Source organism: Eubalaena glacialis, chromosome 11, assembly GCF_028564815.1.
Source record: "Eubalaena glacialis isolate mEubGla1 chromosome 11, mEubGla1.1.hap2.+ XY, whole genome shotgun sequence".
Lineage (NCBI taxonomy): Eukaryota > Metazoa > Chordata > Mammalia > Artiodactyla > Balaenidae > Eubalaena > Eubalaena glacialis.
In genome coordinates, this window is record NC_083726.1 from 65,961,117 (window position 1) to 66,029,433 (window position 68,317).

The 68,317-nt window shown below is 48.6% G+C and overlaps 5 protein-coding genes across 5 annotated transcripts in view; 3 read left to right on the top strand and 2 right to left on the bottom strand.

Annotated features, from left to right (window-relative positions):
- The first annotated feature begins 1,182 nt into the window (after positions 1 to 1,182).
- Positions 1,183 to 4,695, top strand: FKBP11 (FKBP prolyl isomerase 11). Its single transcript, XM_061205389.1, has 6 exons — positions 1,183 to 1,386; positions 1,572 to 1,637; positions 2,006 to 2,093; positions 2,390 to 2,423; positions 2,775 to 2,845; positions 4,461 to 4,695. The coding sequence occupies exons 1-6, from the start codon at positions 1,258 to 1,260 to the stop codon at positions 4,676 to 4,678; spliced, it is 606 nt and encodes a 201-aa protein (XP_061061372.1). The 5' UTR covers positions 1,183 to 1,257; the 3' UTR covers positions 4,679 to 4,695.
- A 358-nt stretch (positions 4,696 to 5,053) lies between these two features.
- CCDC65 (coiled-coil domain containing 65) lies at positions 5,054 to 12,769 on the bottom strand. The gene is made up of 8 exons (XM_061205386.1): positions 12,474 to 12,769; positions 11,748 to 11,915; positions 8,409 to 8,578; positions 7,872 to 8,010; positions 6,506 to 6,703; positions 6,085 to 6,303; positions 5,562 to 5,714; positions 5,054 to 5,464 (listed from the first exon to the last, which is right to left on the bottom strand). The coding sequence occupies exons 1-8, from the start codon at positions 12,603 to 12,605 to the stop codon at positions 5,147 to 5,149; spliced, it is 1,497 nt and encodes a 498-aa protein (XP_061061369.1). The 5' UTR covers positions 12,606 to 12,769; the 3' UTR covers positions 5,054 to 5,146.
- A 24,648-nt stretch (positions 12,770 to 37,417) lies between these two features.
- On the top strand, positions 37,418 to 44,074 carry RND1 (Rho family GTPase 1). Its single transcript, XM_061205605.1, has 5 exons — positions 37,418 to 37,629; positions 38,405 to 38,492; positions 41,130 to 41,239; positions 42,113 to 42,247; positions 42,964 to 44,074. The coding sequence occupies exons 1-5, from the start codon at positions 37,510 to 37,512 to the stop codon at positions 43,207 to 43,209; spliced, it is 699 nt and encodes a 232-aa protein (XP_061061588.1). The 5' UTR covers positions 37,418 to 37,509; the 3' UTR covers positions 43,210 to 44,074.
- A 3,734-nt stretch (positions 44,075 to 47,808) lies between these two features.
- DDX23 (DEAD-box helicase 23) lies at positions 47,809 to 62,927 on the top strand. The gene is made up of 17 exons (XM_061205000.1): positions 47,809 to 47,897; positions 52,509 to 52,717; positions 53,145 to 53,249; positions 55,437 to 55,530; positions 55,641 to 55,706; positions 56,260 to 56,398; positions 56,681 to 56,814; positions 56,951 to 57,063; positions 57,309 to 57,452; positions 57,549 to 57,774; positions 58,082 to 58,227; positions 58,586 to 58,763; positions 59,505 to 59,747; positions 60,171 to 60,322; positions 60,526 to 60,634; positions 61,419 to 61,593; positions 62,031 to 62,927. Exons 2-17 carry the CDS (start codon positions 52,509 to 52,511, stop codon positions 62,252 to 62,254), a joined length of 2,457 nt encoding a protein of 818 aa, XP_061060983.1. The 5' UTR covers positions 47,809 to 47,897; the 3' UTR covers positions 62,255 to 62,927.
- A 910-nt stretch (positions 62,928 to 63,837) lies between these two features.
- The window catches only part of CACNB3 (calcium voltage-gated channel auxiliary subunit beta 3), a 9,202-nt gene continuing 4,722 nt past the window's right edge, over positions 63,838 to 68,317 (bottom strand). The window contains exons 4-13 of the mRNA XM_061206403.1: positions 68,095 to 68,210; positions 67,750 to 67,814; positions 67,530 to 67,549; positions 67,251 to 67,331; positions 66,981 to 67,039; positions 66,703 to 66,812; positions 66,247 to 66,398; positions 65,938 to 66,033; positions 65,674 to 65,823; positions 63,838 to 65,218 (exon numbers count right to left, since the gene is read on the bottom strand). Coding sequence (XP_061062386.1) covers positions 64,904 to 65,218; positions 65,674 to 65,823; positions 65,938 to 66,033; positions 66,247 to 66,398; positions 66,703 to 66,812; positions 66,981 to 67,039; positions 67,251 to 67,331; positions 67,530 to 67,549; positions 67,750 to 67,814; positions 68,095 to 68,210 — 1,164 coding nt within the window. The 3' untranslated portion in view covers positions 63,838 to 64,903. The remainder of the gene's footprint in view (positions 65,219 to 65,673; positions 65,824 to 65,937; positions 66,034 to 66,246; positions 66,399 to 66,702; positions 66,813 to 66,980; positions 67,040 to 67,250; positions 67,332 to 67,529; positions 67,550 to 67,749; positions 67,815 to 68,094; positions 68,211 to 68,317) is intronic.

Below are 68,317 nucleotides of genomic sequence, written 5' to 3' on the forward strand. Positions count from 1 at the left end.
AAGTGATCCAAAATATGGTGACTGTGAGCTCACTGATGACTTTTAAGGGAGCAGAATCCAGATACCCAAGGCCTGAGTGGGCAGTGAGGGCTTAAATCATGCAGCAGGGGATTGGTAGGGTCACCTGAAATAACTTAAGAAGTCTTTTAAAAACTGAAGTCCTGGGACTTCCCTGGTGGCGCAGTGGTTAAGAATCCACCTGGCAATGCAAGGGACACGGGTTCGATCCCTGGTCCGGGAAGATCCCGCATGCTGCAGAGCAACTAAGCCCATGCACCACAACTACTGAGCCTGCGCTCTAGAGCCTGCAAGCCACAGCTACTGAGCCCGTGTGCCACAACTACTGAAGCCCACAAGAGAAGCCACCGCAACGAAGAGCAGCCCCCGGTGGCCGCAACTAGAGAAAGTCCACGCGCAGCAACGGAGACCCAACACAGCCAAAATAAATAAATAAAAAGAATTTCTAAAACAAACAAACTGAAGTCCTTGCACAAACATAAAAGGGGTGTATGTAGCTGACCTTTTGACAAGTTTGTTGATGAAAGGAGAAAGGAAATGGTAATGTCAGAGGAAAAGATCAGGGCTTCACCCCATCCTTACAGTGAAATAGCCTGTGCTCTTTTCAGTTACCTTAAGGACAGGGTGATGGGACAACACCCTTCCTCCTTTTGGGTATATGACCTCCAGAAAACCAAGCTGAAGGGCTGGATATGGGAGAGGGATACGACCTTTGGCAGCTGCTGGGTTGCGGTGGGCCAGCCAGACACTGCCAGGACAGGTGTGAGGACACATATATCTTTAAGAGGAAAGACCAGAGTGCAAACTGGCTGGACTCAGGTAGTCCTGGGTTTGAATCCTGTCTCTGTCGCCACCCAGCTAGATGACCTTGAGCAACTTACTTAACCTGAACACCCAGTTCCTCATCTGTAAAATGGAAACAAGTATGCCTACCTTTCAAGGTGGTTTTGAGGATTACAGACAAGTGTCTGGAACACAATAGGTAATCGTAAATGGGTGCTATTACGTGACCCAGCCCTTCGCTATGGGACCGAACGGCTAACGGACAGGTCAGAATCTCAGAGGGCAGGGAGAGCTCCCGCGGCCTCCTCCCTCCAGGAGGTGGGGACAAGGTGGAGGAAGGGCTGCAGGAGGAGGAGCTGGCGCGCGTCGCGACCCGCCCCGTCCCGTCCAGTCTGGCCTGGGCGCTGCCACCCACCAGCCTGTCCTGGGTGTCCCGTGCCCTGCCCCCGTCCAGTCATGACCCTGCGCCCCTCGCTTCTCCCGCTGCGTCTGCTGCTGCTGCTGCTGTTCTGTGGGGCGGTGTGCCGGGCTGAGGCTGGCTTCGAAACCGAAAGTCCCGTCCGGACCCTCCAAGTAGAGACCCTGGTGAGGAGGAGATAGTCCCGGGCGGGCTCTGTGGAGGTCGGGCCTCGTGAGGGGAATGCCGGGGTCTCAAGGAACCTGGGAGCGGGGAGGAGAGGCAGTGCGGGGACTGAACTGGGGGTGCTGAGTCTAGGGGCAAGAACGGGATCTTTGGTGGAGCCTCCGTGACTCCTGTAGTGCGATCCTAGGTGGAGCCCCCGGAACCGTGTGCTGAGCCTGCTGCCTTTGGAGACACGCTTCACATACACTACTCGGTGAGGGGCCTGGGGGGCCGGGGCGGGGCCTGGGGGGGCGGCGCCCTGCAGCAACACGTCAGCTTTAGCTTGGACACGTGGCAAGCGGTTCGCGAGTCACTCCGGCTCTGGGGGTCCTGCAGCACGTGGCCGGGGGAGGGGCGCTCCTCTTCCCTACTCTTTTTACCTGCCTGCTTTTCCGCCAGTTCCTCCCGGGCCCTGAGAAGTGAAGGGTGGAGGGATCTCCGAGAAGCGCCAGCCCTTTCTGCCCCGAGGGGAATGCTAGGCAGCAGTCGCAAGGGGGTTGCCGACCGAGGCCCAGGTGTGTGCGCGCCCTGCTGGGAGGGAGAGGTACTAGGTGTGTGCTCTAGAAGCTCTTTCCCCCACAGGGCAGCTTGGTAGATGGACGCATCTTTGACACTTCTCTGACCAGAGATCCTCTGGTTATAGAACTTGGCCAAAAGCAGGTGATACCAGGTATGAGAGCCGTACCTCCCATTCCACTTCTTCCCAACCTAAGCCCTTGCTTAGCTTCTTCAACTCCTAAGCTACAGTGGAAATGCCCCCTGGAATAAGACCCCAGGGCTCTACCAGCCACCTCCTGAGGTTCAAACCCCGCTTCTAGTACTCCTCTTGCCCCATACCACATTGGAAGCCAGAGATTCCAGCAGTGGGGAGCTCAATTGAGGGTCCAAGGGGAGCCTTTGATCCTCCTCTCCTGGGATTTGGGGAATGTAGGTAGTTTCCTATTCAGTTGTGTCTTCTTCCTCAAGGTCTGGAGCAGAGCCTTCTAGACATGTGTGTGGGGTGAGTATCTGGGCAGGTGGGCTTGGGTACCCCCTCTGCATGGCTCTGCTATCCCTGCTCCTAGAGGAGGCAGGAGAATGGGCCTTGGCTTCACACTGGGCAGGTCAAGGTCACTGGGCACTGAGGCTCTGGATGAAGCCTCAGGCTTTCTGGCTGTGGATTTTGTTGGTGGAGTTGAGACATGTGGGGGGATGGACGCCTTGGCTGGTCAACCTGTTTGGTGCTCAGGTGGGAAAGTTCATGTTTTGAGTGTGAATATCCAGAGGGTTTTGTTGGTGGGGCTTCGGATGGACTGAGGTGGCTGGCCCACCTGTTCCCACCTCTGGCTATGACTCACATTCCTTCCCTCAGAGAGAAGCGAAGGGTAATCATTCCTTCTCACTTGGCCTATGGAAAACGGGGATTTCCGCCATCTATCCCAGGTAATCTGACTAGGCCTCTCTCTGTGGCTATCAAAATACCCAGTCCCGGGGACTTCCCTGGCAATCCAGTGGTTAAGACTCTATGCTTCCAATGCAGGGGGCGCAGGTTGGATCCATGATTTGGGAACTAAGATCCCACATGCTGCACTGTGCAGCAAAAACAAACAAACAAACCAAAAAACCCAGTCTTTAAGAGCTACATACAAGGAGCTATGCACTTTGTCTGGAGCTTGAGAAGGTCTAAACCCAGTTTGCTGAAAGGTACAGGAGTGGCTGAGGCTTCCTTCTGCAGGGCCACCTTTTTCCTCCTCAGATCACCAGCAGGGACTAGGAACATATAACCTGTTAAAGCCACTGGCTTGTCCTCTGGCAGACAGCAGCTCTTTAGGGAGGAGACACCTGCTTGAGCCACATGAGTCTGCTGCCTGTGCCACCTCTCCGAGAACTCTGGACTTCTTTCCTGCCCTTTTCCTACAACTCCAAACTGGTGTTTGTGCAGTTGGCATGGCTTCTCACCACATCTCCACCGTTCCTTTCAGCCTCCACCAGGAAAGAGATAGTAAAAATGATCACAGTCAAGTAATTCAAAACAAAATAAAACAAAAACCAACTTTTAAAATCCAAGCCTGGGACTTCCCTGGTGGTGCAGTGGTTAAGAATCCTCCCTCCAATGCAGGGGACTCGGGTTTGATCCCTGGTCAGGGAACTAGATCCCACATGCATGCTGCAACTAAGACCTGGTGCAACCAAGATAAATTAAATAAATAAAAATTAAAAATAAATAAGTTTAAAAAAAAAAAAGGCCAAGCCTACCCCCTAACTTTAAAAGCCCTCACAGGTCACTGCTGATACCTATTTTTGAAGGCCTGAGACTGGACAGATTTCCCAAGATGCATATCTCTTGCTTTTGGTTATAAGAAATGTTCTATTAGCGAAAATGACTTGTACTTCAGAGTACTGGGATAAAAGTTCTTATCCGAGTTCCAGCTTAGACAGAGACCCATAGAGAGGGTCAGGGGACTAAAGAGAAATTCTTTTACCCAAAGTTCTGTTACCTCCTCATTTCCAGTGCTGCTTGTTTGCATTTCTCCCCCAACTCATTCCTGTCCATTCCTCCACTCCTTACTTCTTAAACCACATCCTTCTTCCTCTCTAGCCCTTATGTTGAAACACCTTTTTTTTTTTTTAACAATCACACTGAGTGTGCTTATTGGTTGGTGAAATTTTAAAAAGTCTAGTTTAAATCCAATTAATTTCAGCCCTGCAAAGATTCTCTCCATGTGGTTGTTTAGAAATGGAGTACAGTTAGTACAGAGGTCTCTAACTTACAAATGGACTTTACAAGTACTTTTCACAGAAAGTTTTCCTGTCCTGGCAAAGACCTGTCAGTGAATACAAGCCACACTTGTATATTTGAGGTAAATGTGACTATCACTAGATAGCTCATAACCCTCCTCTGCTTCTGCCTTTGTAAGAGAACTCAGCCCCACATTTAAATCTTGCCAGCTTTACAGTTGGTGCTGTGGTTGTGGTCTGCCCTCCCCGCTTTCGTTCAGATTTGAGTCCTGGGTCACATGCACAGGGATTCTAACCTTCACCTCCTCTCTGCCTCCAGCGGATGCAGAGCTGCATTTTGATGTGGAGCTCATTGCACTGATCCGAGCCAACTACTGGCAAAAGCTGGTGAAGGGCATTTTGCCTCTGGTAGGCATGGCCATGGTGCCAACCCTCCTGGGCCTCATTGGGTATCACCTATACAAAAAGGCCAGCAGACCTAAAGTCTCCAAAAAGAAGCTCAAGGAAGAGAAACGAAACAAGAGCAAAAAGAAATAAACAATAATTTTTAAAAATCTTTGCATTTTTCACCCGATACTTTCTGCTGCTACATTTGTAAGTGGGAATAAGGTAAAGGGCTGGGGAGAAAGGGCATTCTTAGTTGGGTCTTGCCTGGCATGGGGGTGGTTGGAGGCTTTGGATCTCTTCTCCTGGCCCTCCTCTTCCTGTCCTAACTTACCCCAAGGACCATAGAATCTCTGGGTCCCGAACGTATGTGTTTTGGCTCCCATGGTATCCTGACTCTGAGGAGCAATCCATCATTGAGAAGTAAGCCTCTGGGTAGTTGCCTAGCTATTCTCTTTACCCCCTAGGGCCGCTGTATTCCTAGTGTCCTCCAAGTAGACTGTTCTATCCAACATGGCAAAGATACAAGGAGCTCATAAACTCCATGGAGATTTTTAATAGCAAAGTCCTCAGGTCTCTCAAAACATTCTCTGGGGGTTGAAAAGAGATTTTCTCCTTGTATCACAGGATGTGGGAGATCACATGGGCTGCTTCAATGATGTTGTAAGTGGTTGGAGTTTTTTTGTCACCTGGCTGGGCTGTAGGCGTGGACGGGGGCTGGGGTAAGTTGCTGCGATGATTGACGATGAAGAGTGGGTTGAGCTGGCTCAGCACTTCATCACTCACTGAGATGCCATCCAAGTACTGCTTGAGCATCTCCCGCAGCTTCTCATTGATTTCTAACAACTGGGCACGTCTGTGTTGAAGGCTCAGTCGCTCCAGTTTCACTTTGTTGTACCTTTTCCAGAAATTCTCCATCCCTATGTAGTCCATTATCACCTGGGAATTGAATTAAAGGGAGAAGGTGTGTGGTAGGACCCGTTAGCAAGTGCAGCCCCAGCCTTGGGCGATGGCCTCCAGGCCCTAGGAGCCTTACCTTTCCAAGCTCCTCATTAAACTCCTCTGGGTCAATTTTCTCTATCTCCTCCTGCTCCTCGGGAGTCAATACCGACGAATAAAAAGGCAGCACTTTTTCTTCCTCTGTTTCAAATTTCCTACATATTTCAGCAAGTTTAAGGATCTTTTCACCCTATTGGAAGCAAGAAGAGACCTTTTATTAGGAAAGGGGGTGGGGAGGGCAAATAGTGGATTTGGTTCCCCTGCTTCAATCCAGGGGAGCTACTTATCCAAATGGGAGACAAAAGTAATAAATACATCCAACAGAGAGAGCTATGTGCCAAGCACTATTCCAAGTATTTTATATTCTTCTAAAATTCATTCATTATTAACTAATTTCACTTAAAATGTGAGAGGAGAGGGAACATGGAATACAATAGGCATTCCAAGTGTGCACTCAGGCAGGAAGCAGGGGGAAGCCCTCTATGTCTCCCCAGCCCCTTTCACCTCGCAGGGAGCCGGGTTCCTTGGTTTTGTTCTGGCTGCCCTCTCCCCTTTGTTACCTTGTCGACAATCTTCCTCAGGGCCTTGAGGGCGGCATTACTTTCCAGGGTGAGTTTGACTAAGTTCTCCTGTGATATTCCCCGGGCCTGAGTCCTTTGGGCCTTAAGTTTTCGCAGTTGTACAAGGACCAACTCTTTGTCATCACGAATGTCCTGGTTCTGTTCTTCACTCTCGCGGCCGTGCACCATGATCTTGCCTTTTAAAATAATTATGGAATCCTAGAGGAACAGGGTAGGTTAGAGGAAACACTTGACTAGGTGAGGGTCTTCAGTGAGCAGGTAAAAGGACTGTCTGGGGACTGATAGCAGAGCATACCATCTTTCCCCAAGCAGTGATGAGGCCCAGTAGAAACTGGGGAAAGAAGAACAGGGGATAATGGAACAGTTAAAGCAGTGAGTCTTTCAGGTTGGCTGCACTAACCTGTAGTCTCTGTATTTTTTTCATCTGTGCTTCAATCTCTTTGGAGCTCTTCTCATCCTTTACCTTTAGAGTCTCAAAGGCGATCTTTCGATCCTCTGTGGCATCAGTGTAATTCTTGAGTGCATCCTGGAACCTTCTCCACAGATCTTCTACTTTATGCTCCAGTTGCAGTCTTAGAAAGTGCTTCTCTTCTAAATTCTGGGAAGTGGCCCCAAAATAGCCAGTACTTGGAATTACCCTATTAGCACCCTTTCACTTCCACCAGCCACCTCCCCCTCTTGAACTGCTTGTAGCACAGCATGGTGCAGAGGTTGCCAGTGAAAATGCCTACAAACCAGGCAGATGATATAAATAAGCGCTGTGGGCTAGATGGGGCCTGTGGCGAACCAGAGAGGAAATGCTCCATTGGTGTGTGAGGGGGGGGTGGGAGCACAGCTGCTCAGCTTCACATGAATGTCTCCATTTGGAATGTGGCCCAGTGTTACCAGATCTTTACATTTTTCAAGGGAAGCTGAAAATTTGGATTTTTATGTGAAATCTTCCAATTTTTAAATGTAGAAAGCTTATAAAAAATTTTAATGAAACATTATGAGGCAAAATAAAAACAAAGCGGGGGCTTCCCTGGTGGCGCAGTGGTTAAGACTCCACCTGCCAGCGCAGGGGACATGGGTTTGAGCCCTGGTCCGGGAGGATCCCACATGCCGCGGAGCAACTAAGCCCGTGCGCCACAACTACTGAGCCTGCGCTCTAGAGCCCGTGAGCCACAACTACTGAAGCCCGCGCGCCTAGAGCCCGTGCTCTGCAACAAGAGAAGCCACCGCAATGAGAAGCCCGCGCACCATAACGAAGAGTAGCCCCCACTCGCCGCAACTAGAGAAAGCCTGCGCACAGCAACGAAGACCCAACGCAGCCAAAAAAAAAAAAAAAAAGAAGCAAAGCGCCCCACCCCCCAAACCCAGGTCTGCAGGCTGGCTAAGTCTGCAGCCTCCAGCGTGGTGGAAGCTCTTGGGGCCAAGGGACAGGAGAACTGAACTCTCCCCCTGGCTCTACCACAGACCAGCAGCATGACTTTGGCAGGTCATTTCACTTCTTTGGGCCTTAATTTCTTCATCTACAAATCACAGGGGTGAATTCAGACGATCTCCTTGGTGTGCGTTAGCTCTAAAATGCACTTCCTTGACATTTCAGAATGGTTCTCCCTCCCCACCAATTTTCACAAAATTACAAAAAGCAGTAGGGGTACCTACAGCGGCAACAGGCATTTTATTGGCTATGTTGGTTAAAGGGATCTCTTCTAGCTCTACTAGCCTTGAGCGATTTTCTCTCACTTTCTCCCAGTTGCTGCCCGTCTGCTCTCCCTCTGTACCTTGTTTTTGAGATCGTCCCACATGCTCTGGAACTCCAGCTTGCTTTCGTACTCAGAATCTATGCAGTTCTGCTCCATGGCCATGAAGACATCTTGTAGGTAGTGAATCTCTTTTTCATGTTGGTCAATAATTGTCTTCCTATAGGAGATAAGATACTGTCCCTGCTCTGAGGCATAAAGCATAGGGATCAATAATGACAATGCAAAGCAGTATGTAATAAAACTATACGAATGGTACAAACTCTTAGGTACTGAAGAAGAACAGAGGGAAGGTGGGTTCTATTCTTTTCAGGGCCAGAAAGAATGAATAAGATTATTTTGATTTTTGAATAGGTAATACATTCATGTGATACAAAAATCAAAAAGTACAAAAGGTTGCAGTGAAAAGTCTCCTTCCCGTCCCTGTCCCCCAGATAGGTAGATGGGTAGGATTTTGATAGTTGAAAGTGGGTGGCTGCTTACAGACAGCATCTTGACATAGGCTCTGGATAGTCCCCTGGGCTCAACCCCCCCATATCTCCTCTTAGGTCCCCATACCTTTCTGTCTCAAACTCCTTGGTTAGGGCCTCCAGCTCCACGTTGTAACTTTCCTCTAGGAGGCTGAGCCGGCATCTCTGCAGGGCCAAGAGCCGGTCGATGTTGTGCAAGTGGCTGCGCAGCGCGTGGGCGTACTGCTCCTCAGCTTCTGACAGGTCCTTCGCTAACGACTGGGTAGGAAACACAGAGTTACCATTTTGGCTGAATGGCATCTATGTGAGAAAATAAAAAACGTATTCGGCTAGCTAGTTCCTATTTTCCCTAGTCCCTAAAGCCAATTCTTTGGCTCTGGGAGCTCTGGCTCTGCCACTTTTGCATGTGAGAAGCCAGTGCTGGTGAAGGGGCCGTGTGGAAGCATTCATTCCAGTCAACAGCCCAGCTGAGCTCCCAGCCGATAGTCAGAATCAACTGCCAGTCATCTTACACATCCAGCTCAGGCAAGCCTTCAGATGACTGCAGCCCCAAATGACATCTGACTGAAAACCGTACGAGAGATGTCAGGCAAGAACCTCCCTGGTAAGCTAAGTCAACCTGCAGAACCACGAGAGAGAGTGAAATAAACTGTTGTCGTGAGTCGTTAATTTAGGGTGGTTTGTGATGTAGCAATAAATAACGAGAACACGTCCACTAGAAAAAAAAGGGACCGTGTGAGCATCAATATGGATAAGAACTGCAATGGATCAAAACATGTCAAATATGTTTGATTATGAGTTTATCAGGATACTTTAAAAAAAAATCAGTTACCATTAGAGGATGCCAGACAACCGATTCTTTTTTTTTTTTAAATTGGTTTATAAAGGGAAGAGAAAGAGCATTTCTTATATAAACTATACCTCTGGGTAACTGAATGGTAAATGATAGTATCTCTTTATAGAAGTATTCAAACTAATAAATGAAAAAAGAATGATACTATTAGAAAATCAGCATTTTGCAACCCCCAATGAATTAATGGATAATCAACAGCTGCTAACATCACAAATGTGCCTCCTAATAGAAGAACACAACACCTGCAAGCTTCTAGATCGAATTACCAAGACACAGGAAATACCGAGGACAAAGTAACATGTTAAACTACAATACAGTATACTATGCAGTTGTTTAAAAAAAATGAGAAACTCTTTATGGGCTAATGTTGAATAATCCCCATGATATATTATTAAGTGAAAAAGGCAAGGGGCAGAACGCTATGTAATACTACCATTTGTGTAAAAAAAAGGTTTACTCATGAAACTAAAATTATTGGGAGGGGCATTGGGTGGCTGAAAGGCACCAGTGGGAGGGAACTTTTCTCTATATAACTTTTTTATATAGAATTTGAATTTTGAATATTGTGAGTGAACTACCTATTCAAAAAAGTAAAACAAATTAAAGTGAATAAAGCAAAAAAGCATTTACCAAATGCCCACATGATCCACTCACTGTAAACTACCACATTGCTAGCTTTTACCTTATATGTTTAGTATGAAAAAGATCTGAAATAGGTGCTGATAATGGAAGACTATTCACTCACTCAAGAAATGTTTACTAAACCTGCTATGTACCAGCACCATGCTGGATGCCAAGGATTCAGAGATGAAAAGACATTCTCACTGCCCCCAAAGGAGCTTGAAGTCTTGCAGTAGGAAAAGTTATATAAGTAGAAAATTACAATAAATTCTGAAAAAACAAACAAACAAACAAAAAACCAGGTATAAAGTTCAGATTAAATTCCGATTTTATAAATTCTGAAAAGAAATTACAGCATGGAAAATGCTATGAGGTTGATGACTTCCCAGTGACAATGGGATATAAAGGACTTAGTGCCTACATCTGACTAAGAGCACTGAGGAGGGCTTCATAGAAGAGATATCATTTGTATCACTCTTGAAGGAGTGAGAGTTTGCCAGGAAAACTGGGGGGATAGGGAATGGCATGTGCAAAGGCACAGGAAAGAAGGCTGGCTATGTGAAAGGTACAGGTAGAGGCCAGATTATGAAGGGCTTTGATGTTCCTTCCAAGGAGTTTCGATTTTTTTCTGTAGAAGAGGGGAGCCACTAAGGAGATTTACGCAGTGGAGTAACAGGATCAGATATTTGCTTTAGAAAGATAATCCTGGTGAGGACTTCCCTGGTGGCGCAGTGGTTAGGAATACACCTGCCAGTGCAGGGGACACAGGTTTGAGCCCTGGTCCGGGAAGATCCCACATGCCGTGGAGCAACTAAGCCTGTGAGCCACAACTACTGAGCCTGCACTCTAGAGCCTGTGAGCCACAACTACTGAGCCCGTGTGCTACAACTACCAAAGCCCTCGTGCTACAACTACCGAAGTCCTCGCACCCAGAGTCCGTGCTCCACAACGAAGAGTAGCCCCCGCTCGCCACAACTAGAGAAAGCCCGCGCACAGCAACGAAGACCCAACACAGCCCAAAATAAATAAATAAAATTAAATTTAAAAATTAAAAAAAGAGACTATTGCAATAGATAATGCTCGTCTCGACTACAGCAGGACAGTGGGGAAGAAGAGCAGGGTGTGACTTTGAAAAATATTTAAGCAGAAGATTTATACAAGACTTAGTAACAGAAGTTAGGAATGGAAGCAAAAGCTGGGATGATTCCCAGATTCCTGGGTTGGGTGATTTGGTGAATGGTACCAGCCACCCAAATAGAGAGTATGAGGAAGATCAGATGGTGGAGGACGGGAAATGGGGCTGGCTAGAGAAAGAGGAGCTCATGAGTTCAGTTTTGAGGACAGTGACACAGCCAGGAACAGATATCAAGGGATCCTGAATAAGGGATTTGGAACTCAAGAGAAAAAATCCCTTAGAAGAAAAGATGGTATGTACTCAACTCAAGAACCTCCCCAAAACATAAGGTTGGCTGATTGAATTGCTTAGAGATCCAGAACTGCTCTTACCGATGGAGATCTTCTCAACCTCATCCAGGGCCACTGAAGTTGAATCAAAGAGGCCAAACAGAATTTGGTTGAATAAAGCACTGGAGTGGGAATCAAGAAATCCGTGTGTAGTCACAGCTCTCTCACTGACTAGCTGTGTGACCTTGAGCAAACTGGTTCCTGCCTCTGGAACTGAGTTTTCTCACATTGAAATGAAGGTACAGGACTAAGTTCAAGTCATTGGGTGATGTCTACTGTGCCTTACAACTCTAATATAGTACTGGTTTGAGGCAGTAGATGACCAAGGAGAATGGCTCCTCTAACAGAGGGAGAAGGATGATAGCTCAATATTCTAGTTTTCATTTCATGTGTCTTGGGAGGGCTTTAAGATTAATTACTTCACTAGGCCCATTCTATTAAGAGATCAAGACAGTCGTATTCAAGTGTTTCTTTGGGAAGAGAGCTTGCCTTGATGACACTGTCCTTGCAGTCCACCACTCGTTCAAATGTTTGGCTGAGGATCTCAATGTCCTTATGAAGCTCTCTGGTCTTGACTTCCCGAAGGACCGTCCTCCACTGTGTGTTAATCTTATTAAGGTTCAGAGCACTGTTGTGCTCCTCCTTGGCCAGCTTGTCCTGTGTGAAGGAACAAATAACCACCCCCTCCCAGAGGTCAGGGTTAAAAGCCCTGATACAGTACAACAAACAAGGTCACCCTTTTTCTTTTCTGAGGGACCAAAGCTCCTGATGGCTAACATTCAGGAGTTCCTGTTCTTGTTTCGGGAGGGTCTGAAGTAAGACAGGAGCAGCCCAATGGCATTTTAGGGAGGGCTAGGGTGAATTTCCTTCTGGGTGGAAGCATCAGAGCAGGATATTGTTTGTAATGACCCATCTCGAGGGAGAGTATCACAATTTCAGACAGCTCAGACAGCTGATAGCACCTACTGTCCCAGTTCTGGGGCTCAGGAGTGATTGTCAAGCTCTACACCACCTTCCTCCCTCCATGCTTCACAGAGAGCTGCCCCTTCCCCCAGACAATATGGCCTGAAATCTAAGTATATCTGGGTCTTAAGATTTCCAGAGGAGCGGAGGCTAGCATGAAAATGAGGCTACCACAATGACAGGGTCAAGGCAACAGGACCAGTGCAGGGGGTGTGTGGGGCTGGGCAGAGAGTTAATGCTAAAATCCATCACCTTCAAGAACTGGTTCAGGAGCCTCTCTTTCTTCTTGGCCATCTCCTCCTCTGCCAGCAACTTCTGCTGAAACAGAAGCAGCTGCTCCTCATCGGACAGGGGCATCTTGGCCTTTTTCCCTTTCTTAGACATAGCTGGATCTGGGCGAGGATCCTCCGCCTGCCAAGGCCAGCGCTAGAGGGGGTAGGAGGAAAATGTCCCCAGAAAGGTGACTTCTGGAACTGCCCCTGGAGGGTAGTTGGACCTTAGATCTCAGACCTGAGGCAAGAGATAGCCTGGGATAGCGGTGAAGCAAGGCTCCCAAACCAAAAGACGCATCTCCGTCTCCTAGCAACGGGGATCTCGCTAAGATGGCGCTGTAACGGCTAGGAGAAGAGGTCTTGGCTTGGAGCGCCCTCTGTCCGCTGGAGGACCGCAGTCAGTTTTTGAGAGAGGGTCTTTTACTTCTCAAAATCCCTAGCTTCCTAAATGACCATTTAAAAATCTTTTTTGGATTATTTTTCACATAATGACCATATTTTAAAATACAAGTAATAAAAAATTTTGGAGATATATGGAGAAACAGGAACCCTCATACACTGGTGGTGGGAATGCAAAATGGTACAGCCACTTTGGAAAACAGTTCGGCAGTTTCTTAAAATGTTAAACATAAATTTACAGTGTGAACCAGCAATTTCACGTGCAGACATCAATCTAAGAGAAATGAGAGTGTATCCACATAAAGACTTGCATAGGAATGTTCTTAGCAGCATTACTCATAATAGCCCAATTGGAAACAACCGAAATGTCCCAAAACAAGTGAATGGTAGACAAAATATGCTCTTTCCACACAGTGGAATACTATTCAACAATAAAAAAGGAACAGACTATGCATGCGTGCTACAATGTGGATAAACCACAGAAACATGCTCAAAGAAGCCAGATACAAGAGGCCACATAATGTAAGTTTCCATTTATGTGAACTATCCAGAAAAGGCAAAGCTATAAAGATGCAAAGTAAACTACAAATTGCTTGGGGGGAGGGGGGGAGATTAACATTAAATGCACATGAGAGATCATATTGGGTTGATGAAAATGTTCTGAAACTGATTTATTTTGGACAACTTGATGAATTTGGGTTAAAAAAATCATTGCATTATATACTTGAAAAGGGCAAATTATGATATGCAAAATGTGCCTCAATAAAGTTGTTTTAAATGTGAGATATAATGCCTGTATCAGAGTCCTCCAGAGAAACAGAACCAATCTTTTAAATATATAATGTATAATATTTAAAATATAAATATCAAATATAAATATTTACAACATAAAATATATATTTCCATCCATCTGATGTTTCAGTCTGAGTCCAAAGGCCAGAAAAGACCAATGTCCCAACTCAAGCAGTCAGGCAGGAGGAGTTCCCTCTTACTCAGCCCTTTTATTCTGTTCAGGCCTTCAGCTGATTGGATAAGACCCACCCACATAAGGGAGAGCAATCTGCTTTACTCAGTTTACTGATTAAAATGCTAATCTCATCAAGAAATACCCTCACAGACATACCCAGAATAATGTTTGACCAAATATCTGGACACGCTGTGGCTCAGTCAAGCTGGCACATGAAATTTACCATCACAAGTCCACCGCTCGTCAATACACATCTTCTTAAACCATACCTAATCTCCAAATAAAGACAATAACAAGGTCATAGTACTTAAATATTATAAAATAAAGTCAATACTTTTTATGTTACATGATAAGGAATAAGAGAGGGGAAAAACAAAGATATTTTATTTTTATACACACACAAACATATTCATAACAAGACAAGAAGGAAATATAACTATTACAGTCCTGTAATTACAGAAATTACATTTCTGTAACTGGTCATCTTGTTGTACTGGAAATTTATAACTACCTTCTTCTACTATTCATTCTGCATTCTTTTTGCTTTCAGCAAGCACCTCAGCTGGTCATGGTTCTTTACCTGGTGGGGTGACCCAAACTCTCATTCCCGAAAGGTCTGGGCCATTAGTAGTCCTGCCTGGATTGCCACTATTGCTGGTACTGTAACCAAGTCTTCAGAAGGCCATTCCACCATTCTATCAAACCAGCTGCTTTGGGATGGCAGAAAACATGGTAAGACCAGTGAATTCCATGAGCATGGGCCCATTGCCACACTTCATTTGCTGAGAACTAATTTCCATGATCAGAAGCCATGCTGTGTGGAATACCACGATGGTGGATAAGGCATCCGTGAATCCACAGATGGTAATTTGGGCAGAAAACTTGCATGCAGAGAAGGCAAATGTGTATCCAGAGTAAATATCTATTCCATTAAGAACAAAACACTGCCCTTTCCAGGATGGAAGTGGTCCAGTATAATCAACTTGTTCACCCAGCGGGATGGTACCATGCAGGGGGCCCAGTGTCGGTCTCTGCTGCTGCCAGATTGGGCCCTCAGTGATTGCCTTAGCCAGGTTGGCCTTGGTGAGTGAACGCTCATGTAGCTGAGTCCATGCATAACCTCTGTCCTGGCCAAAATGGCTGCTTTGTTCATGGGCCCATTGTGCAATGACAAGGGTGGCTGGGAAAAAAGATTGACGGTATTCACATAACAGGTCATCCTATCCACTTGATTATGAAGATCCTCCTCTGCTGAGGACACTCTTTGTGAGCTTTTTCTTGGAACACAAATATCTTCACGTTTTTTGCCCATTCAGAGAGTTTTATCACATAGCTCTTCCCCAAATTTCCGTGTCACAAATTTTCCAATCATGTTCCTTCCAAGTCCCTGACAATTCAGCCAAGCCATTGGCCACAGCCCAGGAGCTAATGTATCAATATAATCACATGTCTGGTCATTTCTTCTTTCAAACAAAGTGAACAACCAGGTGCACTGCTCGATGTTCTGCCCCCTGGGATCACTCCCCTTCACAATGTCCTTCAGGATGTCCCCAAAAGGGTCAGTAGTATTGCAGCTGTTCCCTTGTGGGTGGTGCCTGTGTACTGTGCAGAACCAACTGCAAACCAGGCCTGAGTCTTCTCTTCTTCCATTAGCTGATCACAGGGAACTTCCCCTGAGACCATGGGTGCAGGCTGGAAGAGAAGTTTGTGGGAGGCCATGAGAATTTGAACCATTTCTTCATGAACTTACTTGTGCCTTCAGGGCCTACTCAGGCCTGGTCTCTTATATACCACTTTAATTTGATGATGGAGTGCAGCTTTGCACACCCAACTTGATGGCTTGATGGGCAGCTCGGGTCACATAGTAATTTGGTGGTCCATTCAGAGCATTCAGTCTCTGCTAAGACCCAGTAGCAGGCCAAGAGCTGTTTCTCAAAAGAGGAGTAGTTATCTGTGGAGGACTGCAGGACTTTGCTCCAAAATCCTTAGGGCCTGTGCAGCGATTCACCTATAGGCGCTCCAAACAGCATCCCTGTATGCCACTGCCACTTCAAGCACCATTGGATCTACTGGATTGTGTGGCCCCCGCGGCAGAGCAGCTTGCACAGCAGCTTGACCTGTTGCAGGGCCTTCTTTTGTTCTGGCCCCGCTCAAAGTTGGCAGCTTTTCAGGTCACTTGGTGAATGGGCCAGAGTAACACACCCAAATGAGGAATATGCTGCCTCCAAAATCCAAAGAGGCCCGATAAGGTGTTGTGCCTCTCTTTTGGTTGTAGAAGGGGCCAGATGCCACAACTGGTCCTTCACTTTAGAAGGGATATCTTGATGTGCCCCACACCACTGGACCCTTGAAATTTCACTGAGCTGGAAAGGCCTCGAACTTTAGCCAGATTTATTTCCCATCCTCTGACACACATATGTTTCACCAATAAAAACCAATGTCTGCAGTAGTTGCTACTTCTTGCTCACTAAGTCCAAGCTACATAATGTCATCAATGTAATGGGCAAGTTTGATATCTTGTGGATCAGAAAGGTATCAAGCAGAACATCATATATTGATGACCAGTGTCAGGGGAGGACTCCAACTACATGGAGGAAGAGCTAAGATCATCACAGTGCTGTCTGGCCGCCAGGAATAGAGGTCTAAACACTGGGGCTTCCCTGGTGGCGCAGTGGTTGAGAATCTGCCTGCCAATGCAGGGGACACGGGTTCCAGCCCTGGTCTGGGAAGATCCCACATGCCGCGGAGCGACTGGGCCCGTGAGCCACAATTACTGAGCCTGTGCATCTGGAGCCTGTGCTTCGCAACAAGAGAGGCCACAATAGTGAGAGGCCCCGCGCACCGCGATGAAGAGTGGCCCCCACTTGCCGCAATTAGAGAAAGCCCTCGCACAGAAACGAAGACCCAACACAGCCAAAAATAAATAAATAAATAAATAAATAAAGCCAGAAAACATCTTTAAAAAAAAAAAAGTCTATACACTTCTGCCCACTGCATCTTGGTATCAGAGTTGCCAAGGAAAACAATGTAGTCAAGCACTGGATGGAACAGTGCTTTACTCACATAGAGAAGAGACAGAGCAAGATCAACTTCAATAGTGGGTGTTGGTCCCTGAAAGCCAGTGGGTCCCTCCTGGAAGCAGATGCTCGGCAATTGGCCTACATGCCAAGTAAAAGGATCCCTCCCCCTCCCCCATAGAATATGAAATAGCTGGGGGCATGCCTGAGGACCACTGATGCATTTGCTTAAGTGAACAAAGTACACTTTGAGCATGAAAGAGAGAGAGATTCCCACACAATGTGCACAGGCTGTGTAGGCACTTTACCTCTTGGTAAGAAAGTGTTCCAACCCCAAGGTCCATTCTTATGTTGCTGAGTGGGGGATGAAATACTGTGAGCATGAGACTGGCTTTTTCAACAAAAGGTGATCGAGATCCCTGTGAACTAAATGATGACATAGGGCTGCAGAGGTGATATACCCCTGAGGCAGAACGTGAAGGTGTATTGCTGGCCTTGCCAGCTAAAAGCAAACTGCTTCCAGTGGTCCTTATTGGCAAGGATGGAGAAAAAGACACTTGCCAGATCAATTGCTGCATATCAGGTACCAAGGGGTGTGTTAATTTGGTCAAGCAATGAAACCACATCTGGCAATTGGAGTCACCACCTGGTTAAGCTTACAATAATCCACTCTCATCCTCCAAGATCCATCTGTCTTCTGCATAGGCCAAATAGGTGAGTTGAATGGTGATGTGGTGGAAATCACCACTGCTGCATCTTTCAAGAACTTAAGGATGGTAGTAATCTGTGTAATCCCTTCAGGAATATGGCATTGCTTTTGCTTTACTATCTTCCTAGGTAGAGGCAGTTCTAGTGGCTTCCACTTGGCCTTTCCCACCATAATAACCCTCACTCCACAAGTCAGGGAACTAATGTCGGTATTCTGGCAGCTGCTGAGTATATTTCAATAATGCATTGCAGAACTGGGAAAATACCCCTAGGATGGGTTCAGGGACTCACTAGCCCACGGTGAGATAGACCTGATTGATCATCTTACGATCTCCGGAAGCCCCTACTCTGATTGGAGGACCACAGTGGGCACCATTTTGGGTCTCCTGGAATTAGTGTCAGTTCAGAGACAGTGTTCCTGAAAAGTCTGATTATTTCCTTTTCCCCAATGCACAGTAACCCTGGTAAAAGGCCTTTTGGGGAAGGCTAGGATAAAGATTAACAGTGTCCTGGCAGTGTACTGGGGTCCTTCCTCAAGAAGACCCAATCTCTTCTTCATTCAAAGGGCTCTGAGTATGTAAAGTGACTCAAGTCTGGGAATTGACTGAGGGGTTAGGACTCTGTTTTTATGATTCTGGTTAGAATTTTGTTCCCTTGACCTAGAACTTCTCTGCTTATACGGATCAAGTAAGAATTTAGTAAGCTTCCTGTTTAGGTCACTTCTAGGAACACCATGACCAACGTCAATCACTGTTACGGGTCTTTGTGAGTCAGATGTTCTGATTTCTTTTTTTATTTTGTTTTATTTTATTTATTCATTTATTTATTTATGGCTGCGTTGGGTCTTCGTTGCTACGCGCGGGCTTTCTCTACTTGAGGCAAGCGGGGGCTACTCTTCATTGTGGTGCGCAGGCTTCTCATTGTGGTGGCTTCTCTTGTTGTGGAGCGTGGGCTCTAGGCGCACGGGCTTCAGTAGTTGTGACATGTGGGCTCAGTAGTTGTGGCGCACAGGCTTAGTTGCTCCGCGGCATATGGGATCTTCCCGGACCAGGGCTCGAACCCGTGTCCCCTGCATTGGCAGGCGGACTCCTAACCACTGTGCCACCAGAGAAGTCCCGATATTCTGATTTCTGCTTTGAATCTGCTATCCATTGACGTAGCCACTCTCACCTGGCCTTTGGTGGTTGAGTGCTGCTACTTGGCCCTTCCAACCCTGGGATCTTATTACTCCCTTGCATTAATACTTTCCAGTTCAGTGGTTTACCTTTCCACTTTCTTTACTTTTTAAAAAAATTTAATTTATATACCATAATATTCTTCCTTTTCCTTTTCATCTCTTTAATGTTTTGCTTGTTTTTAACCAACACAATATTTAAAAAATTTAACGTAGTCAGGGGCTTCCCTGGTGGCGCAGTGGTTAAGAATCCGCCTGCCAATGCAGGGGACACTGGTTCGAGCCCTGGTCCAGGAGGATCCTACATGCCGCGGAGCAACTAAGCCCACGCGCCACGACTACTGAGCCTGTGCTCTAGAGCCCACGAGCCACAACTACTGAGCCCACAAGCCACAACTACTGAAGCCCTCACACCTAGAGCCCGTGCTCTGCAACAAGAGAAGCCACCGCAGTAAGAAGCCCGTGCATCGCGACAAAGAGTAGCCCCTGCTCGCTGCAACTAGAGAAAGCCCGCGTGCAGCAGCGAAGACCCAACACAGCCAAAAATAAATAAATTAAAATAAATAAATTAAGAAAAAATTTTTAGAACACTTTCAACACTCCAAAAAGAAACCCCAAACCATTAGCAGTCACTCCCCTTTTGTGGCAATGTTTTTAATTATAGATTCAATTAAGAGTTTTATGCTTCCTTCACGGTCAAACCCAAGGCCCACACTTCAGGACTAGCTTTTCCCGGAGACTCCTGCTCCAGGATCAGTGTCAGCAAACAATGAGGCACTGACCATCTGTGTCACTGTGCTGGGACGCAGAAAGGATATGAGTGAACAGGGCAATGAACCCAGGCTCTATAGAACCCTGAGTTTTAGCACCAGGTTAGAGCTGAGCTTTTGAACAAGCTTAAATTCTGAATCTGCATCTTTGCCTACCAAGTGGGGAGAGTAATCTCCTCTCTGTTTTTCAGGATTGGGGTGGAACAAATGAGAGAAATGTGTGCAAAAGTACTTTAAAAATTGTGAAGTATTCAAGTATTATTGAAGGGCTGGCAATTTAGCTAAGGAGACACAAAAAATAACTATAGAGGGACTTCCCTGGTGGCGCAGTGGATAAGACTCCGCGCTCCCAATGCAGGGGGCCCGGGTTCGATCTCTGGTCAGGGAACTAGATCCCACATGCATGCCGCAACTAAAAGTTCATGTGCCACAACTAAGGAGCCCACCTGCCGTAACTAAGGAGCCCACGTACCGCAACTAAGACCCGGTGCAACCAAATAATAAATAAATAAGTAAATATTTTAAAAAATATAGAATAGGGAGGGTGGGAGGGACACGCAAGAGGGAGGCGATATGGGGATATATGTATATGTATAGCTGATTCACTTTGTTATAAAGCAGAAACTAACACACCATTGTCAAGCAGTTATACTCCAATAAAGATGTTAAAAAATATATACAAATATATAGAAACATAAGCATGTGCGACAATACATTTTGAGCACTCACTGTGTGCTAAGCACTGTATTAAGTGCTGTGTATGCGTTACCTCACTGGATTCTTACAATAACCCTGTGAAGTAAGCGCTGCTATTATTTTTATTTTACAGATGAGAAAAGTGATGCTTAGAGGGATTAAGGAACTCACTCAAGATTATACAGCTACAAAGGACAGCCCGCGGAGAGGTTGGTTAGTTTGAGCTGACCAGTAGCCCATGAAAGGATTGCCTTTATGGTCTGTCAAGGAAGCTGCTCCTCTTCACAGGGTACAAGTTATTCCAGTAACCCTTATAAAGCAATCCCTCCACCACCCTGACGTCTCTCTCCCTCTCCCCACAATTTCTGTGAACGTTTTCTCTTTGCCCTTCCTATGCACCCCACCCTGAAATTCAGATTCTTCTCTTAGCTTCACAAATAAGTTCTGGGATGGATGCAGAGACTCCTGTTTCCATGGTGATGTGGGGAGGCTGGTACACCACACGCCAAGTGTAGGCGATGCAGAGAATTGGCTCCGGATCCCAAGGTGTCGGCAGTAGCCAGGCTCCAGGAAAAGAGATCGATGAGAAAGCCAAGTCTGAGTGACTGGACCTCCCTTTGAGCTCCAGAAGGACTTCCACCCCCACGGCAGCCCCTGCCCTCCCCAAGCTCCTAATTTGGGAGTAGACTGTAGGAGCCCTGCGAGGGGAAGCGGTGGGCGTTTCAAAGCAGAAGCTACCGCCCCTGACTTGTTTGATTAGACAGAGCCTAATCTTGATGGGAGAGACTGCCCGGTTGGGGGGCCACCCCCTCCCCTGGCCCCTCTGCCTCACCTCGCTCTCCTCTTCCCTGCTCTGACCTCATTCTTTGGAGCTGCGGCCGGGCGACTGAAGGGGAGCAGGGCAGCCAGCAGGGGGCAGAGTCTCCCTCCGTCAAATCTTCTGTAGGACTCTGCTCCTGCCACCCCTGTTCTCACCAGGATTATTTTCAGCTGACAGGCTGCAAAGGCGCAGTAGGTGGATTTCAGGACAGGAGATGAGTTCTGGCAGGGGCTGTGAGCCTCTGAAGCTTTAGTCTTAGGCTGTGCGCCCGGGTAGGGAGAGGGGGTATTTAGGGCCACCGAGTCAGGGGCTGAAGCAAGGGCACTTAAACTTTTACTGGCAAAGGTTTCTTCTGAGGTTTTTCCTGATCCATTGAAAACATTAAAAGCACCCTAACCCTGAAGAGGAGGCTTAATCATCCATTCAATAACTGTTTATTGAGTATCAATGGTTATATTCATGGATGAATGCATCCAATCAAAAACAAGCCTTTACGGAATGCCTACACAGTGGTTCTTAACCTTTTGGGGGGTGGGGGGATGGCGTTATATATCCTTTGAGGTTATGATAAAAAATACAGACTCTCTCCCAGAAGGAATCCACTACAAATCTACAAAAACTGTTATATGATTTTGGGAGCCTCATGAACTCCTGGGAGCTCATCCATGGGCCCCAGGGCTTAAACTCCTGGTTTATTATGAGCCCTGCACTGGGCACTGAGGGTAAATACAAATTAGGTAAACATGACCCCCACCCTGCCTGAGCTTGACAGGCTAGTGGGAGACACAGATGACAAAAGAATTTTTCACATGTTGAGGTATGGGGAAGTCATTCTGGCTTATACATGAGTTAACTTGAATTTAATGCTAACTAGAACAGTGTGTTTATGGCCTATCAAACATACATTGTACAACTGCTTTAATTATTAAGGAAAAGGGCACATTGACCAGAAGTAAAGAATGTCTATGTTAAAAGTAAAGATGAGGGACTTCCCTGGTGGAGCAATGGTTAAGAATCCGCCTGCCAGTGCAGGGGACACGAGTTCGAGCCCTGGTCCGGGAAGATCCCACATGCCGCGGAGCAACAAAGCCCGTGCGCCACAACTACTGAAGCCCACGCGCCTAGAGCCCATGCTCTGCAGCAAGAGAAGCCACCGCAAGGAGAAGCCCGCGCACTGCAATGAAGACTAGCCCCCGCTCACCGCAACTAGGGAAAGCCCGTGCGCAGCAATGAAGACCCAACACAGCCATAAAAAAAAAAAAAAAAAAAAAAAGTTAAAAAAAAAAAAAAAAAAAGTAAAGATGAAATACCTCCCTTCCCAGAAAGCCAATTCTGGTATTCCTTCGATGATAAGACTCCCTTCCCACTTGCCAAGGCCATACTGACTCATTGTGTCTGTGCTGGTCTGGTTTTTTTTTTTGAAACCTTCAAGGAATGTATCCCTGACTTGTTTGATGTTCTTTGTTCTGTGCTGAAAACTATGCTTTTCTAGAACAGTTCCTCAGAGTTACCTGAGAGGCTGTCTTCCTGGCTCTAGTCCTCAGTTTGGCTCAAGTAAAACTTTATTCCTACTATAGATTGTTTATTGATTATTTTCGTCGACACAGATAAGTAAGGAAATGCTTAAAATACAATGGGGAAATGCAGGTGCTGGGATACCCACCAGGACCTAGACCAGGGCCCTGATGGAAAGCTTCCTGGAGAAAGTGACAGGTAAGCTGAGACGTGAAGAAGGAGCAGGAGCTGGTCAAGCAAAGGCCTGAGGAAGAACACATTAGGCAGGGAGAAAAGCACATGGAAAGGCCCTGAGGAGAGAGAACAGCAAACCTGAAAAGCCGACAGCAGGCCTGTGTGGCTGGCTCAGAGATGCCAGGCGGAGAACTCATGAGAAATGGGGCTAGAGGATAAGTGCCATATGTAGCCCCTGGGATGCAACAGAAAAGAGAAAACAGGGAGACAGCTGCCGCCCTCAAGGACACCGGCAGGAAAGCCGGTGGTTATGCTGTAGAAGTGTAAGTTCAACCCTGAGAGTGAGCCTAGGGCAGTGTGGGAGCACGTGGGAGTAGCTTTATACTCAGTCTTGGGGATCAGGCCTAGGGCCCAGGACATGAGGCTCAGGGATATATTCGGTGTATCCAGAATACCCTCAGCCTCTGAAAACAGCTGGAGGATGAATGCTGAGGGAGCAATCACGAGTGCACCTTGGTTTGACTCAGCTTACCGTTAGGAACATCTTTTATTCTGGGGGTGAGGACGGCTGGGCTGGAGTGAGCTGAGCTCTGCCTAGTTTTTTAAGGACCAGAGTTGTGGCCAGAAGCAGCCTTGACTAGAAAAGCAGGTGAGGGGAGAGAGCAGTAGACTTGGCCCCCGGATCCCTGCTGTAGACTTAGGGGTGGAAGTGGAAGAGCACGGGATGAGACAGGGAAGCAGATGTTGCAATGATTTATTGCCAGTGATTTATTTTATTTAACAAACAAACACTCATCTGGTACTTACTACAGGCCAGGCACTGTTCTAAACGCTTAACAAATTTTAATTCCTAACACTCCTAGGAAATAGGCATGATCATCAGTGTCATTTTACACATGGGGAAAATGAGGGACAGAGCAGTTAAGTGCCTTGGCAAGATCAAACAGCAAGTGACAGAGCCACCATCAGAACCCAGGCAGGCTGCCTGCAGTCTGGGCTCTTCACCACTGAGCTATGCTACCTTCTTGAAAGGAAGGCAGTTGCAAGAGCTAAGAATTGAACCTGGGCCTCCCACATAAGACAGGTGAGAATTCTACCATTCCACCTCCTAGGACACTGATAAAGTGCTAGGAGGCCTGCTCTGTGGGGGTCCCAGGGCAGTGGGAGGAGCCACGGGAAATGGTGGGCCCTTGCAGCTTTGGGGAACTGCTAGACTAAGGCCAAGGCTCCAGGACTGGAGAAAGGCAACTAGGTAAGCGAGAAGGTCAGGGGACCAGGTAAGGTGTGCCAGCCCCTTCCTCCCTTATCAATGTCATCTCTTGCCATTGTCTCCTCACTCACAATGTTTTAGTCACACTGTTCTTTCCCGCCCCAAGTCACTTGCTGTGGCCTCTGCCGGGAACCACCCCACCCCCTGCACACAGACACACACCCCCTCCCCTTTTCCCAGGCTGACCCCCACTCATCCTTCAGATCTCAGCCTTGCTGTGGGTTCTTCAGAGAGGCCCTCTTGGATCTCATCTCTGAATTAGATCCATTCTGTTATTCTCTCATAGTAGTAACCGATTATTTCCCCTTATAACCTATATTATAGGTTATAGATCCAGTTGTGCTTAATGCTTAACTCTCCTATTAGACCGCAAGCTCCCTGAGGGCAAGGGCCCCACCCTATTCTCACTATAAATCTTGCTCCTAGCATAGTGCTAGGCACATATAGACACTCCATAACATTTTGCTAAATAAGTATACGAATTCAGAGGCCTTTCAGAGATCTACTGGTCCAATGCTTCCTTCCCTCTACCATGTGCTGAGTAGGCAGTCATCTACTTTCTCCTTGAATATTCCTAGTGTCAGAGAACGCACCACTTCACCAAGACGCCCGTTCCATTTTTGAAGAGATTTAATAGTTAGAAAGTTCTTCCTTTTTAAAAAAAATCTGACTCCCTGTTACAACTTGGTCCTAGTTTGGCCCTCTGGAGCTATATGCAATCAGGATAGTCCTTTAAGCAGTTGTAGAAGCCGTCCTGCTCGCCCCTCCACCCTCAAGCCTTCTCTGTGCCAATTAAACAGTTCTTTCAGCTTTTCAAGGCTTGGTTTCTTAACCCTCTCCACTCTGGGCCGTTTTCTCAAGAAACACCCACTTTGGTCAGCACTCAGAATGTAGCCTGATTTATGAATTGTCACCCCCCAGCCTCAGCCACTCCATCAGCTGGGATACAGGTACAGCAGGATGATGGAGAGGAAGGACAAAGTGAGAACAGAAAGCTGTTTCTTTCTCTCCAGTGAACTGGGGATATGTTTCTCCAGGAAACAATAATATTTAACGATGGTTGGGGCCCCGGGCTAGTCCTGAACCAAATGTACTTGTCAGCTGCATTCTAGGTCAAGTGGCCTTTCTGGACTCATTTAATACCTTTTCTCTGGGAAAAAATATGTTTGGGTTCCAAACAACCAAGTTATATATAAACCCTTTAGATAACCAGCTTACAAATTGGGAATTGCTTCTAGAGAAGTATTTAGGTAACACCGAGTGGGAGAGCGAAGGGACGAGAACAGAGTGGGCTTGTTCAGAAAAGTTTCCAAGAGGTTTTTGAAACAAAGGCGGGGCAAGTGGGAAGGCACACGGGCTTTAGAGCCAGACAAACCTGGGTTCAAGTCCCAGCTTTGCCGCTTCCTGACTGCTGTGAGGCCTGCCTTACTTAACTTCCCCTCAGGTTCCTTTCTCTAAGAAACGAAGACAATCATTGCAGAGTTGCCTGACACGTAAGTGCTGATTAATGGTAGGTATTGTACTGTTTTCAAAATGGGGATCTTTTCCCTCGACGTGTGGTAACAAGATCCACGACCCACTGAAGACCCTGACCCCAATATGCTGCTGCCCCACATGCGGGAGGCCGGGCTGATTACAGAGGGTTGTCCACTGCCTTCCTTACAGAGACGTTCCAAAGGCCGGGGGGGAAGAAAGGGCTCCAGAGGGGAGCTGGGGGGGACAAAGGCATTGGGGGTCTGAGTGTCCCCAAAGACAGGTGCTTCAGTGCACACTGTTCCCATAGAGGTATGTGTCTGCGCGGGTCCCGTGTGGCTCTAGTGACTGTGTATGTCCAGATGACAATATATGCCAACGTTCTGCCCATCAGTGGGACTCGGGAACGTCCCCTCTGTCTCTCAGGCTCCGTTACTCAGGTCTTCGCAGTCCCCAGCCTTATCGCTTAGCTGTCTGCCCTCTGGCCTCTTCCCTTTGTTTACCAACTTGGCTGGCCTTCTCCTCTGGCAACAAAGGAGGTGTTCAGTTCTGGGCAGTGCCTGTCTCCAGCTAGCTGCCCCCATTCCCTTCCCCTCTCCCGGAGCCATGCTCCCCCCCACTTCCTCCATCTCAGGCAGACCCCTCGGTTTGGAGAGGCCCCCTCCCACAGTTCCACGGAGAGGGGAGGCTGAACTCCTTGGCTGGCACCTCCTTTTTCTCACCCTCTGGCCCCCATTCCTGTCCCCGACAAGGTCCCTGAAGCTTCACTTGTCTAGGCTGGAGGCAGCTCCTCTCCCCATTGTCTGACCAGGATTTGGAAGCTCTGGTTTCCATAGCAACCCCTGGGCATTTAATTAAGGGAGGAGGCCTTCATCTCTTCTAGTCTGGGCAGTTCCAAATCTCTACCCAAAAAGGATACCCTGAGGGGGTGAGGGAAAAGCATTGTCCTCCAATATAGCACAATTCTGGCTTCTCCACAGAGCCCATTATAGCATTCCCAACCCCCCGGCCCTACCAGCCCTCTCCCCACCTCACACCAGAGCAGGCTGGGGAGACCTCTCAAAACAGCCAGGGCAAACCCCAGGTCCCAGAAGAGCAGGGGTTTGGGGGGGGCGGCGGGCAGGCAGTAGCTATAAGCCACCCCCTCCCCTGGCTTTGTTTACTGGACTAGTGGATTGGAGATGGGATGGGGTGGAGTGGGAGCTAATTCAACACTGGCCCTACTATCTTGCTCTTCGAAGCCCCTGAAATTGAATATAAAATGTTGTATATAAGTTCATTATAAGCTTTTTTCCTGGGTACTGGGTACTTAGCTTTCCTCAGATCCACAGAAGGGATCTGTGATTTCAAACTCCCTGGATCTGCCATTTGCTAGCTGTGACACCTTAGGCAAATTACTTAACCTCTCTGTACCTCTGAGTCCTCATCTGTAAAGCAGGGATCATAATTCTTACTTCCTCCGCAAGATTGTTGATATCTGGTGAGCACTTGGTAAGGGGTTATTCTTGTCATGGTTATTATTACTATGAGAGGGGGCTAAATGGAGGACCCCACCCCTTATTCATTCCACACCCACAGCCCCTCAGAGTGACAGGTCTGCCCTCTCAGTAGGAGGCATTCATCTCCTCCTTCCTTCTCTGCCCCGCCCCAGGCTGCTGGAAAGTGCTCCAGACTCTGATCGGAAGCTGGCAGCTTTCAAGAGCCTCGTCATGAGGTGGAATTTCCAAGCTCAGGTCACAAAGTTATCCCAGTTCCTGAAATTCCTGACTCTGATTTCTCAGCTGTTGCCATGACCATTTTTTCCCGTTTCTGGTTAGGTTAGTCTGTGTGTGTGTGTTTCCTTTTCACTGTATTTTTAGACTTCGGAAAAAATAAACACAGTTCACACACCAGCACCTTCCTGATCTTTCGGTTCTTCACAGGCAGGGGGGTTGGGGCACTTCTTTCCATGACCATTCTTCAACCCTTTCCCACCCCATCCATTCTTACCTTCCGTTGAAAATTCCCAAACTTATCCCACCCATCTTTCATCACTGCCTCTCCCATCCCCTCAGCACAGATAAATGTCGATTGTAACATGATTCTGAACTGTATGTGTCTCTGGGTCTTTCATCCTTTCTATACTTTTGTCTTGTTTCCCTCATGGAAACTTCTCCCACTCTGGCGTTTTTTCCCTCCCTTCAGAAGAGGCAGCTCTATTTCTGCAGTTCTATTTCTGCAGTTCTTGGCTTGTCCCACTGTGACAGCACCCTGATTCAAAGGAGGAGCTGGGGAGCCAGATGAACCTAGGAACCTGCACCCCACCAATTAGGTTTAGGCTTCGTCATCAATAAAACAGCATTTACCTAATAGAGTTGTAGAGAAGTTCAAGTGAAATAATGCAAGGAAAGTACTGAGCCCAGTGCCTTGTAGGTGGCAAAGGCCTTGATAATGGAGCTGTCATTCAATGAACCTGAGGGTCCTCCAGGACGCGGGGCTATTTCTCAGCCCTCTTTCATTCAACTCCGTCCACATGCCACTCAGTCCTGGAGCTGGACTTGGTGCCGCCAGTGTCTGAAGACACAGGTGATATCGAGAGGCAGCAGAGGAGAGGTGTGGGAAGGGCTGAGAATTAGATTTGCGAAGCAAGAGAAAAGGATTAGGATTATTCAGTCTGGAGAAAACCGGAAGGAGGAAGGCAAGGCTCTTAATAATAATGGACTTCAGAGCTCTCTGTGTCAAATTCTGTTTTCTCTCCCTCAGGGAAGAGGAAGTGTTGGGGTGGAGAGACTAAGACTGGAGAGCAGAAGAATGTCCCAGCTGTGGGTGAAACCCTGGCCCAGGAAATCCAAAATCCCTGCCGAGGAAACCAAGGCTCACAGAGGGTGCCTAAGGTCACAAGGTAGTAAATGCTTGAGGTCTTGGACACCGACCTCAGCCTGCTGAACACAGAGCCAAGGCTTTCAACTGGCATGCTGTAGCCAGAGGCCAGGAGCCCCAGGGGGTCAGCTGGGATGGCAAGCCCAGCGGAGACTCCTAGTTTGCTTAAGATCCCCAATCCCCAGGAAGTGCTGGAAAGAATGTGAAGTAACGCAATTACTGGAGACATGAGAAATCTCAGTGAAAGAATAATTCACCCAGTTCACATAACTAGGAACTGCTGGGAACAGGATTCAAACCTGGGCCACGTGGCTTGAGCCTGGGCTCTCCACCTGTGCTGCCTCTGGAAGCGTTGAGTCAGGTTTTGAATCTGGTGGGGCTGACTCCTGAGCGGAGGTGCTAATGAAGTCCTGTACCACCTCGTGGACCCTCAGAGGACTGAGGATTGAGTGAGACAATGCAGGCAGGGCACAGCACACAGGAAGTACCAACATGCTTGTCCTCGTTATGTCTGGCTGGCTCTGGTTCTGCCTTTCCATTATTTGCTCTGTGCCTGGGTTTGTACCTTTGGCCTTCACTAACCTAGAAGCAAGTTTCTGTCCTTCTTCAGTATCTGTCCTCAATAAACAGGATTGTGGGCTAACAGGTGACTGCCTGACCCTCTCCATCCCACCCACTGCCAGACTCTGGTTATCTGGAGCACATCCTCTGGTGTGCCCTGGAAGACTGGACTGTAGGTAAGCCGGAAGGCATCCAGAGAGTAAGTCCAGCCTCGCGTTTTGTAGATGAGGATGCTGGGGCCCAAAGAGAGAGAGAGTCTGGATCAGGGTCATTCCTTCGTTCTATTAACATTCACCGAGCACTGCCGTGCTCCAGGCACCATTCTAGACACTGGGGATACGGCAGGAAACAGTAGCGAAAAGACCCCCCACCAAGTCCACTTTATCAGAGTGGAGGAGAAAGACAATCAACAAAAAAATAGATAAAAACATAAGCCAGAAAAATATCATAGTGACAAGTGCCAGAGAACATGAAAGGGAATGGTCAAGTGGCTACTTCAGTCCAGTTGACCTCTCTGGGCAGATGACACTAAACCCAAGAACTAAGGGATAAAATGGTACCAGTGGGGACAATCAAAGAGCAGGGCACTCCAGGCAGAGGGAATGCAGCGAAAAGGCCCCAAGTACAAGTAGAGTACATTGTACCCGGTAAAGGTGAATGTTTCGGGGAACTTTAATTTCAGCATGAATGTGTGTGTGTGTGTGCTGTAAATATGTATTTATAAGTAAATGTATATGTACATAAATTGTGAGTGTGTATATGTTTTAGGCTGTGATGTAACATGTATTTCTGATTATGACTTGGGACAGAAAAGTTTGAGAGCCATGATTGGAGGAAGCAAAAGTTCAGCATGGCTGGAGCATAGTGGGAGAGGGGAAAAATGCTTGGGGGCAAGGCAGGTCGTGTATGGCTCTAAAAGAAACTGGACTTTATTCAAAGTGAACCTGACCCCATAGGAAGACATAAGCAGAGGATGGACATGACCTGTGTAGTTTCTTGGTTTTGTTTTTAATCTTGCCATTTAGAAATAGAGAAACTGAGTCTCCTTACAGTCATTTTCCCACCAAAACAGGTTTGCCTTGCTTTTGCAGGCAAGAAATTTGAGGGCAGGCAGAGGAAAGTTATACTTCTGTCCATCTTTGCCTGATCAAGGACCTCCTGGAGGAGCCTGAGAGAGTGGACACACAAAGATCCCTAGGGAGGGACTTCCCTGGTGGCGCAGTGGTTAAGAATCTGCCTACCAGCGCAGGGGACACGGGTTCGAGCCTTGGTCCGGGAAGATCCCACATGCCGCGGAGCAACTAAGTCCGTGCGCCACGACTACTGAGCCCACACGCTGCAACTACTGAAGCCCGCGTGCTCTAGCGCCCGCGTGCCACAACTACTGAAGCCCGCGCGCCTAGAACCTGTGCTCTGCAACAAGAGAAGCCATCGTAATGTGAAGCCTGTGCACCTCAAGGAAGAGTAGCCCCCGCTCGCCACAACTAGAGAAAGCCCGTGTGCAGCAACAAAGACCTAATGCAGCCAAAAAAAAAAAAAAGGAAAAAATAAAAACCCCAAAACAAAGGTCCCCAGGGAGGCTGTAATGAAGGGGGAACAGAAGGAGCGGAGAGAGAAGAGGAGGGTGAGGGATTTGCCACACTGGGGTATGAGGAAGTGGCTGGACATGGGAAACTGGAAAGGGAGTATGTATGGCTCAGGGTTCACATCATTTCCCAGCTGACTCCCACGTTCCTAAGGTCCTCTCCCCCCATAGAATTCCCCCTAGCATGAGGGCTCCCTACCACTCACTCAGCAAGTGGCCACCTTGGTCCTGACCAAACCCTGGTGGTGGCAAGAGAAGGCAGGAAGCCCTACGTGCTGTGGTCTCGCCACTGTCCTGTGCTCCGAGTGCCTATTCCACGTATGCCAGCTGCACTCACTTTGGCCACATTCTGCTCCTCTGTTCCCCACTCCCACCCCCCAACTCAGCCCAAACCAGACAGAACAAGGCTTCTTCAGGACCACTGTCTTTACCGCCTCCCTGTTTCCCCTCCTGCCCCATCCTCAGCTCCTCAGCTGTCTTTTTCCTCCTAATTCTTAGTCTAGTTCAGGTAGCTTTTTTTTTTTTTTTTTTTCTTTCTCCTCCTATATAAGCCTTTACACACACACACACACACACACACAAACACACATGCATTCACTGGTCGTCTTCCTCCATTTCTTGCTTCCATGCCATCCCATTCCCCTAGAACATTGCCTATACCCTGGCCTACCTCTCAGCATCTTATTCTTGTTTTACATCATAGCTCAATGCTACTTCCTCCAGGAGGTTTTCCTAGAAAATTCTCTTTCCTTTTGTTCCTCCTTCCGATCTCTCACCAGATTCATATAACACCACCCAGCTCCCAGAAAGAGGAGCACAAGAGCACAAGAAAGAGAAAAGCCCCAGGAATAGGCCTGGCCTTCATAGCTAGGCTTTGGCTTTCTCCTATAGAACGTAACACTTTCACAGAATACCAACATCAAACGAGGCCACCCAATGCCCATGATAGATCAAGAATAAGCCCTCTTCACAGTCGCATCCAAACACAGGCAAAAACAAGAACATTGTCCAAGCCACAAAAATGAACAAACAGGGACTTCCCTGGTGGCGCAGTGGTTAAGAATCCGCCTGCCAATGCAGGGGACAGGGGTTCGAGCCCTGGTCCAGGAAGATCCCACATGCTGTGGAGCAACTAAGCCCATGCACCACAACTACTGAGCCTGTGCTCTAGAGCCCGCGAGCCACAAGTACTGAGCCCGCATGCCACGACTACTGAAGCCCGCGCACCTAGAGCCCGTGCTCTGCAATGGGAGAGGCCACCGCAATGAGAAGCCCGCGCACCGCAATGAAGAGTAGCCCCTGCTCGCCACGACTAGAGAGGGCCCGCGCGCAGCAACGAAGACACAACACAGCCAAAAATAAATAAATAAAATAAAATAAATAAATTTAAAAAAAAGAAAAACATACAAGTATACTTGTACCTATTTTTTAAAACTACAAACTCCTATATTTCAGATTTTAAGTGTATTTAATGATATTTTAGTACCAGATTTCCCTTCCTAATTATGTTCTCAGACAAACTGCCCCACCTCCCTAAATCATCTGCTCTAGCTGGTTGCATTGATTATTCAGTCCTTGGGCACACTTAGCATTTTCCTGCATCTATCCTCTGCCCTCACCAATCTTGTATCAAAATTGAGGCCCAGGGACTTTCCTGGTGGTCCAGTGGCTAAGACTCTGCGCTCCCAATGCAGGGGGCCCGAGTTCGATCCCTGGTCAGGGAACTAGATCCCACATGTATGCCACAACTAAAGATCCCGCACGCAGCCCAAACAAACAAACCAACAAATAAATAAATAAAATTGAGGCCCAGGTGAAACCACCCTCTTGGATAAGCCTTCCAGGATCACCTAACCAGATCTGACCCCTCCCTCCTCAGCACTCCTACTGCACTTGGTTTCAATTACCCACCAGGCTTTTGCTTTATCTCCCCATCATTGCTGTAAACTCCGTGAAGACAGGTACTGAGTCTTAAAAACTTGGTTAGCACTATAGTGGCTGCTCCAGCTATAAAGCCCAAAGGGTCAGGTGTTCCCATGGCCAGGAGCCAGGGATCCCTGAGATCATGAGAAGTTATGGTTTAGAACTGAGAAGTGGAGAACCTGAGTCATATTAAGGAGGGGAGAATGGGCCTTGCCCTGCTAGACCCCCAGCAGGGTGGCAGGGTGCCTGGGAGCTCTTTGTAAGGATCCCTAGGGCAGAGAAAGTACTGGGTTTGTGTACCCTCTGGTAAGAGTCAGAGTGGATTTGAATTTGCTACCACACTGAACACCTTGGTATATTATGTCACTGTCCCAGATAAGGACCTTATCACAGTAATCAGAGCCAAAAAAAGATAGGGCAGCCCTGAGCTTTGAATGTGTGGTACACACACACACACAAACACACACACTCACACACACACACATTATCCAGGCTAGTGGTTTTTAAACTGTGTTCCCTGGAGTTTGTTCCTTAGAGGTACGCCAGGAGGGGAGAGAAGGCTGAGTGAGCCCCACTGCAAGTCCCTAATTCTGATTCAGCCACTGCAGTTTTGTTTTTCATCTTTTTTCACGTTTTGGAATACCGCATAAGATTTAGTTTGTAAAGGAGTTTACTATGAATACATGTTAACAACACCATGGAGATGCAATCAGCAAAATCCAGAATGTGGAAAACACTATAGAATAAACAACCTGGTTTCTTCATCAAATAAATTGAGAGAAAAAAAGGAGATGGAACCTATGAAATAAAAGACACTTAAGAGCCATATCAATGAAATTCAACGAGTGGACCTTGTTTAGATTCCGATTTAACTAAACCAATGTGTGACACAATTGGGGAAATTTTAGCACTGACTGGATATTTGGTGATATTAAGGAGTTATTTATTTTTAGTTGTGATAATGGTATTTTGATTATGTTAACGAAGAATCCTTTTCTTTTACAGATGAGTACTGAAATCTCTATGGATTAAATGATATGATGTCCAAAATTTGTTTTAAAATCATCCAGGACTTCCCTGGCGGTCCAGTGGTTAAGACTCCATGCTTCCAGTGCAGGGGGCATGCGTTGGGGGCGTGGGTTCGATCCCTGATCCAGGAACTAGGATTCCACATGCTACACGGTGTGGCCCCCCCAAAAAATCCTTTAAAAAAGTAAATAAAAAATAAAATCATCCAGTAAGGAGGTGTAGTGGGGAGAAGTGGGTGGGGGGATAGATGAAGCAAGATTGTGTGGATGATTATTGAAGCTGGGTGTTGGTTACCTACGGGTTCATTGTATTATTCTTTCTACCTTTTTAAATGTTTGAACATTTCCACACAAGTTTAAAAAAGAAAAACAAGTTAAAGGAGGGCTTCCCTGGTGGCGCAGTGGTTAAGAATCTGTCTGCCAATGCAGGGGACATGGGTTCAAGCCCTGGTCCAGGAAGATCCCACATGCTACGGAGCAACTAAGCCCATGCACCACGACTACTGAGCCTGTGCTCTAGAGCCTGTGCTCTAGAGCCTGTGTGCCGCAATGAAGAGTAGCCCCCTTTAGTCGCAACTAGAGAAAGCCCGCGTGCAGCAATGAAGACCCAATGCAGCCAAAAATAAATAAATAAATAAATAAATTTAAGAAAAAAACAAGTTAAGGAGATTCCATAAAGAAGATTTGGAATTATAAACTTATTTTTAAAAAAGTAACAGCTTTATCAAGGTATAATTCACATACCATACAATTCACCAACTTAAACTGTACAATTCAGTGGTTTTTAGTATATTCACAGAGTTGTACAACCATCACTACAATCAAATTTAGAAGTTTCATCACCCCAAAAAGAAACCCTGTACCCATTAGCAGTCACTCTCCATTCCCCCAGCCCCTAGAGCCCCAGGCAACCACTGATCTACTTTCTGTTTCTTTGGATTTGTTCTGGACATTTCATACAAATGAAATCATATAATATGCGGCCTTTTGTGACTAGCTTCTTTCACCTTAGGATAACATTTTCAAGTATAACCTTGTTTAAAATTTTTCTGGTCTTGGTGGGAAAGAACAGTCTTATAAATTTATTACTCTGGCTTTGGATTTTCAAATAAAGACACTTGGAAGAGGTTTGAACAAACTTGGGGGAGGGAGTCTAACTGCAAAAAAAAAAAAAAAGGCTAAAAAACCCTTCTTTAGTCCAAAGCCCTCACATTACCTTCAAGGAAACAGGGGCCCAGAGAGAGAAGAGACTCCCAAACACACACAGCTTGTTAAGGGCAGAGCTGGTCCAACACCCAGACCAGCTGAATTTTGGCTCCATCCTTTTTTCATGTTGCCATGCTGCCTTCTGAACACACACACACACACACACACACACACACACACACACCCCACAACTCATAAACTTGTGACCCACAAAATACCTTTGGAGACACATCTTGAGAATCAGCCACGATGGGGGCTGCTCCATCTCACGGCTCAGGCTTTCTCTTGCTCTCCCCTGAAATGCAGCCACTCAGGGAAGAAGCAGCGTTAGCACCAGCTCCCAGAATTTCTATCCCAGTGGACCTTATGAATGGCAATCTTATTAGAAGCCAGAGGAAGCTGTTTGCAGAGCAAGAACAGTTTTTATTTATTTGAATGTTTATTTGAAGTGGCTTGGGAAGGGGTATGTGTAGGCGCAGGCTGGTAGAGAACATGGGGGAGAGACAGGGCTAAAGCCTTTGGGGCTGCCATTGGAGGGAACCCAGTTAAGGGTTAAAAGGCTGTATGGGAACCCCACTGATGCCTCCAGAACTCAGTCCAGATGAGACTGAGGGAGGGAGACACCAGGAAAAAGGCTGAGGGAGGGGACTCCAGGCTGAGGCAGTCTGTGATCTTACAGCTGTTCCTGGAACGCTCCCAAACCATATTTATGGGCAACTCAGAGAAGCTGTCAGGCTGCTGGAAAAGGGCAAGAAGAGGACAAATTCTATTGGCAGAACATTACCTGAGGGCTGAGGATGAGGCCTGGGGAATGGTAGGGGGAAGAAACTTCCAGAGAGCCTGCCTGGGAGAGGAGGGTAACCAGTCAATGGTAGCACCTGGATAACTGTCCTTCTACCCTGGAGGTTCCCTGAGGTGATTCCTGATCCCTGGAAGGGGAGCCTTAGGAGATGGGCAGAGGACAGTGCAGGACTTAGCCTCAGAGCCCTTAGCCAAGCAACTTGGACTTGGATGCCATAGGCTTTGATGGGAGGCACACTGGCTAGGCTACATTCTCAAAATACTCTCCATTCTCCTGTCTATCGAGGGCATTGCAATCTTATCCTTAGAGATCTGTCCCTTTGGGTCCAGGGAAGATTTTTAAGTTAATTAATTAATTTATGGCCACGTTGGGTCTTGGTTGTTGCATGTGGGCTTTCTCTAGTTGTGGCGAGCGGGGGCTACTCTTTCAAGGTGTGTGGGCTTCTCATTGCGGTGGCTTCTCTTGTTGTGGAGCATGGGCTCTAGGCGCGTGGGCTTCAGTAGTTGCAGCACGCAGGCTCAGTAGTTGCAGCACGTGGGCCCTAGAGCGCAGACTCAGAAGTTGTGGCACAAGGCTTAGTTGCTCCACGGCATGTGGATCTTCCTGGATCAGAGCTTGAACCCATGTCCCCTGCATTGGCAGGCAGATTCTTAACCACTGTGCCACCAGGGAAGTCCCCAGGGAAGACTTTTAAACATCCTTCTTAACAGGGAAAATATCCCTGGGTGGGGCAGCAATGATGGTGAATTAGAGTAAAGCTCAGCTGGAACAGGACCCCGGCCGTGCTCCAGAGGCACTGGGCTTGACAAGGTGAAGGGACCTAGAGAAGAAGTCTGGAGTGCTCTCACTTTTGCCCAAGGTCAGTCTTACTTCAATCCCTTATCCCCAGGAGGCCTCATCTGGGCTGTCTTGGTTCCTGAATAATCAGTGGGCTATTCAGGCTGCGGACGTACATCCCATGGGTCTGTCTAGCAGAGAGGCAGTAAGATGAAGGGCCCTGAGGGCTGAGGGCTGGCAGGCAGTTACGTAGCTCATCTCAACCTCATCTTGCCCTCCAGCTTCCTAACCCCAAAATCCCAGGCCCAGTCTTCCATTCTGGACTTTAACCAGGTGACACACGCAGTACATCAGCGTCAGTAGGTGTCAACCTGAAACTGGACCTGTGCCTGATTCATCCAGGAAGCTGAACCCAAGCAGCAGAACAAACACTCCTAAAGCAGCTCCTGCCAGGCCTGGAGTGAGAGGTTGTCTGGCTGAACAGACAGCGACTTTGTTTGTTTTGTACTCCTTGCTCCCATCCCCACTAGCCAGACTCCCTCATTCCTTTCTCTCTGCTCATCTGTGGGTCAGGAGCTCTGTGGGTTTTTTCCAGATGACGCAAGAAAGTTTTTTAACTTATTTATTTTTGGGTGAAGGTGATTTCTGAGAAAGGGACAGGCGTTGAAAGGGGTCCAGCAGGAGCTGATAAAGGGGTCCAGCAGGAGCTTCTGTGGGAACTGGTTTGGGTGGGGATTAGATAGAACAAAGGGGTGAAATTTCTGGGACCAACCCTTCCCCAAGGGGTGCCACCTGTCTACAATTTAGGCAAGTCCTGTTCTTCTCCTGGGAACTCCAGCTTGATCTCACTATCCACATTCTTAGCTAGTTTGTTTTTGACACTAATTGGTGGCCACACAAGACCATTAAATTTTGTTTCATTCCCCCTCCTACCCCCAACCCCAATACAAATGCAAAACAACGTGGGAATCCCCTTTTAGAAGAAGCAACGGTGCAGCTTTAAGAGAAAGGGAAGAAGAAAAAAAAAAAGAGAGAAAGGGAAGAGAAAACGAGGGCTCTGACTCAGATCTTCCTGCCATTGGTTGCTGGAGGGGATCCCACCTCAGGGATTGGCTGTGACAGAGTCCGCCCCCTTTTGTGATTGGCTCAGCCAGGGTAATATAAGGAGGCTGTGCCGGCCTCTTTTTCAGTTGGAGAGAGACAGGGAATCCGGCTGGGTCGAGTGCTGAGACGCACCTGGCGCAACGTTCTCCTCTCTGAATCCGAGTCCAGGTCCTGCGGAGGCTGCAGCCATGAAGGAGAGACGGGCCCCCCAGCCAATCGTGGCCAGATGTAAGCTCGTTCTGGTGGGGGATGTGCAGTGTGGGAAGACAGCTATGTTACAGGTGTTGGCAAAAGACTGCTATCCCGAGGTGAGTTGCTCGCCGGACCGCTGGCCAGCTTTCCTCCTTGCCCGCATGCCTGCTGGGGGTAGATTCCCACCCGCCCAGGGGAGCTGTCTCACCCCGCCCCACCCCTCCCCATCCTCAGCCGCTTTCTGGCTGGAGGACCGCCCTGCCTTAGCTTCCCCTGAGACCTGTTCCACTTCTGCCGCCCCGCAGGCTCCTCCTCACCTCTTCACCCATAGGTCCCCCCATCAAATCCCCTCCTACCTCCCTTCATCCTGGAGTCTGCTCTTGGGAGAGGGAACTGGGGGCATTTGAGAGTCTGGGGTTTCTTCTTGACGTAATACCTATCCGTCCCTTCACCCATCCTCAAAGGTTCTATGCGCTTGTCCCCAGGCAGGCTTCTGCTGCTCCTTTCTGCTGCCCTGCTGGTCCAAGGGGCTTGTGGGGAAAAGATAAAGCGCTAGAATTGGCTTGTGGCTCTGAAATTGGAAGACAGACAAATCTGGGGACAAGAGGAATCCTTGTGTGTGTGTGTCTCCCTGACCATCTAGGATATGGGAGGCTTGTCCCTGGCAGGCATTCACATTTCTTACTCCGATGGAGCAAAGTGCCTGTGCCTCTACACTCCCCTCCCTCCTGTCCCATGTGGTCCTTCCTGCCCCAGGTATCCCCTCCTCTCCTTATCTCCTGCCACATTAGTGTCTCACTAGGATGAGTGGCTTCTTGTGTAGCCAGCACTAACTGGAGGGTTACAAGGGTAGGGGCGCCCAGGGTGTGAATAGTTCCTCTCTTTTCACAGACGTATGTGCCCACTGTGTTTGAGAATTACACAGCCTGCTTGGAGACAGAGGAACAGAGAGTGGAGCTCAGTCTCTGGGACACCTCAGGTAAGACTGCTGGCCCCAAGTCCCCCCTTCCCACCCCTACTGGTCTGCTGCAGCTGCTGTCTTTTAGAAATTGTTTCCCTCTTTGACGGGGAGAAGGAGTTTGGTGCTTGCCAGGAAACTGAAAGAAGGGGACTTGAAGATTCTTTGGTTGGGGTTGGGGGGAGGGTTTGGCGAACTCAGTTGGCTGGTCCAGGGGTGCAGAGTGGATAAACCCCAGAAGCTACTCACTTCTCTGGGTCTGGCTCCATCCTTCAGAGGGCTGAGATGGTGAGGTGGATGGACCCCGGAAGACTACTGGAGGAGGCAGTTAGGGCTTCTCCATTTCCACTCCCTGCCGCCCAGCACACGTACGCACAGCCTTTACTGCCCCAGAGCAAAGCCAAAGAAGAGGCAGGAGGCAGTGCTGCTGGAGGCCGTTGTGGGTGAGGCAAGGAGACAAGCCTGCTTTGGGGGAAATATTGCTCCTGACTCAGTTTTCTCTCCTGCATTCCATCTCGGGCCACTGCTGCCTGCCTGCCTGCCGCAGCTCAGCCCCACTGTCATACCTCTGCGGCTGAGGGATGAAGCGATGCATCGTCAGTGTTTTGGAGGGTGGGGGCTTAATATGGGGCATGGTCACGTTGTACATAGTTTGGGGGGGGGTGTTGGCTCTGACTGGGCTGAGGTAGAAGATGCTCTGTCTTTCTGGATCGTAGAAAGCAATATGTTTCAAGCCTCTCCTCCCTAAACCTTCAGTGCTAGTCTATCCTTTGCTTTGATTCTGACCCCTTCATTATCTCTTTAGCCCAGTCGTTTTTTAATAGACTGAACTCAGACTCATAATTAAGGACTAAAAGCCAGGAATAGGAGAAAGAAAATAAAATCCACTTCTCTCCAAAAAATGCATATTCAGGCTGAGTTTAAAGAGGAACTATAAATCACTAGGGGTTTCCTGTTACATATAAATATGCCATCCTACTCCTCCAAAGAGCTGTTATTCCCATCATCCAATTTTGAGGTCTCGAAAGATTGGAGGTAGGGGATGGGTAAACAGAAAATGAGACTTCTTTTTGCTCCCCACTCCCCAAAACAAAACAGAAATTCCTCAACCTGGTATGCTTTCCTCCGTTGCAGCTCCAGGGGCTGGGAGGCAGGATTCTGGTTATCCCGGACTGTGCTGTGCTGGCGGGATTGGACTGGAATGCAGCTTGGCTGCATGATGTATGGTTTTTCGTCTGCTGTACTCTGCCCACCTCTCAGTCTTCCCAGAATCTTACTGCAGCTCATCTCTTTTCACTACCACCACCCCAAAGAGCCCTTCCTCCTCCTCCCACAGTCAGAATGCAGCCCTTGAATCCCAGTCCAGATAATGGAAAGTTAGCAAGGTGGTCTCTATTCCCTGTGTCGCATCCCCCCCACCCGTCCCCCGCCCCCCAAGTTCTGAAAGGATGCAGGCTATCAGTCATCCTCAAACTCCCTCTTTCAAATGAGGTGCCCACAAGGAAGAAGGAGAGGCAGGGGTGTGTGGGATGGGGCTTCCCAGCACTGGGGCCAGGGTTGAACCTGTTCCCATTATTCGCTTGCTGGTCTTAGGGGAGGGGGATCGCTTGGAGCCAGAATGGAGGCCTCCTCCCCTCCCCCTTCCCCAGTGCTGCAGTGCTCCCTTTGCTCAGTGATGCTGTGATAAGACCCCACCTCAGAGAGGGATGGGGGCCAATTGCTGAAGGAGCAGGCAGCTATCCCAACTCCCCTTTACTCCTTTTTTTTTTTTTTTTTTTTACAACTAACCGCCCCCCCCCCGCCTCAGCTTGGATTCCCCCCAGTTTCCATGGCGATTGCGGTTCAGGGAGAGGGGCTGCTTGCTATTCTGAGCACGGATTGTCTGGGTTCCAAATCTGCTACTCTTCCTTCCCCAGGGTGGAGGGGGGCAGGCTCAACCCCTAGCATTCTCCCGTATTGGACCACCTGAGTCTGCATTGCCTACTCCCCTCCCAGTGAAGGACCCTTATTCGAGCCTCTAAATCCCAGCTATTGGTGCTGCTGTCTCTGAGAACGCCTCCCTGAGATCTTGGGATAGGGGCTACAGCTTTCCTTTTGCCCTTTACAGCGTAAGCTGATTTGGGTGGGAGGAGGAGTGGGACACTGAATTCTTGATGCTCTCCCTCCCCTGCCAGCCTCCTAGAGTTCTGACCCCACGGCAAAGAAGCAGGGCAGCCAGTTATATAACAGGCAGATTTGTTTCTTCACTGGGGAGACCCTAGAGCAGAGGTTGGCAGCAGGCAGACTCTAGAAAAGAGACCTTAAACAAGGCCTGGTCTCTCTGTAGGGGGTAGGAGCAGCTTCCCCTGGGACTCAGAAAACTAGTGGACCTTCAGTTAAGCCCACTGTAGGAGATCCAGACAGGGCCAAATTATACTCCACCTCCCTTTTATTTTGCCCCCTTTCCCTTTTTTAGGGCTAAGGAAGATGATATTCTTGTACCGCCTTCTGGCAGGCGGTCAGGTCCCAAGCTTCGCGCTGGAGCACATTCCCCTGGGAGATGGGTGGGGCCATCTCACCTAAGGGGCCAAGCATGGTATTCCCAGGGCTCTTTGGGTTTAGGCCTGTAGGTAGGGAGAATGCCATGGCTCACCATCAGCTCTCTCTCCTCTCTACCAGGATCTCCCTACTATGACAATGTCCGTCCACTCTGCTATAGCGACTCAGATGCAGTGTTACTATGCTTTGATATCAGCCGTCCAGAGACAGTGGACAGTGCACTCAAAAAGGTAAGGCTGGATAAACTCTGCCATCTCTAGCTCAGCCTGAGAACAAAAAGGAATCTTGGGGACCTTGTCATCTAATCCCCTCTTGTGTAACAGGAAGAAACTGAGGCCAGGGAAGGAAGAGATTTGCCTGAGGCCACATTAGCTACAGCTCCGGGACTAGAACCCAGATCTCCAGTCCCCTCTGCATCCTGCCTTTGCCCCTATCCTGCACTGCTCTGTCAGAGGCCCAGCAAGGGAGGGGAGTGTTGAGACTCAGGAAGTGAGGGATTGAGAGTAGAGAACCATCTGGTGATATGGTTTGAGGGTCGGGGAAGGGGCCTTTTGGTGGCAGCTTTTATAGACCTTGATCCCAGGCCTTCCGGACAGGGCAAGCCAGGCAGGCCTGAGCTGAACTGCTGGTAGGAAATGCCTTGGTCCGAGTAGCAAGGTCTGCCCATACTGAGGAGTCCCAGGAAAGCTTGTGGAACTAGCCTAGTTTCCCAGAAGACTCTGGGATTATCTCCTTCCCTTGGAAAGAGACTGGTTGGCTTCTTCCTGGCTTTCTGGACTTGTGAAGCCCTTTGGGTTGAGGGGGCAGACCCATGCCCCATATGCTTGGCAGAGAGTGGGAGATTTGCCTCTGTGCTCTCTCTGGTGACTGGGCTGTTGAATTTGGGGACAGACTCTTGGATCAGCATTCCTGTGGCCCCAAAGCCCTCATGGGCAGGAAGATGATGTAATTAGTGCAGTGGTGGTGCTGTGACTCAGAGGGAGGGCTGAGCTGGTGATATACTGGATGGTGTGTGTGATGTTGCCAACTGGGTTTCTCCGGTTGTCCGTCAGCCACTGACTCTCCTTCCTTCCTCCTTCCCATCTTCTTGCACGGCTCTTCAGTGGAGGACGGAAATCCTCGATTATTGTCCCAGCACCCGTGTCTTGCTTATTGGCTGTAAGACAGACCTGCGAACAGACCTGAGCACTCTGATGGAGCTGTCCCACCAGAAGCAGGCACCCGTCTCTTACGAGCAGGTGTGTGTGTGTGGTGTGTGTGTGGGCCCTCGTCTGTGTTGGGGGGTGAGCTGGGGAAGGCTACAGGAGAGGGCTTGAAATATGGCCCCTGCTCACACTCACTCACTATGGCAAGAGAGAATTGGTATTCTGTGGGGCCATCTATAATCAGGAAACTAGTTACCTGGATAGAGGTGCTGGGTACCAGTTTACCCAGATTCATGCTCTAGTTTGGCAGGTGAGCCATTCCTGTGTGTGCCAGTGTTTCTCAGCTGGTTTTTTTTTTTTGAGGACCACCTGCATTAGAATCACTAGAGGTGCTTGTTAGAATTCCTGACTCCTTATCTATAGAGTCACTCTGGGAGAAAAGTATGGGAATTGCATTTTTAATTAAGTCCCTGGATAACTTCTTATGCACATGGGAGTGTAAGGATCATTTCTTTTAAACCAGTGTTTCACATTACAATCATCTGTGGAGCTCTTAAAAATCCTAACGCCTCGGCATACCCCCAGAAATTCTGATTTACTTGTTCTGGCATCAGTATGGTTTAAAAAGTGTGCCAGGTGACTTAAGGTACAGTCAGGCTTCACCTTCAGAAAATAATCAGCAGAGGGTGACGGTGGGAGACTGGCAGTTGGGTCAATCGGAGCAGCCCTGGGGAGGACCACTAACCTTAGAAGGCAGTGTTTCAGAGCCATTTTGGATCACTGCATTGATGACCTCACTCCTCCCGCAGGGCTGTGCAATAGCCAAGCAGCTGGGTGCAGAAATCTACCTGGAAGGCTCGGCTTTCACCTCAGAAAAGAGTATCCACAGCATCTTCCGGACGGCATCCATGGTGTGTCTGAACAAGCCCAGCCCAGTGCCCCCGAAGAGCCCTGTCCGAAGCCTCTCCAAGCGACTGCTCCACCTCCCCAGTCGTTCCGAACTCATCTCTTCCACCTTCAAGAAGGAAAAGGCCAAAAGCTGTTCCATTATGTGAAATGGGGGTTGGAGAGGGGAGACAACCTCCCACTTCCTCCCTTGGGTTGCAGAGGCATGGGGAGAGGGAGGAGGAGACAATTTAGGACACTGGACGTGAGTTTTTCAGATGGCCACGGTGAGGGCTTGGAAGGAGACAGGAATGGGACAAGGAAAGAGCCAGGCCCGGCTTGAGGACCTGACACTGCGAAAGAACCATCACACCCCAAGCCAGGCACTAGGTGGTGGAGGGGCCGGCTGCCCCAGTGCCCTCCGCTCCAGAGGCAGGAAAGGTGTGGGGCTTTGGGGGGGCATGCTGGCCTCATGGCTTTGGTTGGGGGCCTACAGGAGCCTCACCTTCAGCATCATGCCTCTTCCACACAGCATTTCCATGCAGGCCAGGGGATGGGAGGGGTCCCTGAGCCCTTCCCTTCCCCTCCGAGAAGGCCGCAGAGGAGTGGAGAGTGGGGAAGCCAAGAGGCAGCTCCTCTGGGAGCTGAGCCCAGGTGCTTCGTAACTGGTAACTGAAATCAGAAGAGCAGGAGCTGGTCAGAGCCAATGAGAAGGAAACCTCATCTTTGCATAGCCCATGCCTCATGGAGAGGTGACATCATACATTCACATGCTTCTCACCTAAGTCCCCAGGGTCCAAGGGAGAAGCCCCAGACCCCCTTCTCTTGCAGCATGGGGGTGGTGGTGCTGCAGGACGCAGGGCTGGGTGGGGGTCACCAGACTTTTTCTGCCCTTAGGGCAGTATAGCTGGCATTTGTTTTATAGACTCTTGTCTTTGGAACCGGGGGGAGGGGGGAGTGTTTCAGTCTGTTATATGTTCTGTGTTTAAAGAAGAAAACCTATTTATTACTGAACAATATAGCACATATAAAGAAGTTGGCTCCGTATTCTTAGTTCCTTTCTCTATTTCCTTTGGTCTTCGATAATGAGGAAAAGCTGTCTTGAGGTCCTTTCTGTGGGTTGCAGAGTGGCTGCCTCCACTGTTCCCTGGCACCTCCTACAAGGATCTCCTCCCTCTGTCCCACCCCCTGCCTCATCCCTTTCCCCACCCAAGTCCTGCTAAGCCAATGAAGATCTCCTTAGCCCTAGAGCAGGGTTTCTCAACCTCAGAACAAATGACATTTTGGACTAGATAATGCTTTGTTGTGGAGGCTGTCTTGTGCACTGGAGGATGTGTAACGGCATCCCTGGCCTCTACCTGCTAGGTGTCAGTAACACCCCTAAGCTGTCACAACCAAAAGTGTCTCCAGATATTGCTAAATGTCCCTCAGTGCAAAATCACTCGTGGTTGAGAACCATTGCCCTGGAGAGTCTAGAGGAGAGAGACAAGGTTCAGTGGAATCATCAGAAGGAGATCCAAGCTGCTGAGATCCCAACCCCTGCAGACGGTAGACAGGCTGAAGCCAAGGCTGGGAGGTTCCAAGGGTTCTGGTCTCCTCTGAGTTCAAGGCGAGGTGATGTCTTCTGCTTTCTGGAACTTCCAAAAGTCCATGGCCTGTTGATGGCAGCTCAGGGGCCTTAACATCCCTTCTCTTCAGCTGCTTATAGCTCTTTTTTCCAAGTTTCCTAGTGTACTGGAAATAGTTACTGTGTATTGAGTACTTACTATGTTCTCAGCATGGTGCTGAGTGCTTTACCTACACTATCACATTTTTTTCAATTTAGTATTTTTTAAAAATTTTATTGAAGTATAGTTGATTTACAATGTTGTGTTAATTTTTACTGTACAGCAAAGTAATCTAGTTATACATATACATATATATATATATATATATATATATTCTTTTTCATATTCTCGTCCTAAACTCCCAATCCCAAACTCCCGATCCCCTCTACATTATCACATTTAACCTCATAAATGCAAATAGCTAACACTTGTTAAATGTTTACTATGGGTCAGGGCTGCTTATAAGTTCTTTATATGTTACTTATTCCTGTGATAACGCTATGGGTTACTACCGACGTCATTCTACAGACAGGGAAACTGAGGTTCAGAGAGATTAATGTGCTTGAGGTCACACAGCTAGAAAGTGATAGAACCTGGATACAAATCCAGGCAACCTGGCTCCAGAACATACACTTTTTTTTTAAGTTTAACCATTTAATTATTTTTTCACTTTTTACAAATTGAATGAGTCTTCAAGTTCTATAGTGCTTTACAATTTTCAAAAGTTTCACACACATGATTTCATATAATCCCATAATAACTCTTTTTTCCCCCTACCCCTATATTGCCCCTTCCCTCTCCCCACTGGTAACCACTAGTTTGTTCTCTACAGAACATGCACTTTTTACTGCTCTGCTATCCTATCCTGTGTGGCAAATGGTATTATTATCCCTCTTTTATAAAAGAAGAAATAGAAAAGCCAGAGATTCCACATAACTTGTACAAGATCATACTCTGGTTAGGTAGTAGAGTCAGGATTCAAACCCTGTCTCAATGTTAACTGTAATTCCATGGGCCCCTTACTGCTAGCCATGTGGTACCTAAATAGGAGACTCTCTCCCTATGGTCCTTACTAGAATGTAGTCCCTCTGTCTCCATCTCCAAAGATGCATATTTGTGAAAGAACTAGCAGGGTAGCACAAACCATGCAAGTATCCTTTAAGCTCAATGTCTTACATGTGCCGTGAGAGAGGTGTGCACCAATACTAGGGGAACTCTGCCACTCTGAACTTGGACAAGCTTCATCAACTTTCTGGGTCTCAATTTACTGATCTTTAAAGATGATTGAGAATGGAAGCCTGGAAATGGGGAAAGAGCATCTACTCTGAAATTAAATGAACTTGGAGTTGAATACTGGCTCCATTCTTTTAACTATGTAGACTTAGAATCTTTCTGGGCCACAATCTCCTTATCAGTAAAATGGAGATAATGCCCATCTTATACTATTAGAAGAACAAGTAAAGTTAGGGCTTCCCAGGTGGGGCAGTGGTTGAGAATCCACCTGCCAATGCAGGGGACACGGGTTCGAGCCCTGGTCCAGGAAGATCCCACATGCCGTGGAGCAACTAAGCCCGTGCGCCACAACTACTGAAGCCCACGCGCCTAGAGCCCGTGAGCCACAACTACTGAGCCCGCGTGCCACAACTACTGAAGCCCGCGTGCCTAGAGCCCGGGCTCCACAACAAGAGAAGCCACCACAATAAGAAGCCCGCGCACCGCAACGAAGAGTAGCCCCCACTTGCCACAACTAGAGAGAAGCCCGCGTGCAGCAACGAAGACCCAACGCAGCCAAAAATAGAAATAAATAAATAAATTAATTAATTAAAAAAAAAAAAGTAATGTAAGTTAAGTGTCCAGCACAGAGTTGGGTACTAGGAGGTATCAATACTTAGTAAATAGCAACTGCAGCTCTACACCTTTGGTCTGATTGCTGGCTCCATTCTGTGAGTGGATAGCCCTCCAGTGTTCACTGGGTGAATTACACCCAACAGACCTCAGACAACTTTTCCATTCTGTGAGGTCCAAGTGGGCAGCTCAAAGGCTGCAGAGTTCTAAGACCAGAAATGTGCCTCTCCCAGGGTTACTTTGGGCCTTTATGCCTGAGGCTCAGAGCTTTAGGATTATTTGGGCCTATCCCAGGCTCTGCTTCAGTAGAACTGAACACATTCAGAGAGAAAAACCAGAACTAAAGCTATGTGGGATTGAAACCAAAAAGCTGGTGATGGGAGAAAGGGAAGGAAAGAGGCATTAGTTACTTCCTGGTATCTATCTAAACCATCCTAGAAGTTGCCAGAGTTTTTGTTTTTGTTTGGGAGGAAGGGGGGGTAGAATTATGAACCATATGACCAAAGAGAAACAAAGTGAAAGTACAATTTTGGGGGAAAAATCTCATTGGAGGACTGAAAAGAGGGAACTAGGAGAAAGAAAGAACAAAAAAGTATTAAGATAACCCAAACAACTGGCCAGATTCCAAAGAGCAAGAGAGTGAAGAAGGCAGGTCCTGTCTGGAATGTTGAGAAGACCAGGTGCCACAGCCCAGGAGATACCATCCTTCCAGGAGGCCTTTGGAATCCATTGTGTGGGCTCATTTTGAGTTGTCACAGTAACCAGGGTGTTACTGCAGGGCCAGGGTTGCGAAAATGTCCTCCTAAACCTGGGATAGTCTCACACCATGAATCGTCCCACCCTCATTGGGAAATACTAGGCTGCTCCTGTAACTTAACTTTTAGTTTGTCCACCCGTAAAATGGGGCTAATCATCTATCTCAAAGATTTTTTGTAAAAATGCTTTTCCATAAACGGTATTTATAGTTCTTACTGTAGTTGCTAGTTATAATGACGTGCTATTGCTATCTAAGGAAGGCCTTAAATTTCTCCATTGTAAGCCACAGGCCATGATGTCATTAACTACAGTTTCTAGGAAAAGCAGCATATTCCAGGAGGACTGCGCCCGCGGAGAGAAAAACCTTTTGAGAAAGGCCGGCCCACGAAAAACTCTTCCTCCCGCAGACTCAAATGTTTGGCGAACCACATTGCCCAGCGGCCCCCGCGGCCAGGGCCGACGCTCTCACCGTGCATTCTGGGATTGGTAGTTCTCAGGCCCTCGCTGTCGGCCTGCGCTGCCCAGCACCAGGAACTCGCCTTCCCAGCTTGCCGCGCGGCCGGGGGAGCAGCCCGGCGACCAGGAAACGGGAAAGATGGCGACTGCTCGGCGACGTTGAGGCCGCGTTGGGCGGTTCGGACTCAGGAGTGGTGAGTCTCGGGCGATGGAAGCGTTTTCCAGGAGCTTGCAGAGAAGGCGAGAGTGAGGGCACAGCGGTGGCTTCTGTCTCCGGGATAAGGCGGGAAGAACGCCTCAGGGAAGGGGCACGAGCTTGGAAAGCTCTGGCGGGCAGGAGCGAAAGGGCGCGGGCCCCAGCGGGAGTGTTGGTTCCTGGGGGCACAGGGCAGGTCCCTGGACGATGTTCCAGGTCAGACCTTTTCCCACGCGCACAGCACCTGTGATACCCTCAGTCCGACTTTATTCCTTCATGTTTCGAGTAGCCCTTGCTCCAGACAAACTAAAACTCTGGCTTTTCTCCCAGAACCAGTCATGCTTTCCCGCCTCTGCGCCTCCTGTATTATTTCTTTTTCCGGGAATGACTTCTTTCTGGCACCTTCAGTTACACATCTTCAAAGTCTACCTATATTTCAGTGCTCAAGAGCTACTTCCTCTACAGTCTTTCCAAATTCCCTTTTACAAGTGAAAGTAAACTTCTTTGAACTCCTGCAATAATTCATCTGAGCCTGCATTTTGCTATGTGTCTCATAACCCTCTATTGTTTTGTAAGCTTCCTGTGGACAGGATCTTCCTGATTTCCTTTTGTAACTCACACAGCGCCTAGCACGGCGCCTTGCACATAGTGGATGCTTGATAAGTACATAGTTCATTGAATGAAAAAAAGACTCTGCCCCTGCCCTACCAGAACTGAGGAACTCAAAGATGCGGAGGTTTGTGATAAGTGGAACCTATAATAAAAGTTTCCTACGTTTGCTTTCTTCTTATTTGCACTTCCCATTCTCTTCTAAGCTCACTCCACTCAGCCTTCTACTCCCTCCATGCCACTGAAACAGCTCTTGTCAAAGGTCACCAAGCCATTTCTGTTTTTCCAAATGCAAGGGTCACTCCTTTATCTTCTAGTCTTTCTCCACTTGACACAGGTAACCCCTCCCTCCTTGAAACACATTTTTGACTTCTGTGATGCCGTACTTTACTATTTTTTCTTCTTTCTCACTGGCTGTTGTTTCTTTCCAGTTTTTTCCTCTGGCTCCTCCTGTGCCTGACTTCTAAATGTTACAGTGTTCCAGAGGTCAATCCTGGGTCCTCTTCTAATTTCTTCTTTAACTAGAATGCCTACTTAGGTAATATCATTTAGCGTCCCATGTCTTTAAAAGCAATCTGTATATTGATAACTCAAGTTACTGTCTCCAGACTCTCTCTTGAGTTGCAGAATTATATTTTCAACTGCCTTTCTGGAATCTCCACTTGGTTTTCTTATTGACATCTTACACTCAATATGGTCAAAATGAAACTTTTGATTTCTTCTAAGTCTTTTCCTTCCCCAGTCTCCTCTGGTCACTAATGGCACCGTGAACCATTTAACCAGTTGGTCAGACCGTAAATTTAGGAGTTATGTTTGTCTCTCCTCTTTGTTTCCTCCCTTCATCAGTAAGTCCTATCAGCTCTGCCTTCAAAATGTACCCTGAAGCCCTCTACTTCTTTTCATCTCCATTGCCACTTTCCTAGAACAAGCCACTGTCATCTCTTGTGTAGACTACTATAATAGCATTCTCAGTGGTTCTGTGTCCACTGTTGCCTCCCTACCGTATATTTTCTTGAAGTCACCAAAGTAATTCTTTGAAAATGTAAAATAAGACCACATCACTTCCTGTTTAACACCTTTCTAAGGTTCCCACTGCAGTTAGATTAAAATCCAAGTTCCTTTACCCTGGCCTGAAACACACTTCCGTGATCTAACCCCTGCCTACCTCCCTGAACTCATCTCGAATTAGTCTTCCCCCTCGGTCACTGCCACTGAGCCACATGAGTCTATTTGTTTTGGCCATGCTGTGCAGCCTGCGGGATCTTAGTTCCCTGACCAGGGATGAAACCAGCAGTGAAAGCATTGACTCCTAACCACTGGACCGCCAAGGAATTCCTCACACGAGTCTATTTTATTTTTTTTACTTATTTTTTATTTTTATTTTTGGCTGCGGAGGGTCTTCGTTGTGGCATGCAGGATCTTTGTTGCGGCGCGTGGGCTTCTCTCTAGTTGTGGTGCACAGGCTCCAGAGCGCGTGGGCTCTGTAGTTTGCGGCACACACGCTCTCTAGTTGAGGCGTGCGGGCTCAGTAGTTGTGACGTACGGGCTTAGTTGCCCCGCAGCATGTGGGATCTTAGTTCCCCGATCAGGGATCGAACCCTCGTCCCCTGCATTGCAGGGCGGATTCTTTACCACTGGACCACCAGGGAAGTCCCACACGAGTCTTTTTTTTTTTTTTTTTTTTAATTATTTATTTTATTTATTTATGGCTGTGTTGGGTCTTCGTTTCTGTGCGAGGGCTTTCTCTAGTTGTGGCAAGCGGGGGCCGTTCTTCATCGCAATGCGCGGGCCTCTCACTATCATGGCCTCTCTTGTTGCGGAGCACAGGCTCCAGACGCGCAGGCTCAGTAATTGTGGCTCACGGGCCCAGTTGCTCCGCGGCATGTGGGATCCTCCCAGACCAGGGCTCGAACCCGTGTACCCTGCATTGGCAGGCAGATTCTCAACCACTGCGCCACCAGGGAAGCCCCACGAGTCTATTTTTAATTGGCAAACATGCTAAGCTAGTTCTTGCCCCAGTGCCTTACTGTCCCTTCTGCCCAATAAATTCTTTTCCCTGATTTTTGCAGACTCTATTCCCATCATTCAAGTCTCAGCTTACATGTCATCTAAAAAATTCTTTCCAGAGCCTTCTATCTCTTGTTCATACTGCTCCCCATCACGTCACCCTGTTTTACTCTCTTCATTAGCACTCATTTCTGTTTGAAATTCTCTTATCTTTCTGCCTAACTGTTGTCTGCTTCACTGGAGTTTAAGCATCATGAGATCAGAGACTTTGTTTTGTTTACTGCTGTATCTCTAGTACTTAGAATAGTTTCTGGCACCTACCAGGTACACAGTGAATATTTGTTGAAAGAATGCTGATGTCCAGGATGCTTTATAGAGAAGATGGCCTTTCCTCTGGATTGTTTTCTTTTTTTCTTTAATAGAAGAGGGCTATTTTATTTTATTTATTTATTTTTATTTTTGGCTGCATTGGGTCTTCGTTGCTGTGCGCGGGCTTCTCGTTGCGGTGAAGCATGGGCTAGAGCACGGGCTCTAGGCTCATGGGCTTCAGTAGCTGTGGCTTGCGGTCTCTAGAGCGCAGGCTCAGTAGTTGTGGCGCATGGGCTTAGTTGCTCTGCGGCATGTGGGATCTTCCCAGACCAGGAATTGAACCCGTATCCCCTGCATTGGCAGGCAGATTCTTAACCGCTGTGCCACCAGGGAAGTCCCTGGATTGTTTTCTTAGGGCTATAAGTGGACGAGACATAAGTATAATTTCCATGTGGTATGCATGACGTACTGGCAATTTTGAGGTAAAATGGGTTGTCTCCACCTTTTGAAAGTGCTACTTGTTCATTTTTTTCTCTTCTTTACATACTCTCCCTTCTTAAAAATATATGGCAGGAATTACATGGGAAAGGGGGATCGTAAGCTAAAGCTTAGGGAACTGTTATTTCATTGGAACCATTTGGGGTTAAAGTAAGTTCTGAAAAATATATCCTGAGGCTTAGGGATGGTGGTGGTGATGATGGTGGAATAGAGGCAGATTCAGACTTGCTGTCTGAATTTAGCACCTGGCTGAAGTAGATTTTGTAGTCTGAAGGACAGTTGACAGTGTGGCATGGTGTTCAATGTCCCCTAGGCAGTATGGGGACAGAAGAAATTCCTGCTCAAACTTTTCATGGGACTGGATCATAATCAAGGCTGTGAAAATCTGAGTAGGGAACATGAGTCAGAACATCTGTGATCTCTAGTTTCTGGTTAACTTCTTCCTCCCTCTTTCCCTCCTTCCCTCTCTCCATTCCTCCCTCCCTTATTTTAAATTCTAAAATAATTGTAGATTCTCAGGAAGTTGTAAAACCAAAGTGTATGGAGTCCTATGTACCCTTCACAAGTTTTTGCCATTGCATAACTAGAAATACATTTCTTTTAATCTGAGTAAAAGTGAGTTTCTCTGTTTGAATTTAGGTTTCCTTGAGGTGCTGATCATAATCCCAAATCTCTAAGTTAAACTCCTTTTTTCTCTTTTGAGCTTTCTTTATGAGCTCAAGAGAACTTATCTCCCTTAGATGTATATACGTTGACTGATCCTGGTGGGCTGGCAGACACAGTAGACTCCTAAGATAAGCAAAACAAGATGTTTCTAGAGATAGCTAGTATACTATTCATTAACTAACATTTCTTTTAATACTCTTGCAGTCTAATTGTAAAAATAAGCTATATTCATTGTGAACTTTTGGAAATGAATATATACAAAAAGGAATCCCAGAGAAATAACATAGCATTAATGAATAAGAATGGGCCTCTGGAGCCAGACTGCCTAAAACTCTGACACTTAACACCCGTGTGTCCTTAGGCAAGTTACTTTATATATCTGAGCTTCAGTTTCTTCATCCATAAAGCACGCATACCAATATATCTACCTCAGAGGGTTGTTTTGAGATTAAGTAAATTATTTGTAAAAAGTTTAGAGTGGTACCTAGTACATAATAAATACTCCTCTTACCCATGACAGATGGCAGGAGAGCTGGCTGATAAGAAGGACCGTGAGGCATCACCTTCCAAGGAGGAAAGGAAGCGATCTCGGACTCCTGACAGAGAACGGGATAGAGACCGAGACCGGAAGTCTTCCCCATCTAAAGATAGGAAACGGCATCGTTCAAGGGAAAGGCGTCGAGGAGGCAGCCGTTCTCGTTCCCGTTCCCGTTCCAAGTCTACAGAAAGGTAAAGTAATTTTCTGTTTGTTACATGGAAAGGGAGTGTACATTTCAGTACATGTCAAACTCCTTTATTCTTGGTTCCTCTGATGCCGCCATATTAGGGCATTAGTCTTTCATACATTTCTCTACACCTAGTGACCCAGTAGTTCTTAAAGGTTAAGAGGGAACTTGTAAGATGAAGGTCCAGATGATCGAGGAAGATAATTCATCTGTTCACATAATCCATGGCCTATCATTGCCACTGATACTTAGCAGTACAGCTCTGAGCTCTAAGACCTTCTTAGAACTCCCTCATAACTTCTTGGGAAACACATTTTCCAATTTGTAAAATATTACTTTGGGGAGAAAAGAGCATGGGAACCTTCTTAGGGCCGCAGTGAAGCAGTATACTCAGGAAGTATCATGTAATTTCTTAAATGTGCTGTCTTCAGAGAACGCCGGCACAAAGAACGAGAGCGAGATAAGGAGCGGGATCGGAATAAGAAGGACCGAGATCGGGATAAGGATGGGCACAGACGGGACCGCAAGCGATCCAGGTACCTGGGGGAGTAGGAGTGGGCTTTAGGGCACCGCTCTGCTCGCTTCTCGTCTGCATCTCAGCTGGCTCAGCTTCGGGGGAAAGTAAATTTTCCATAGCGAATCCTATTGGCAGCTATTGTAGAGCTGTCTTTTTTAGAAGGCACACACCTTCTTTGGAAAGTATAACCAGTTAGTGAAGTCACCACTTCTTGAGGGTCAGCTTGTTCTTAGAATTTAGAAATTAGTTTGAAAAGGTTACCAGCCAACAAAACAGCTCCATCGGACCATTCAGTTTTCTACCCAGAATGTACAACATATATTTGTTGGGATAGCTTAATGCACCAGTATCTTGATCTCTTTGTTCTGGAAACTTTCTTTTTATTTATTTATTTATTTATTTATTTATATTTTGGCTGCGTTGGGTCTTCGTTGCTGTGCGTGGGCTTTCTCTAGTTGCGGCGAGCGGGGGCTACTCTTTGTTGTGGTGCGCCGGCTTCTCATTGCGGTGGCGTCTCTTGTTGCGGAGCACGGGCTCTAGGCGTGTGGGCTTCAGTAGTTGTGGCACACGGGCTCAGTAGCTATGGCTCGCGGGCTCTAGAATGCAGGCTCAGTAGTTGTGGCGCATGAGCTTAGTTGCTCCGCGGCATGTGGGATCTTCCTGGACCAGGGCTCGAACCCGTGTCCCCTGCATTGGCAGGCGGATTTTTAACCACTGCACCACCAGGGAAGCCCTGGAGACTTTCTATACAAAGTTTTTATTAGGCCCTGAATCTGTAGGTTAGAATTCAGGGCAAAGAATAGAATTCTTGTAACAAACGCAGTGGGGTTATTTGAGATCTCTTGCATATTAAGCTTATAGCAGGTGTGGGGAAAAGATTGCTGGGGCTGGTAGGAAGGAGAGATGAGGAAAGGACATATATAGCAGTATCTGGGAAGGGTGTATGTGGGTGGCCATGTCGGCTAAATTTATTGTGTATTTTAAAGTAATGCAGGATTTTTTTTTCTTCTGACATGCATATGCTGTTTGGAGGAAATATTTTTTTAATCAAAATATAGTTGATTTACAATATTGTATTAGTTTCAAGTATATAACAAAGTGATTCAGTTTCGTATACACAACACACACACACACACACACACACGTATATTTTCTGGTTCTTTTCCATTATAGGTTATTACAAGATATTGAATATAGTTCCCTGTGCTATACAGTAAATTCTTTTTTTTAAGAATTTTTTTAATTGTACGTTTTTTATTTTTAAAAAAGTTTTATTTATTTATTTTTGCCTGCGTTGGGTCTTCGTTGTGGCGCAGGCTTTCTCTAATTGCGGCGAGCGGGGGCTACTCTTTGTTGTGGTACGCAGGCTTCTCATTGCCGTGGCTTCTCTTGTTGCGGAGCACGGGCTCTAGGCGCAGGGGCTTCAGTAATTGTGGCACGCAGGCTCAGTAGTTGTGGCTTGCGGGTTCTAGAGCGCAGGCTCAGTAGTTGTGGTGCACGGGCTTAGTTGCTCCGCGGCATGTGGGATCTTCCCAGATCAGAGCTCGAACCCATGTCCCCTGCATTGGCAGGCAGATTCCCAACCACTGCGCCACCAGGGAAGTCCCTACAGTAAATTGTTGTTTTTTATTTTATATATAGTCGTGTGTATCTGCTAATCCCATACTCCTAATTTAGTCTAATTTAGCCTTCCCCGCCCCCCTTCCCCTTTGGTAACCGTAAGTTTGTTTTCTGTGTCTGTGAGTTTGTTTCTGTTTTGTAAATAATTCATTTGTATTATTTTTTAGATTCCACGTATAAGTGATACCATATATTTGTCTTTCTCTGTCTGACTTCACTCAGTGTGATAATCTCTAGGTCCATCCATGTTGCTGCAAATGGTAATATTTCCTTCTTTTTTTATGGCTGAGTAATATTCGGAGGAAATATTTTTGATATCAGTAGTGAAGATCCACTTCCCAGAAGAGAATAGTCTCAGAAAAGGAGATTCAGGTAGAATGGGGCCAAGACAGGGCCATCGTTAGGTTTCAGAGCAGGCAGAGTGACCAGGCCTGCAAAAGGAGCTTCAGGACATGTTGGAGGACTGTGGGCCAGTCTTGCTGAGTGGTGGGAAAACTTCCATCCTCTTTTGGCGAGCTCAGTCTGAACCTCATCCAGGGGCTAGGCTAAGAGTGATATGGACTTTTCCTGTTCCTTTGCCTTAAAGTTTGTCTCCTGGCCGAGGAAAAGATTTTAAATCTCGGAAAGACAGAGACTCTAGGAAGGATGAAGAGGATGAACATGGTGATAAGAAGCCTAAGGTAAAAAGAGGAAGGATTTTTTTCCTCATCTTCCTCTTCAGTTCAAGCCCAACTTTGTTCTTCACAGGGAGAGAGCGTCTATGGACTGAAGTCCTGTGTTTTATCTTCAGGCCCAGCCATTATCCCTGGAGGAACTTCTGGCCAAGAAAAAGGCTGAGGAAGAAGCTGAGGCTAAGGTAAGAGCTTGAAGGTCTGTATTAGTTGGCTAGGGCTGCCATGACAGAACACACGGACTGAGTGGCTTAAACAACAGAAATTTATTTTCTCACAGTTCTGGAGGCTAGAAGTCTGAGATCAGATGGGGTTGTTTCTTCTGAGGCTTCTCTCCTTGACTTGTAGATGGATGTCTTTTCCATATTCACATGCTCTTCCCTCTGTGTGTGTATGCTCCTGGTATCTCTGTGTGTCCAAATTTTCTCTTTTTATAAGGACACAGTCAGATTGGTTTAGGGCCCAACCTTGGAGCCTCAGGTGACCTTACTCACCTCTTTAAAGGCTCTGTCTCCAAATACAGTCACATTCTGAGGTACTGGAGGGTAGGGCTTCAACATGTGAATTTTGAGGGAGACACAGTTTAGCCCGTAACAGGGTCCTTGGCCTATTTATGTTTTCCTTTAACATGTGTAATGCCTGAGCAGATATTTTTGGGCCCCCTGCCATCTTGCCGTCAGTGATGTGATTATACCCTGTTCCCAGATCCTTTGTTTACAGTTGTAATCTGTTTTGTAGCCCAAGTTCCTCTCCAAAGCAGAACGAGAGGCTGAAGCCCTAAAGCGACGGCAGCAGGAGGTGGAGGAGCGGCAGAGGTTGCTTGAAGAAGAGAGGAAGAAAAGGAAACAGTTCCAAGACATGGGCAGGAAAATGTTGGGTTCGTTTTCTTACCCTGTAGCCCTTAGACGGGGTAGGGAAGGGTGGGATGGGATTGTGGTGTAACTCAGGAGAGCTAGAAACCTATTTGCTCTGAGTTTGGAAGAAGGAAGGATGGGGCAAGTTTCTGAGAAAAATATCTTTCTGTTAGGTCTCCATTTCCCTTGTATCATAAATCTCCCCCCTTTTTTTACTCATTTGGTGTCTGTTGTCTGGATCTCCTCCATGCCCTCTTTTTTCTTCCACTGAGTTCTTCTGCAGCTTTGCTTTCTTTGGTCTGCAGAAGACCCTCAGGAACGGGAACGTCGGGAACGCAGGGAGAGGATGGAGCGGGAGACCAACGGAAATGAGGATGAGGAAGGGCGGCAGAAGATCCGGGAGGAGAAGGATAAGAGCAAGGAACTGCATGCCATTAAGGTGCAGGCCTCAGCTCTGTCTTCATGGCCCCACGCTCCTCACACACTAAGGAGGTTTGGTTGTTTGGCCATTCTGATCTCTGTATATGAGATTTGGGCCTCCTGTTTGATGGGCTTTGTGTTCTGTACCCGGGCAGGAACGTTACCTGGGTGGCATCAAGAAGCGGCGCCGGACAAGGCATCTCAATGACCGCAAGTTTGTCTTTGAGTGGGATGCATCTGAGGACACTTCCATTGACTACAACCCCCTGTGAGTGTCTTCAGGCCTCAGTGCTAGGTCTTTTAAACTAGGCAGTTGCTAGAGAGAACCAGTGACTACAGAGATAGAAGTAAGATAGGCTGGGATGAGGAGATGGGTAAAATAGTAGTTAGCCAGCCCTCTGGGCGATGAAAGACCCTGGCTGGAAGGGGAACTGGTACACGTTGGTAGTCTGCACCTCCATCCTTGTGCTTAGCAGCTCCTTCTCTTTTCCTCTTCCTCTGTCTCAATCCCAGGTACAAAGAACGGCACCAGGTGCAGTTGTTGGGGCGAGGCTTCATTGCAGGCATTGACCTAAAGCAGCAGAAGCGAGAGCAGTCACGTTTCTATGGAGACCTAATGGAGAAGAGGCGGACGCTGGAAGAAAAGGAGCAGGAGGAGTGAGTGGTCAGGGCTACGGGTGGTTGGGCAGAGCTGAGTCTACAGGAAGGAGATGGAGGATACGAACCCCCTTCATTCCCCATGTCCTGCTCCAGGGCAAGACTCCGCAAACTTCGTAAGAAGGAAGCCAAGCAGCGCTGGGATGATCGGCATTGGTCCCAGAAGAAGTTGGATGAGATGACAGACAGGGACTGGAGGATCTTCCGTGAGGACTACAGCATCACCACCAAAGGTGGCAAGATCCCCAATCCCATCCGATCCTGGAAAGACTCTTCTCTGCCTCCACACATCTTGGAGGTCATCGATAAGTGTGGCTACAAGGTATGAAGGAGCAGATGGGCCCAGAAGGCCTAACGTGTTCCCAGATTCTAGGGGTACAGATTTAATTTGAGAACAGAGAACTTTGTTCCTAGACTGTTTGGTGCCTTCTCTGCCAGTGGGCACCAAGGTGACGTCTCTCAGTTTCTGGTGGAAGTATTGTTTGTTGATTGTGTTTCTTCTCGGGTCCCATTCCTGTTCACTGTGCTTGGTGTCCTCCCATTGTGCTGGCATATGTGCCCACTCTGTCAGCAGCAGCCCAGGTAGTATAATTTTGCCTGTACACGTTACTGTCTCTGGGTCACTACAGGAGCCGACACCTATCCAGCGTCAGGCAATTCCCATTGGGCTACAGAATCGTGACATCATTGGAGTGGCTGAGACTGGCAGCGGCAAGACAGCAGCCTTCCTCATCCCGTTGCTGGTCTGGATTACCACTCTCCCCAAAATTGACAGGTGACATCAGCTGACACCAGTTGGAGTGGGTTTGACTGAGCAGGAGATGTGAAAATGGCAAATGAGCATTTGGGTTTCTTTTTAAGTCTATAATCAGAAGCCTTTAGTCTGGGTCAGATATTAGGGAATAATTGGATCATGATATCAAAGAAGTGTATGATTTTATTGCTGGCAAGGACCACTCCCTGGAGAGCTTGGCTATCCCGGAGTCTGATTTTTAAGAGCGATTGTTACATTCTTTTCCCACCACCCTCCTCATTCCCTTTAGTTGCCCTTAAGAGTGACTTTGTCTTGCTCCTGTTTGTGGTTGGATGAGAACCAAAGCTCATGAAACTGTGGGATGCCCCATTTACCACAGGATCGAAGAGTCAGACCAGGGCCCTTATGCCATCATCCTGGCCCCCACTCGTGAGCTGGCTCAGCAGATTGAGGAAGAGACCATCAAGTTTGGGAAGCCGCTAGGCATCCGCACTGTGGCTGTCATCGGCGGCATCTCCAGAGAAGACCAGGGCTTCAGGCTGCGCATGGGTTGTGAGGTTTGTTCACCGAGCCAGCAGCCAGCCCGCCATTTGGGAGGGCTCTCTGGGGACTCTGTTTTTAGTTTCTGCCGTAGATGTACAGTAAATGAAGAAAGGGGCTGGTTTGTGTATATGTGCTGTCATTTATGGAGGACTCATGCACCAGGGATTGTACTCTGTATATCATTAATTCTCACAACCACCTTAAAGAGAATAGATAACGGTATTTCCATTTTACAGGTGAAGCTGAGGATCAGGTTAATAACTTGCCCAAAGTCACAGCTGGTGATGGGCAGAGCTGAGACTCATATGTGAAGGCTGTGCTCTTAATCGCTCTGGAAGACCATGTCGTTGATTTTGTGTTGCCTTCTTCTTAGGGTAGGGGAGGAGAGCTTTTTACAAGAAGTCTGCTGTAGGAATCGAGTCTTCTGCAGGCTTCTTAGTGTAATCCCTTTATCCAACCCCCTCCATAGTATCGCTTAGTCTCTCTTCTGTGTAAGAAAGTTCTGTTGATGTTGCCTCTTCTGTCTAATCCCTGGACCTTACTCAGAGACCCCATTCATTCCTGAAAAAAATCCAGGGTAGCAACAAGTGATTTCATGCCACTTCTCAGGAACTTTCACTACCAAACATAACTGGAGGTTGGGGTCATAGTTCCTTAGCATTGGGGATCTGTTGCCCAAGTGGGTGGATAGTTCACAGAAGAGAGAAGAAAGGGGTACCTGCTGGGGCCACACATGATTCCACTGTACCCCCCAGATAGTGATTGCTACTCCAGGACGTCTGATTGATGTGCTGGAGAACCGCTACCTGGTGCTGAGCCGCTGTACCTATGTGGTTCTGGATGAGGCAGACAGGATGATTGATATGGGCTTTGAGCCAGACGTCCAGAAGATCCTGGAGCACATGCCTGTCAGCAACCAGAAGCCGGACACAGATGAGGCTGAGGACCCTGAGAAGATGTTGGCCAACTTCGAGTCAGGAAAACATAAGTACCGCCAAGTAAGGCTGCTTCCCTAGGCTGGGAAAAGTTGGGCAAGTTGCCAAACCTGCTCCAGGGCCCTTCTTGCCCTAGGCAAGTGCATGTTTCGAGAATGGTGAGGCGTGGCTCACCATGTCCTAGCAGTGTAGCCTCTTAGCCCTGGAAAAATGGTTCCAAAGAGTCATGCTACTGCCCGCCACACGTGCTGGCAAATGCTCTCAGCCCTTCCTGTTATCATAAGATGTAAAGTACTCTGCTGAACAGGCACTGAGGAAAGAAGTGGGAAGGCAAAGGACAGTTTTCTGTCTGTCAGGCACTACTTCTGTCAAAACTCACACCATGGCTCATTTTCTGTTCTGCAGCTTGGGCTGCGCTGCCTGTGCTGATGGTGGGATGTGTGATGTGTCTGCCTGGGCCCAGGGCTGAACCTCTTGTTTTCATAGACAGTTATGTTCACGGCCACCATGCCCCCAGCGGTGGAGCGTCTGGCCCGGAGCTACCTTCGGCGACCTGCTGTGGTGTACATTGGCTCTGCCGGCAAGCCCCACGAACGTGTGGAACAGAAGGTCTTCCTCATGTCAGAGTCTGAAAAGAGGTATGGGGGCAGCTGAGCCAAGGGAAGCAGAATGGAGAAGAGGCTTCTTTTAGTGCGAGTGGTGGCTGGAGGGCGACTGTTCTGCCATGTCGGAGAGCTGGGCATTGGAGATGCTGGAATTAGTGTTTGTAGATCAGCGTTGGGCATTTCACTTGGAGTGGAGGGTAGTATGCATCTCATTTTTCTCTTCCTCTTCTCTCCAGGAAAAAGCTGCTGGCAATCTTGGAGCAAGGCTTTGATCCACCCATCATCATTTTTGTCAACCAGAAGAAGGGCTGTGATGTTTTGGCCAAATCCCTGGAGAAGATGGGGGTGTGTCTGGGAGGGGAGAGCAATGCCTGGTCTCTTTGGTGCTGCTTTCTGAAACTAGACGGGCCCCCTAGGCTTCTGCTTTCAGTGCTTACCTATTCTTGAACCTCTCCAGTATTTAACAAGCCAGGGTCAGAGGGAAAAGGGTGGTTGATGGGGATAAAGAGGACTTGGTCAATTGCTATGACTCCCTGTCCATTCCAGCAGTGCCAGCCACAGCTGCCTTGGGTCTTCCTCCAAGTGTGCTGGGGCCAGGGAGAGGTTATGAGACACATCCTGGCAGGATCTGAGGATATGGAGTAGAGTGGGTCGAAGTGTTCGTGTTTATATATGTTTGGGAGGGAGGATGGTGTAGTCAGGAGGGAGATGTTAGTGATCAGTGTCCTTTACTCCTGATACTGGTGTTGGAGGGGAAGGGTGTGTCCTCTCCACTCAGGCTTAAACTTCCTAAATTTCTTGGTCCCTGCTTTCCACCCTCATCTCTTACCCTCATTCTCTGTTTCACTACTTCTCATCTGTCTGGCTCCACATCTCACCCCTGATTGCTTTACCTTTGACCTTGCCCTGTCTGTGTGTCTCCCCCCCACCCCCCATCTCTCCTATCCCTTTCTTCAGCTCATCTGTTCTCTCCTTACTTCAGTTGCCCTTGTTCTCTTTTCTGCCTCCTTCCCCTTTCCATCTCCCCTGCTGCTCTCTGCAACCCTCCCTCCTCCCGGTCCACTCCCTCCTAACTTCCGTCTTTCCATGATCTCATTGCTCTTTCTTCACCTCACCATTCTTCCAACAGTACAACGCTTGTACGCTGCATGGTGGAAAAGGCCAGGAGCAGCGAGAGTTTGCACTATCCAACCTCAAGGCGGGGGCCAAGGATATTTTGGTGGCTACAGATGTGGCGGGTCGTGGTATCGACATCCAAGATGTGTCTATGGTTGTCAACTATGATATGGCCAAAAACATTGAAGGTAAGTGCAGGGGAAAGCAGCTTCAATCCAGGTAAAGGGAGATTCCTTGCCCGTTTCTCCTTGAGTAGCTCCACTGAGGAGGCTATTGCTGCCAACTCTCACAGCTCTGAGCCTAGGGTTGCTTGTCCCAGTGAGAAGAGCTCCTGCCCTGTATCTCTCTTGGGTGTGTTGTCCCAGCTCCTGGGACTGCGCTCTGTCTTCTGGGTACGGAGAAGAACGGAGCTGGGCCACTCAGTCTTAATGTGGTAGGATGACCACCAACAGCAGTGCTAGCGGGGAGAGCACCGTGGGCACTGCAGATTCAGGCAGCACGAGCTGTGTTTACTGCCCTCAGAAGTGTGGTGGGGAGGATGAAGCCTTTAGAAGTGGAGGCTTCAGACACTGCTCACCAGGGCATCTGGCCTGGCGCCCTGAGTGACATTCCTTCCCCTCCCCAGATTATATCCACCGCATTGGCCGCACGGGACGAGCAGGCAAGAGTGGTGTGGCCATCACCTTCCTCACCAAAGAGGACTCTGCCGTGTTCTATGAGCTGAAGCAAGCCATCCTGGAGAGCCCGGTGTCCTCCTGCCCCCCAGAGCTAGCCAACCACCCCGATGCCCAGCACAAGCCAGGCACCATCCTCACCAAGAAGCGCCGGGAAGAGACCATCTTTGCCTGACACAGCGCTCTCCCCACGGTTCAAGGCCATGCCCTGGAGCCTGTTCTTCGGGACCCTCACATCTCTTCCCAGGTCCTCACTCTTATGGGGGCTTAGGAAACAATCATACTCCCTGGCCCAGACCCTCAGGTCTGAAGGCCTGAGTGTGGGGCTGTAAGAGGAGAGGAAGCTAGGAGGCAAGGAGAACAAATTACCCTAGGTTTTGGCCCAGCCCTGCCCCTCTGGCGGGCTTTGGGATTGCGTTGGGCCATCAGCTTTTGCCAGGTATGGGGGCAGCCAATTGGCACTGCCTCCTAGACTGAACAAAACCTGGCTGCTGGGCTGGGCCTTCTTCGGCACAGACGTGACTGCGTAAGCTGCAGCACCATCATTGCCCTAGATGACCCAGGGGATCTGGCACTGAGGAGTATGGATCTTGGACTCTTATTGTCATTTTGACAGCTGTTTGCCCTTTTGGATTATAAAACAAGTGGAGAGCCTTGTTTAGAGTTGTGCACGGCCCCTGTGCCAAGGGGTACTGTGCACTCTAGGCATCCCTCACCCGGGGAATTTTTTAGCAGGTGTGGGGACGGGGAGCTGGCTGAGTCCTTCTTGAAGTCAGAGTGAACTTTCTGTTTTCTATTCTCTGAGAAGATGAGTTTGTATGTTCTGAGAATAAATACGCGAATATTAAGGCTGTGTCTTAGTTCTAGCTAAACTCATCTCCCAGGTCTTCCCTGGTACCACAGAAGACCAGGAGGACAGCACTGGGCACAGTGGATTCACTTGGGAGATGAAAGAAAATCAACATCCAAAAAAGAGCCTAGAGTCTGAGCTGATAGTTTAAGTCTATAGGAGGTGCCTGAGGGGAGATGGAAAAGGCACTGACAGCAGGACCGTGATGCATCTTCCCTCCCCCGCTCTGGCTTCACAGAACTTGTAGCTCTGGCCTGGACACCCTCCAGGGAGCTTTGCACAAGGGTGAGAAGGGAAAGCAGTTCTGAAACTTCGGCAGGTGAAGCACAGTCAGAACCACTCTCCCACCCTGGTGCAGTGCGCTTGACACCAAGTGTTCAGGACCTTTGCTTGTGGCTCCCTAACTGCCGAGCCCACTGCTCATGGGCGGTTGTGGAGACAGGCACCAGAGGCACCACGGAGAGGTGAGCTGGGCCCGGCTGAGTTTAGGTTGTGGGGAGAGGGCTAGAGGGCTGCAAGGCCTGGGTCCTCCCCCAGTACTCTTATTCACATGCTCTTCCTTACCCATCAAAGAGCTGGGCAAGTACCTGGAGTTCAAGTTGCAGCTACTTCAGGACCTTTTTGGCCTGAGGTAGGGACCGTGTAAGGTGACTAAGCCTCTTCTCCACCTCCCCAGGCAAGTCCCTTCTGTGCTGCTGAAAGTTTCCCTCCAGGCCCTGGGCATGAAGGGGTCGGTGAAGGGGTGCCTGGGAGTATAGTGCCTCCCCCAGCTCTGTCCTTTTCCCTTCCCACTTAATGGGTTCTTTGTGAGAGAGAGGCCAGGATACTTCTTTACCTCCTCCAGACTTGGGCCATGCAGTGAGGAACTTGGCTACTTGAGCCAGCAGACATACACCAGGAGCCCGAGGGACGGTGCATGGTGTTTATTAGTGATGATGGTGAGGTGGGGCAGGGTCCTGTGGAGCATGCTCTGTAGGTCACACACTAGAGCTGTAAGGTGGGTACATAGGGCCTCTGGGGGCTGTCCACTGGGTCCTATCTCTCCCCCTCTAACCCTAATTTAACAAGCAGCTGCTATGAATCAGGGAATAAAGTCTGAGGCCCATATCCCCCAGGAGGCATGAAGGCCAAGAACAGAGATGACAGAATGCAAGAGCAAAAGAATGAGTGGGGCAAGGAGGCCCCTGAAGCTGTCCATACGTTCTCCGCTACACAACACGCCCTCCCTTCCCAAAGCCCCAATCCAGGTTGGCTCCCGTCTGCCATTTGGCCTGACCATGTTCCTGGTCCCTGGTCCTTTGAGATGTTAGGAAGCTTCCTGGCAGGTGAGGAGAGCCCTTCCCTTCAAGGGCTTCAGCTGTGAGGCCTTTGGCCCTAGCCCAGCCTGCCTGTGCTCCAGCCTCGTGTGTGGATGCCCCACCCCCGCTGATGGATGGGAGTGCCACCGTGTTGGGCTTTGATTGTCTCATTTCTAATGTGTGGCAGTGAGGCGAGTGGAGGCTCTCAGACCCCAAAGCACAACCCCTGAGTCCCCTGGATTAGTATTGTAGCTGCTCAGGAACCTTGTTTCTTCCTCATGTCATGCTGCCCCCACCCCACCTTCTTGTCACTTTGAGGGGGCATCCCTTCCCTGAGTCTGGTGGGAAGGCCCCTGCTAAGGGGATCCTGGCCTGAGGGCACTGCCCAGTGGGGCAGCTTCTTGTGCAGGAGGAGAGGAAGGTGCCAGGGGTGCAGCACACACAGCTAGTACCTGGAATGGGAGCCTAGGGGGGGTCACTGTGCCCAGGAGGTGAGGGGGCCCCGTGCTTCTCCCAGAACCTCGGGACTGCAGGCAGCCCTGGAGCTGGGGCTGGGCAGGGGGTTTTGGGGGCTGAGCCTAGTGCCAGCCTAATGCCAGTCTAACTCCAGCCTGCCTGGAGCGGGTGCCCCAGCCAGCTGTGCCTGTGCCTGCCAGGGTCGCGCAGCACGAGGCTGTCAGTAGCTATCCTTGGGCCAGGGCCGGTTGCGCTGCCAGTTCCGGTCACTGTGGCCGTGCTCCGAGTCCTGCGCCAGGAGCCGGTCTTGGGGGTCGTGCCCGTTAGCACTAGGCAGCCCCGAGGTGTGTTGGCGGTGAGGCTGGTACAGGTCCTGATAGGCATCTGCATAGTCCTCCTCCAGGTGGCGGGAGCTGCGCTGCGAAGATCCTGTCCAGGCTTGGCGGGAGCTCTCGCTGGCCTCATCTGAGGGCATCAAGCTGTCCCGCTCGAGGGGTGAGTGCTCCTCGCCACGCTCCCCTAGCAGCTGCTGGTTCTGGGGGCAAGACAGAAGCTCTAAGTGAGGCCATGCGGACCTCGCCTTGGCCTCCCTCCCACCTCTAGCAGGGTGGGGATTTCTTCCCCCTCAACTCTCAGTCCCTGGGTACAGGAAATAATGCAAGGAAGGAGAAGCATACTGGAGCATTCTTCCACTTCAGACACAGAAAACTGGAGCTTTTGACTCCCACAAAATTCAGGCTCTGCCTTCAAGACAGACTAAGCAGAAGGGTTTGGAGAGTGTGTTTCTTTGGAGTCCTAGGAAAAGTAGCCTTTGATCACACATCTCATTGCTTCATTCCCTCTCATCAGAAGTGCCTTCGCCCATATGCCTAGCTCTGCTCTCTGATCCTTTGGCCTTCAAACTGGAGGCTAAGGATGATCCTCTGGGCAGGGAGGGGGCACTGTTTTGGCTGGCTTAGCCTGAGCATCTGTGCCCTTGGAAATGGTTACCTGAAGTCCAGGTATGGCACTGGGAGGGCCCAGAAGTCCAGGGCCGGGGGCTGGGTGGTGGGTGGCCCTCCAGTAAACCTCCAGGTATTCAGCCAGGTGCTCACAGGCGTCCTCCAGCTGGTTCTCATCCAGAATCACATCAAATGACTCCTGGAGGGGAGGAAAAGGGGGAATATTGGCTTCTTCTCAGCAGGAGCCCTCCACCCATCTCCATCACTCCCCCAGCCCTGGAAAAGCAAGAGTGGGCACAGGAGTAGCACTCACTGGTGGGCACTGAACCAGCTTATCATATGCCATCATCTGTACAGTCAGGTGCTTCATCTGTGACTTCCCCCGGGAGCGGATGAGACGCTGGAGTACCTGAGGGAAAAGGGCAGAGCTGGGCCTAGAAAGAACTGGGCACGTCCCCGACCTGTGATACTGCATGAGGAGCAGGCGAGGATGACTTAGAATTGTGTTAAGGGGCAGCAGGAAAAGGGGATTCAGGAGCCCTTGGGCAGGGACCAAGCAGAGTTGTACCACATTCTAGGAGGGCAGCCCTGTGGGCCTTCTCTATCACCACTGCTGACTTACCTTCGGTGAGGATACTTTGACAAAGACGATGATGGGGGCCAGTGAGGTCTTGGCCAGCTGTGCTGGGTGGTTGATGGTGTCAGCATCCAACACTACTAGCTGCAGGGACTTGGCCAGCTCGAATATGCGCTCGATCTCACTCTGCACTTCAGCTATGGAGGGAGGGAGGGAGGGAGCGAGCCACAATGCTCACCAGTGGCTCCACCCCATCTGACTCCAACAGGGCTTTGGGGGCTCCCAGATGGTGGATGGGAAGGAACTGGAGGGAGAGCGTGTTCATCAAAGCCTGGGCAGGCAGAGGAACAGAGAATTGAGACTGGGTTCGGTTCTTGCCAATCCTGGGGCAGGTGGAGAAGAGGTTGGGCAGGAATGCAAGTTGTCGGGGAAGAGAAAGGTAGGAGGAAGGTTCTCACTAACGCTTGAGTGGGCAGAGAAGCAGGAATGGGAACTTCTCACCAATGCTGGAGCGGGCAGAGGAACGCTCAATGATGGTCCTTTTGCCAGGATTGTTGAGCACAGATCGCTTTGCCAGTGAGAGGTCCGCTGTGACTCGGGTGATGGAGATCCTGGGGTGGGCATGGAGAAGCACAGCCCATCTTTAAATTTCAAGCCTAGGCCTCTCCCTACCCAGGTCCTACCAATTTTCACTTTAGAGAAGACCTTGCTACAGGCATCTGGAAGGAGACAATGATTTCTCCCTGGTTCTCATGCTTCCGCAGGCCAGGGCAGCTTACCTGCCATCAAACCTATGTTTGAGGAAGTCGAAGAGAGCCTTCTGCATCATGTCTGTGACCTGGGTGGGAGGGGTGAGGGGAAAGGCATGGAACTGACTAGGGGCCTTCTTGGAGGCGGGCAGCAGCCCCAGGTGCGGCCATGGAGCCCAGCCCCTCCACACCCAGACCTTGGGGGATGGGGAGGGGGGAAACATCCCCTCCCACTGTCCCTGGGCCCTTCCTGTGGCAGGTTTGGTAGAGGCAACTCTGGAGTCGGGGACCTCTTCTCACCTCATAACCTTTCAGAGAGGGTCCCACCAGCACCACAGGCCGCATGGAGGGCACCACATCATATGGGGGAATATGTTCCGCCTGCAGAATTGACCTGAGTTCAGGCAAAGTCATGGCTGTGTGGCCTGCCCTTCACCTGACTGGGGTGGGGCAGATTCAGAAGTTCTGGGCCCCCTCCCCTCTGTGTTTTCTTGCCCCTCCAACACTGACTGCCCAGAAACCTGTCCCCACAGCCAGAAGCCATGAGCCCCCCAAGCCCCAGTCCCTTCCTTGACTCACCTGCTTTTGCTTCTGCTTGGCTTTTTGGAAAAGGAAATAAAAGATTAAAGTTGGTGAAGCGGGGAAAGGCCCTGGGGGCACGGTATTCCCGTCCCCAGGGGACACCCTGGGCTTCTCCCAGCTCCAACCCCTTCCCACACTGTTCACCTGGGAGACTCTCCCTTCCCCCTGTGTCTGAGTTACCCACCTACCCAAGACAGGTGGTTTGAGGGGAGGCTACCTAGAGATGGAGGAGGGGAGCGTCGGTTGCCAATGTCACTCAGGCTGGATGGGTTCCCAGATCTCCTAAGAGCAGAAAGGGAGGTCAATAAGCGTCTGTGTGTCTGTTCTAGACAGTATTTAATAGTTGTATACATCTCCTTACATTTTAGCTAGTGAGGGAAGTGCATGTGACGGGAGCATTTGTGTGTGTGAGCTTTGATGTGTGTGCATTTGTGAATGCACACGCTAGGTGTGAGTGTGCATATTTGTGGGGGGGATATGTGTGCATGTGTGGTGATGTGGACTGCGGGTAAAGTGCACACGTCTGGGGTGTATGTTTATTGAGTCACAGCCCTGCTCTCACCTGGCCTTCTGCTCCTGCTTGAGCCGGATGCTCTCGAGGCGCTGGGGGCTGGGGATGAAGGCGATGTCCCCACCCTCTTTCACTAGCCGCCCGATCCACCAGTCATTGCTGTACTTCTGGGGGTGGGGTGGAGCGGAAGGGGCGGTGAGAGGAGGTGACCCAGGCCTCAGTCCTGGCCCTTCAACGTGAAGGAGCCAGGGAGGCATTCGGAGAGCGGGTCTGA

Bases quoted from the DNA above. Each gene is read 5' to 3' on its own strand.
- FKBP11 (XM_061205389.1), top strand. From the start codon at position 1,258: ATGACCCTGCGCCCCTCGCTTCTCCCGCTGCGTCTGCTGCTGCTGCTG. The intron at 1,387-1,571 runs GTGAGGAGGAGA...GTGCGATCCTAG, and splicing joins CCCTCCAAGTAGAGACCCTG to GTGGAGCCCCCGGAACCGTG. The intron at 2,094-2,389 runs GTATGAGAGCCG...TTCTTCCTCAAG, and splicing joins CCAAAAGCAGGTGATACCAG to GTCTGGAGCAGAGCCTTCTA.
- CCDC65 (XM_061205386.1), bottom strand. From the start codon at position 12,605: ATGTCTAAGAAAGGGAAAAAGGCCAAGATGCCCCTGTCCGATGAGGAG. The intron at 6,704-7,871 runs GTACAGAGGGAG...GCCACTTCCCAG, and splicing joins GGGACGATCTCAAAAACAAG to AATTTAGAAGAGAAGCACTT. The intron at 5,715-6,084 runs GTAACAAAGGGG...TGCTTCCAATAG, and splicing joins TGAGGAAGATTGTCGACAAG to GGTGAAAAGATCCTTAAACT.
- RND1 (XM_061205605.1), top strand. From the start codon at position 37,510: ATGAAGGAGAGACGGGCCCCCCAGCCAATCGTGGCCAGATGTAAGCTC. The intron at 37,630-38,404 runs GTGAGTTGCTCG...CTCTTTTCACAG, and splicing joins CAAAAGACTGCTATCCCGAG to ACGTATGTGCCCACTGTGTT. The intron at 42,248-42,963 runs GTGTGTGTGTGT...CTCCTCCCGCAG, and splicing joins CACCCGTCTCTTACGAGCAG to GGCTGTGCAATAGCCAAGCA.
- DDX23 (XM_061205000.1), top strand. From the start codon at position 52,509: ATGGCAGGAGAGCTGGCTGATAAGAAGGACCGTGAGGCATCACCTTCC. The intron at 53,250-55,436 runs GTACCTGGGGGA...TTTGCCTTAAAG, and splicing joins CGGGACCGCAAGCGATCCAG to TTTGTCTCCTGGCCGAGGAA. The intron at 60,323-60,525 runs GTATGGGGGCAG...TCTTCTCTCCAG, and splicing joins ATGTCAGAGTCTGAAAAGAG to GAAAAAGCTGCTGGCAATCT.